The 71,174-nt window shown below is 48.7% G+C and overlaps 1 protein-coding gene across 1 annotated transcript; it reads right to left on the bottom strand.

Moving 5' to 3' along the window:
- Positions 1-17,977: 17,977 nt before the first annotated feature.
- LY86 (lymphocyte antigen 86) lies at positions 17,978-67,153 on the bottom strand. The gene is made up of 5 exons (XM_060021595.1): positions 67,021-67,153; positions 42,594-42,680; positions 41,210-41,338; positions 21,957-22,009; positions 17,978-18,357 (listed from the first exon to the last, which is right to left on the bottom strand). The coding sequence occupies exons 1-5, from the start codon at positions 67,145-67,147 to the stop codon at positions 18,274-18,276; spliced, it is 480 nt and encodes a 159-aa protein (XP_059877578.1). The 5' UTR covers positions 67,148-67,153; the 3' UTR covers positions 17,978-18,273.
- Between the last annotated feature and the right edge of the window lie 4,021 nt (positions 67,154-71,174).

Here is a 71,174-nt window from a genome sequence, read left to right as displayed (position 1 = left end):
CAAAAGCCTGGCCAGTCTGCTCCTGCACTAACTGACCCGTGGTTAGGGATGTGTGTCCTTGAGTGCCCTTGGATTTATTTATTAATATATTTAAATAGAAAAAAACGTAACCTTGGGACTTCCCCGGTGGTGCAGTGGTTAAAAATCCGCCTGCCAATACCAGGGACATGGGTTCAAGCCCTGGTCCAGGAAGATCCCTCATGCCGCAGAGCGACTAAGCCCGTGCGCCACAACTACTGAAGTCTGCGCGCCTAGAACCTGTGCTCTGCAATAGAAGAAGCCACCGCAATGAAAAGCCCACGCACCATAATGAAGAGTAGCCCCCGTTCTCCTCAACTAGAGAAAGCCCGTGCACAGCAACGAAGACCCAACGCAGCAAAAAATAAATTAATTAATTAATTTAAAGAAAAAATGTAACCTTATCATTGGTGCTGCAGGTTGTGTATTTATTTATACTATCTTTCCTTTTAGAAAAACACTATGATATCATAAAAATAGTTCAACTTCAAAGGACTTCCCACAAGCCTCAAGTTCCGTGCAGTCCCTGTGCACGAAGAGAAATCAGTCTATTCTATATTGAAGGGCAGTGGACTTTGGTTTTGTCCCGCATTTAGAGATAACAAATGCCTCACAAACAATAGAAACTTCTTTCCGTTTTGCACCACTCTTTCAGTCCGGCACTGCCACGCAGTTGCTGTGTCTGGATTGATGGAAGCTTCCAGGCTGGGAGGAGATGGCATTTCCAAGAAAGCAGAGTGCAGACATCCCCCAAGTTTATGCACACCTGCACCCCACCTAAAACTAGCCCTCTGATCTCCGATTTGGTGGCCTGTTGGCCTTTTGAACAAACACCCCCTCGTCCCTGCTCTGTCTCCCAATACTAAAGCCGAGATCCTCAGGGTCCCCTTCCCTGCCCACCGTCGGGGGAGAGGCCAGGTCCTTCCTCACAAGCGCATGCTCTTCCCTGCTGAGTTCACACCCACCATCCCAACCCCTGAGGGGAGAAGGGTTCCACACTTTGTGGTCCGGCGTCTCCCCTGTATAAAACCTTTAGATGGTGCCCCATTGGCCTCAAGGTAAATCCAAACTCCTAAGTGGCTTCCAAAATCCTTCATCATCTCCCTGGGTGTCTGTGTACCTTCCCCCGGGTCGCTTCTTGTCAATTCTCCTCCAACTCTGACCTTGGTCCAGTCCCCCAAAACTTGTCAGGCTTTCCCTGACTTCCCAGTCTCTGCATGAGGCCTGGAGAGGGTTTGACTGCCTTTAGGGAGTTCTACAAATGCACTCTCCAAGCCTCCTTGTTTGGATGGGAAAACATACCAAACCAACCTTCAAAACCACATTTGGGGCATAGGAAGCTGTAAGCTGGGCCTCACAGGTTTTGCTACACAACTTCAGTTACATTAGAAGAGTCTGGTCCTAGCAGCTGCCCCTGCCTCCTGGGGGACCCCTTTTCAGAGCTTTGGAAGCTTGGACATGGAAGGCTGACCCATTCGCTGCCTGCCCGTTTGGCATGGGAAGGCATTTGGAGTCGATCTGGGTGAAGGCTGAGCTGGTAAGCAGTGCAAGTTCTCACTGGATGCTGGGCGAGAGGAGCCGGCAGGCCCTGCAGCAGGGTAGGCAGCGCGCCGGGTTCGCTCCCCGGGCGCGGGCTCCGGCTCAGGGGCCGACAGGTGTGAACGTGGTGTTTCTAGGCGTGGCTTTTCCTCACGTGACTCCTGTGATTTCCCATCTTTCTAACCTCACAGGACACCTGCCCTTCCCTGCGGTTCAAACACGTGCAGAGCCTTGGTGTCGTCTCAAGGTGTCTGATGCTGTAGAGGCCGACATTTCTAGTTACTTATCAAAAGCAGCCGGTGACCTTTCTCTGGCTCCGGTAAGCCCTGGATGGTGGGCCAGAGTCAGGGCCATCCCAGGGGTACAGAATCCCAGAGGGCTGAACCCCAGGTGGGCCCTCTGGGTGCATTTTCAAGCAGATGGAAAAGGGAACACCTCCAGGGCACCTTGGCAGAAGCAAAGAAGTGGGTGGCTCTAAGCAGACCCAGTGGGTGTGTGTAGGACGGGGGAGAAGCCCTTTATGCCTGTGTGTGTGTGTGTGTGTGTGTGTGTGTGTGTGTGTGTGTGTGTGTGTGTGTGTGTGCGCGCGCGCAGGGTCTTTATAGAATCGTGGGTGTGATGAGCCCCAGGGCTCGCTCAGCATCTGCTGGTGGATTTGCCCGGCTTCATGAGCACTTCCCAGGTAGAGTTTCCGTCTATGGTAACCAGTTTATCGAGCATTTTCTCTAGTTCAAGCGCTGTCCTAAGGACTTCCCTGTCTGGCCTCACTCCACCCTCACCGCAGCCCCTGAGCTGCTGTACTTTCACCCCTACTTAACGCACAAGGAAATAAGGTTTGAGAGCTTACGTTGCTGCTCCAAATCCTGAAGCTGGTTCCCTCCGACGCCACAGCCCACGAGCAGCTCTGCCATCATTTGTCTCGCCCGGGACTCGCTGGAAATGGGGGGCTATTGCCCTGGTGAAATGCAGTAGAGGAAGGAGCCTAAGGAACGTTGTCACTCTTCACAACATGTTATGAGAAGTACGATGAAAGTGGCTGGATGCTGAGACTCAGGGACAGGAAGAGAACGTCCTCTGTCTCCTTTCCTTTGCCCCCTCTGCGTTCTGTTCCGTCCACCCTCTCCCTGCCCTGCTTAAAATCTTTGACTGGCACCCACTGCCCTTGGGGTCAGGTCTGGACTCTTTAAGTGGCCTCCTCGACCCTCCAGAAGCCTTTACTCTCTGAGCAGCCATCCTAGTTCTGTAGCTTAAGAGGTGGCAATAATTCCATCTCAACGAACCGCCTCTCAGGAAAGCTCGCCAGACCCGTGTTGGCATGAGGAAGACACGTGGGCATTGCTGGTGGGAAAGCACTTGGTCTGAGTGACTCAGGGCTTGGGGACAGCACTGTGACCTCAACAGAACAGCTACCCCGCTTCTTTGTTATTTCCTGCAGAATCCTCCAGCTGTTCAGCCTTCCCGGAGCTGGACTCGGTCTAGCAGCCCAGCTGAGTCCTCCCCCTTCACACACCTTCCGCCCACCACGAAGGCCCATGTGATAAGATGTGGGGCTTCAGCGCGGGGCGTGTGCCCACTCTGCTTCCCGTGATGTGCAGCTGCCTCTTGTCTTGCTGCTGGGAAAATACTGAAGGTCTGGCTATAGCTAAGAGAGTCTGACAACATGTAAGGCACAAACATTCTTTATCTGCAGGATGAGGTTAGTTTCTGTTTGGGCCTGGTGTTTTTGTAAGAAGGAAATCGCGTTCATAAGAATGAGATTAGGTCCAGGAAGCATCCGCTGGGCAATGCAAAACTGCTAGAGGCAGAGGGTCAGGATTTTCTCATTGGTTATGACTGCCACCTCCTGGCTGAGCTTGTGAACTACACAATCTGGACTTCCTAGGGAAACAGTATTAAGAAAGATTACTAACCCCTTTCTCCAGCTTTTTATCAGCTCTGAGTGGTGCAAAAGGGAAATGAGAGGAATTTTCTGTAGATAGAGTATTTCTTTGCATATTTCGTGTTAGCAACAATGATAAAGCAGACACAGCAACGATGAATAAAAACATAGTGGGCTGTTCTCACGTGAGGCAAACCAAGAATGTGTCAGAGCAATTTATTATACCTTTTGACTCAGTGTTACCTTTTCCAAATTAAGCGTTCAGCCCTTATCTGAGTTTCTAAGACCTGCCCACTCTCTAAAGCTGAGTTCTTAGCAAATTTAGATGAACCTACTAACCACTTTTGGAAAATCAGTACAGAATTAAGGACTTAGGTGAAAATTGCAACTTAAAAATATTTGGGGGCCTAAGGTCTGTCTTTAAAATTATGCATTAAAAAATAAGATTTGGAATCATCATTTTTTCATATTGATTTTATTCTTAGACTCTTACTCTCTAGAAATTTAAATTCTAAGTCAGGTTAAGGATTACTGTAACACGTACAATACACATATATGGACCAAGGTAGAAATATGTCTTTCCAGCTATTTAAATTTCTTGGGGGAAAAGTTGTATTTTACCTTTAATATCGAATGTGCTGAGACCCACAGGTGGGTGATTTCAGAATTATATTAGGGATATTGGCAAGACTTCTCAGAATCCTTTCTTCTCTTATTCCTCAGCAACAGAAACTGCACAATTTTAGCTGCCCATGGCCACTGTGTTAGTCCTGGTGTTCTGAGAAGCAGGTGCTAAGAAGGGATTAAACGTGCAAGGAGTTTGTTAGGGACAATGTCCGCTAGGAAAGATGGAAAGGCAGCTAGAGGAAGGCTGGAGGGGCCACCAGAACACAGAGCAGGTCTGACCTCAAGTGCAGGAGAAAAGGAGGGAAGGAAGGAAGGGAGGGAGGGAGGGAGGGAGGAAAGGAAGGAAAGAAGGAAGGGAGGGAGGGAGGGAAGGAAGAGAGGGAGGGAGGGAGGTTGGAAAGGAGGGAAGGAAGGAGGAAAGAAGGAGCTGGATGGGAACATCTTACACTACAGTGCAGTTCTAAAGAAAGTTTGGCAAGTTTTGGACCTTTGTGACAGGCAGATTTCAGAGATGAGCCCCAATGACCCCTACCTCCAGGTACCCGTGACTTTGTATAATCCCTTCACTTTGAGAATGAACTGGACCTAGTGACTAGCACCTAATGAATAGAAGATGGCAAAGTGATGGGATGTCTATTCCCCGATGCTGTTACGAAAGCCTGTGACCCCCGTCTTCCTGGACTCTCTCTCTCTCGTGCTGATTCTGATGGAGCAAGCTGCCAGGTTGGGACTGAAAGTGGCCTCCAGCCATGACCTAGGAAAGAGCTGAGGCTCCCAGTGCAGCAACCTGTGAGGAGACGCATCCTGACAACCACCACCGGGGTGCTTGGAAGCAGGTCCTTCCCCAGTCAGACCTCAGATGAGACCTCAGCTCTTGCTCACACTTTGACTTCAGCTCTGAGGGAGATCCTGAGGCAGAGGATCCAGCCAAACAGCACTGAATTCCTGACCCACAGAAACTGAGAGATAATAAATGTGTGTTGTTTTTAGCCACTAAAATGTGGTGTCATTTGTTACGCAGCCGCAGATAATTCATACAGTCCTCTAGCCGACATTGCCCATCACAGAAGTCATACGACTCCTAGCAAAGAGCTGCCTTAGAATTACTGATGCCCTCAGGCTGGGAGCAGCGTTTTGCAAGCTTGATCTCGCTGCAAATGCAGTGATGGGTTTCAGAGCACAGCAGCTGGGCCCTCGCACGACTGCACTCCCTGCGGTCAGATGTCTGAGAGGCACGTTCACATGCTGCTGAAGACACCCAGGGAGAAGATTACATTTCTCATCCTCCCTTGAAGCTTAGATGGCCTTGTGTTACGTTCTGGTCAATATGGGATATACAGCTTTCAGGAAGAGTCCTTAAAAGAGGGGTTATTCCTTCCCTGCCCTTTTGCCTCTCTTGCTGGCTGGAATATGATGAAATGACTGGATCTGGACAGCCATTTTGGACCGTGAGGCAGAAGCCATTTGTGGAGGGTGATTAAAGCCACAAAATAAGACAAACTCAAGCCCCACTGATCATGGGCTGCCTAGGTTCATGGGAGAGAGAGCTCATCTTCTAACTTGTGTAAGTCACTGCTTGATTTTCTGTCCCTTGAAACAGAACTTAATCCTAATTGCAAAGAAGCTACATTTTATATGTAAAGTCTAAAGGTTAAAGGGGTAAATATTTCCCAGAGGATAAATCATGGCACAAAGAAAAGTTTAATTACCTAAGACTATGGGTGGAAGATGATCTTTATTCCATATGTTGAGGATGGGGACAGGTCTCCCCTTCCGGTTGCTAGGAGGGCATCCCTCTCAGTTCACAAGGACAAGAGAAGGAAACCACTGATCCCCATCACAGAGAAGTCTTGGAAAACAGCACTTGAGAAAGCAGCTAATGTCCCTGCCACTGCATGTCAGGCTAAGAGCACTGGCCCCAGAGGCTGACAGAGTTTGCTGGATGAAGGGACCAAAGAAGGAAACCGGCTTGATTTTAATTGTCTGTCTAACCTGTTGAAAATGAACTTTCTCTAAACTAATTCTTTTTGAAGTTTTCAAAGCCTGAGAACATAATAAATGTTACCCTTTGTCGGACTTTTCATCCACTTTTTGGCCATGGCACAGAGGGGTATTTTCTGGAAGGATATGGCTGTTCTCTCTGATGACTTTCAAAATGTGAATTTACTCATCAAAACTTTTTAGCTATGTTATCCAGAGCATTTTTTAGCCTTCACATGCACTTTCGATATGTGACTTCTAAGTGTTAGCAAATCCCATGCTTACTAAGTGTTCCATCGGTCAGGAGACAGTGTAGACCAGTGGTAAGTCTCTTAATCTCTGAGACTGTTTCCTCATTTGCACCATAAGTCCCTAGCTTATGGGATTGCTGTGAGAGGTAAGTTTGATAATGCATGAAACGTCTTAGAGGCTCAGCAGAGCCCTGGGCAGGTGGTAAGGACACAGTATCCACTAACTATTACCATTAATACTAACACGCCATCTCCTGTCCAGCACGGCAGTCGCTGGTCACCTGTAGCCGTTAGGCACCGAGATGAGGGTAGTCCAAATCGAGGTGTGCTGCAAGTGAAAAATACAGACTAGATTGTGAAGTCTTAGTATGAACACAAGAATGTCCAATATTTTTCTGATAATTTTTAAACTATTGATTACATATTGAAATGATAACAGTTTGGACATATTGTGTTAAATAAAATATATTATTAAAATTAATTTCACCTGGGACTTCCCTGGTGGCCCAGCGGTTAAGACTCCATGCTTCCACTGCAGGGGGTGCAGGTTCGATCGCTGGTGGGGGAACTCAGATCACTTATACCAAGCCGTACCGAGAAAAAAAAAAAATCCATAAGCAATAAAGCTGCTGTTGGTGGAATTATTGCTTAAAAAATTAATTTCGCCTGTTTCTTTTTCCTTTTTTAAAATGTGGCTTCTAGAAAATTTTAAATGACATGGATGGCCTGCACATCAGATTTCTCCTGGATGGCTTGGGTGTAGGCAGACGGGTGTGGCAGGGTGGAAAAGTGAACCAGGAAACTGTGGTCCACTTGGTCAGTATTGGTGTTCAGTAGGGGCTCAGACAAAGGAGACAGAGGTTCAGAGAAGGAAATCTACTTCCCAGGGCACTGTGGATTCTGATACGGTTCAATTCCACAGAGGATGACTGGGGTCAAAGGGTGGTCCCCACTCAGCACTCAGCCACGTGAGTCTAAAGACAGGCTGCAAATCTGGGAGCTCAGACAAGGCGGTCTGGAGAGGGCGCACCGGGATCCAGGGTGGAGTCTAGGACCCAGGGTGGAGCATATTGTTGACAAGAGACCAAACAGTGGGTAGTAATCGGGGACGTCGACCAAGGGGGTGGCAGAGGAGCGGTAGGAAATCCACTTCTGGGGGCCCTGTTGGTTCTGACACAATTCAACTCCACAGGAATCGATCAGAGTTTACTAAGTGCCAGGCCCTCTATTAGAAACTGGAGAAAACGCAGTGCCTGCCTGCAAGGTGCTCCCAGTCCAGTGGCGAAGACAGAGAGATAAACAGGTGATCGTAGCCCAGTGAGTAGCCCTGTGACAGGATGCGACGGAGCTTGTTGGAAGCTAACCCATCGTGAATAAGGAACAGCTCCCCAGAGAGAGCAGAATCGCAACAGAGACCTTGGGAGAGCAGCCAGGTAAGGGAGAAGCACGCTCTAGGCACGGGAGCAGCCTGTGCAAAGCTGGAAGCTTAGGGGAACTTTGTGCTCCAGGAGACGCGAGCGGCCCCGTGTTGCTTCACTGTAAAGTGAACGGTGGGAATGCTGGCGAGAGGCGGAGGACCCAGGTTACAGAGGGCACGGTACCACAGACGGAGCGTGTTGCAGGCACGAGGCAGGGGGCTTTTAAGAACTTTATGCCGACGAGTGACATAACCAGATTCGTGCTTTAGAAAGGTCTCTCTGATGACCCTGTGGGGTTCCGGTGCCGGGGAAAATGGATTAAACAGAAACTTGTGTTGTTTTAAGGCACTCAGTCTGTGGTCTTTGCTACAGCAGCCCTAGCAAATTAGTGCAGGACACCACCAGCATGCTTTTTCTGTCCTAGACCATTTATTCAACAAATATTTTAAGCCCAGTGCTGGAATTTGTGCAGAGGTGAACAAGACCCGGCTTATCTCTCAGGTTGCTTATGTCCTAGTAGAAGAGACAAAAAGCAAAAAGCGATTATAGTCACACCATGGTCAAGGGGAGGTGCTGGGGAGCCCCAGGAGGGACCTTTCACCCAGCCTGGGCACCAGAGACAGACGGCTTCTTGGAGGGAGCGACGTTCCAAAGCTTTCAGGTCATGGAGCAAGGTTGTGAATGACTGTTGTTATAATGGAACAAAGTGAGTTCCGAGTCAACATGAGGAATGGCAGTGAACAAGCAAGATTAGAGAGAAGTCAATGTGTTTGTTCCACTTAGCAGTTTTGCCTCCAGAATAAATCTTAGCTAGGGTGTCACCTTATTAACTTTGGTTGGTTGGTAGAGGTGAGTGGGGACTGGATAGGGTGGGTTGGAGGTGAGATCAGGGACCATCAATCAACAGGCAGAGACTGGTGGCTTCTTGAGGCAGAAGATTCCCTTTGTTTAGCTCTCTTTCCTCAACCTGTGCCATGTGGTGGGAGAAGGTTCCAAAGCTTGGCCTGGGTCTCTGGGTAAGGTTGTATAGGTTGTGGACTGCACAAGGGGAGACTGGGGACTGAAATCTGGCATGTGTCCACTTACCAAGCCATGTGTCTGAGCATGGGCCCCTGTCTGCCCAGAGGATGGGCACCCCTTTGCTTTGCACAAGGGTGTCATCTTCTTGTCAAGTCATACGCAACTGATTCTGGTTCCCCTGGGAGGGGGTACCCAAAGGTGCCGTCTATCCTAGTGGTAGTTTCCATCATGGCATTTGGTCTGGCTGCATGACAAGGCATTTGTTTCTTTGAAATAAAGTCTATTCTGCATGTTGGAAAGCTGCCCCAGGAGTCCTGGTCATACAGTTAGAGAGCGGATTGAGCTGAAACTCTAACTGTATACTCCTCTCATTGGTTAATTTACCTCCTCCTGGTTCGTTTGCTAGTCTGAACCTTTGCTGTATGGCGTTTGGCTCAGGACCCTGAGGATGAGATTATATCTGTTTTTTGTGGAGCCTAAAGAAGAAGGGACATGATAGAGCTCCAAGCAGTTGGCCATTAACTGTTACTTAGAAATATTGCCTGCGTAGCTAGGACGATGTTCCCTGCGCACTGCATTCCGGTCATATACATGAAGGTCTCATTCTTTGTAAATTACCCTGAGTTTGGAGTTTCCTCTGTTATGAACCCTGCCACACATTTGCTTTGGGCATACGGTAAAGGATAGGCTGTGGGGATTTGGGGTGTGCTCATCCAGGACACAGACAGACAGAGATTCTAACACTTGTCATCAGGAGGGTGGGGAGGAAGGGGCCCTTTTCCCAGCAGGAGCAGCGCGTCCCGCCTGTCCTCAAGTGGACAGAAAAGCAGTAACACGGGGATGGCGCAGAGGTTACGAGGAGGTCCAAGTGGACCCCCAGATGCCAGTGAGGAACAGAAGGGGCTGGGGTGGAAGCACGTGGTAAGGAAGTGGATTCCCATCCTGGCGTGGCTCTGGAGGAGGGAAATCCTGCCCACCAGAAACGCTGGAACGTCTTAGGTGTCAGTCTGTGGGTTCTTGTGAAGACATTCTAACGAGGAGAAAGGAATGAAATGTCACTGACTGGTCCCCCCACTTGTGTATCAGGGAATCTCTGCAGACTCTCGTCACATTCCACGCTCGTTATTTCTGGGGCCTCTGTCAGCAGAAGAGCAGTTCTTTCCTCTCTCATTCTTGTCTCCCCCGGGTTCTCATCAGCTGTCGAAGCTGCAGAAAGGCAGAGCCATTGTGTGTTCCGGGAGCAGCGTGGCACCTGCGCTCAGGCCTGACTCTCCCCTCCCTGCTTTGGGCTGGCTCTCCCAGGTTCGTGGAACAAGCCGTGCTGTGTTCTCCCTTGCTGCCCCTGTACCCCAGTGCCATGGGGGTGCCACAAAGTACCACGGGTACCCTGGTGGCTCTGAACCCCTGGTGAGTCAGCTACTGGCCCAGATTCCTGCTGTCGATTCTCTCTCCTTGAGGCTCCGATGCACGTCTGCGGGGCTGGGACACCAGGCCCCCCTTCCTGTCCGCCTCTGCCCCCAGAAGCTCGCCCACAAGGCAGAGCCAACATCACCACTTCCAGCCCAAAACATCCAGAAGAGATGAAACCGTGTCTTCTGCTACAGGGAGGATTGGTTTCCTACCACAGCTGTGCTCATTTTTAATTTCTAACTTTTAGGGATGTTTCTCCGGGGTCTGGGAACGAACCCTCTGAGTGGAACAGGCGCCACTCGGCTCTCAGGGATGAACCTCAGTGGCTCCTTCCTGAGCCCAAGGTTCTGGAAGCCTGAATGTGGCCGTGAAATATTGAAGTGAGAACACATAAAATAGTGAACAATGAGATCCGATTAAAAAATTGAACAAAAACCAAACAACTGTAGACAGATAGGCCTCAGGGTGTGAAAGTGAAGGGGAAAAACTCAACTCAGACAAACGAATAGTCTGGTACCTTGGGAGGCAACAAAGGGAAAATCCGATACGATTAGGAAAAATGGTGGCCAGGGAGCGAGACGGGTGAAAAGCACCTTTCTCTTCTAAATGACTCCAGACATGACGTTTGTCTCCCAGGTTGGCAAAGGGGGTCATTACTAACAGCGGCAGACGTGGACAGGTAACCAATACAGGAGTTTATTCCTTCCGTTCTTTTTTTAAAAAAGTCAAATATATTGACATATAACATCGTGTATGTTTAAGATGCACGAGGCATTACATTGATACATTTATATATTGTAATCCGATTGCTTTCGAAGGGATATGTAGCACTTCTATCACATCACATAACTATTCTTTCTGTTTGGTGGTTGGGATCATTTTCAGTAGAGGAGTTTCTATGTTAAGCTTTCAATTTCTTCCATTTCATTACCAAAAATGAAGTGGGGAAAGGAAAAACGTAAGGGAGCTGTGAGGTCTGAATGTTTGCATCCCTCCAAAATTCTGATGTTGAAACTGACCCTCTGCGGTGATGGGGTTGCCTCCTGGGGGCTTTGGGAGGTGGTTAGGTCATGAGGGTGGATTCCCCACGGGTGGGGTTACGGTGCTTACCGAAGAGGCCCCAGAGAGCTCCCGCCCCTTCGGCCACTGAGGGCACAGTGGGAAGACCGTCTGTCTGGCCATCTGTCTATGAACCAGGGACCAGGAAGGGACCCTCACCAGACTCAGAATCTGCCCACACCTAGAACTTGCAGCCTCCGGAACCGTGAGAGGTGAATTTCTGTGGTTCCTCAGCTCCCTGCTCTGTGATGTCTTTGTCACAGCAGCAGAACGGACTAAGACAGGACGAGAGATCACAAACACGTGATCCTGCCATGGGGAAAGTCATGACTCGAGTGTTAGTGTGTCTGGCTGGGAGAAGTAAACCTGGGAAGAAGCCGATGGCCACTGAGTGCCCGGCGGCTCTCGGCTGCCCCGTCGCGAACTCCGGCTTCTGGTCCATAGAGAGGCTGCTGTGGCCCCGTGTGTGCCCCGATCTCCTTCCACCCTCAGAACGGCTGCTCCCTGCCCCTCCAGTCTCTGCTCCCGCCATCAGCCTTTGGTTTCAATGCTGCCTCCTTGTCCGGATGCCCTTCTCAGGCTGGCATCCCCTCCCCTCCCCTCCCCTCCCCCTCCTTCCTTCATCCATCCCATCCCCATGGAACCCTGCACAGAGCCCTCATCCACCAGGTCAGCCCCACACCTGCTGCCACCGAAGGGGACTCAAGCAACATGAGTCACATGTGAAAAGGGGTGAAGAGGACACGCTTGGTGAAGAGAATAACCTCTCTCCAGCGAGGGATGCTGGCAAGCTGCTCAGGAGGGTGACAGGGGGACTCCAGCAGGGGCACGGGCTAGGGTGAGATCTGGGTGCACAGTTGGCCCCAGTAAATACCTGCTGAGTGGTTGAGTTTCAGGGATCACAACTAAGTATTGAGAGAAAAGCCTGGGCTTGGGAGAAAGCATCTTTCCTTATATACTTTCTTTTGTCTGACACTGAGTTCCTTGCCCAATTATAGCAGAAATATAATGTGTCCCAGTCCCCGGGAGTGAACCACCAGGGCTGACAGCTAGGCTGAACCTGCTCTTTCTTTTCTGTGCTCCCATCAGTGAATTAATCTAACACTTTTTTAGTCGCTACCTTTTGTTCTCAGCCTGTCTGCTGCTTGACTTGAAAGAAACTGCAAGGCTATAACACACAGTGCTGCTTCTTATATAGCCTCCAGCCAAACAGCTAAGGTAGCGTCAGCTGGTGAGAGCTAGGATGGGCTCGGACAGATTTGAGTCCCAGTCCCTGAGCTCACGAGCCTGAAGAAGCAGGGGTCTGTCTGTTTCCTCACTTTACTAACCACGGCTTCCTCCTCTATAAGGGGGGTCCTTGGATTATCCCCCATGGGCTGTTATTGAGATTAAGAACTGAAATACAGGTAAAATACCCAGCTCAATGCTGGAACATAGCAAATGCTCAACTAATTGTTCGCTTTTAAACAGTTGTTATTATTATTCTGCCTTCTCAGATGTTATTTTTCTATACTCACACACTTTAACCTTTTTAGTCTACCTCTGTGTGGAAACCTCGCTGTATCCCTTTGACCATTTCCATAACATTCTCTGGCCCCTTCTCCAGTTTTCTTCCACTATTTCTGAGTAGAAGAAAAGGAGGGAAAACCAAATAAAATGATACAGGCTTGCATGGCCTGGATGTTTCCTTTCTTTCCATCCTGGCTTGGGTTTCAGGGAGTCCATAAAAATATCATCTGGAGGAAGAAATAACATCGATGCTTATACGCTTTTCCTCAGGAGTGAGGAGACCAAGATACTGCAGGAAGGAATTTGGTTTTGTCACGCATTTTAAAGGCAAGCTAGGTTAGAGGAGAAAGAAAATTCAGGCTCGTGCATTTGAAGGCAGCTGAAGGCTTCAGCTCCAATGGAACAACTGAAGTTATTTACACACTAGATGTAATGTAGCTCTTTCCCAATTCCTCTGGAACCCCTGCCTGCCAGATAAAATGATCGGGAAACTAGACAGAAGAACGCGTCTGAGAGAGTTGACTGAGAAAATTGTAGCTGATTCCAATCTGAAATTGAACTGCTGGCGTGATAAACTTTCCCTCCCTAACAAGTGTGGGTCAAAATCAGGATGTGGCCTTTTCCGTTCTCTTCCTGGCTATTTTGGGTGATTTTTTTCAGAAAGCAGATGTAATTTGCAGTTGTTACATTTAGTTCTTCACATCCTGAATGTGTATCTTTTTTTTAAAAAAAAAACCAGGAAGCAAGTTTAATTAAAAATTACACACATTTTCTTTCCTAGGCCTTTTTTTTTTTTTTGGCCTGGTTATAAAGTTTCTGTTTCAGGGGAAACTTGTACCTTAATGTTTCCCTTGAATTCTTTTCAGAGTTCATGTAGCTCAGTGAACATCCCAGGTCTACTTAAACCAGCTATGCTTTGAAGAAATCAAGGTGCCAAGGAACCATTTCAGGACTTAAAAAGGAAGGTGGGCTTATGGGTGAGGTCAAGGCTCAAAGACACTTTGGCCGCAACGATGTCGGAGGGATTGGAGAGGGAAATTAGGAAACAGGGCTTCAGCTCCAAGGTGAATACCCACCTGCTATAGACTGAATGTTTGTGTCCCCCCCCCCCCCCCCCCCCCCCGCCGACCCAATTCATATGTTGAAATTCTTACCCGCAGTGCGATGGTATTGGTGGTGGGTCTTTGGGAGGTGATTAGGTGATTAGTGTCTTTATGAAAGGGACCGCGGAGAGCTTTTCCTCTCCCCTCCCACCCACCGCGTGAAGACACAGCAGGAAGACAGCTGTCTGTGATCCAGGAAACGGCCCCTCACCAGACACTGAACTTGCTGGCAACTTGGTCTTGGTCTTTCCAGCATCCAGAAATAACTGAGAAAAATGTGAGAAATAAATGTCGGTTGCTTGTAAGCCACCCAGCTTACGTATTTTTGTTATAGCGTTCCGAACAGAGTAGTAACTCACATTCACGGAGTTGCGTGCCTGGCACTGTTCTCTCATTTAATTCTCAGGGTATTTCTGTAAGGCAGGTGTTATTATTGTTGACACGTACGGATGAGGAAACAGAGGCTTAGAGAATCTGAGGCACTCGCCCGGTTAACAGCTGAAAAGCCGGCCTGTCTAATTCTAGACGCACCCTCCACTACCAGCGTCTCCCCCTTTCCTCCCTTTACCCTTTCCAAGCTCCCTAGTGTCCACTTAAGGAATGGTGTGGTTCCAGTGGGACTAATGCCAAGCCAGCTCTGGGGGGTGGGTCATGTGATCTAGGCAAGCCAATCAGCACGGGGCCAAAGTGATTGGCCAGGAGTGGTCATGTGACCCAAGCCAGTGAAATCAAGGTGAATGCAGGGCTTCGGGAGAAAGGTCTCTCTCCTTGGTACTTTGGACAAGCGTGCAACTATTTGCCATTGCAGGAAAGACTGTCTGAGGGTGAAGCCAATATTCATGGAGGCCAGAGGTGAAGGAACTTCGGAGAAGTAGAGGTAAAGTGCTGATGACAGTGTGCACCTGCGTAGCAAACCACGGCTGATACTTGAACCGCCTGGGACTTAGCAGTCAGAGCTGAGCTGCGTGTGTAAGCAGACTGAGCTGGTCTCCGTTCTTTACAGCCGAACGTTCCGAGTGGGCCGATCACAGTGGCCAAATGGATCTTCAGCTGTCTGCCTGGACCTTGCTTGGCAAAGCTTTCCTTGGGCCTTGGCATTCCCTTAAAAAATACACACACACACACACATTCCCTTAAAATAGAAGGAAGGGCCTACGGACACCAAAATGACTGGAGCTGGCTGATTTCCACGAGAGTTCTTCGGTTTGGAGGCATAGCATAATCTTGAATAAAACCGATTTTGTTTTTCAGGGAAGTTTATTCAGGAGAAGTTTTTAGAATACTTGATGTTGATTTTGAAACAGTGGCAAATCATTTATGGGAAGATGAGAAGTAATGAAGTTCTTTGGCAGGTCGCCCTCCCCCCTCCCCCGACCCAGGCACACGTGGGTGACCAGCTAAGAGGGCTTTTGCCCTGGGCTGCCCACTGCCCCTCAACACCTCCCTCTTCCTGGGATGACACTTCCAAACTTCATCTTCGTTATTCTGTTCTGCTGGAGTTTTGATACTGCTTCTGGCTTTCTCCTACCAGGACTGTTTGTATTTTTTAATAGGAGAGTTATACACAGTGAAAAGCTTTCTCAACTTGCAGGAGTGAAACTCAGTGAAATATAAGGCCCACGCTAAGGACAGACAGATTTTGGAGAAATCTCCAAAAAGAGTGTTTGGAGAAACACTCTTTTCCCCCCTCAAATTACACCCTTAGTGCAGCGGCCGTGTGCTCCCGTGTGCTTAGTCGAGGCTAGGTCAGCCTGTGCATGTGCGGAAATCTCTGTTTAACTAAACCTCTTTCTCCCTTCGTCTCTCCCTCTCTCCTCTCTTTCTCTCTCACTCTCTCTGTCTCACTCTCTCTGTCTCTGTCTGTCTGTCTGTCTCTCTCTCTCACACACACACGCACCCACACACACACTCTCAATGAATTTTAAGAAGAGAGTGAAGGACAGGAAAGGGAACGGCTCGGTCTGCTTGTTCCCTGTTCCCTGCCCCCGTCTATGCAAGGCTGTGACAGCCGTCCTGAGCCGTCGGAACATGTGAGCACTCGGGAGCCACCCAGGGCCCTTAACTGGATGTAGGGATGTTTCTGGAAAGGGAGCAGGAAATGTCTCACCAGAGGGGATGGGGAAGGACCAGCAGTCCAGTTTGCCGTCTGGGTACACAACAGTGTCCACTGTGTGTGCTCAGACGCTTGCCCCCAAGCCTGGCATGGCCACAGCAGGGCTCTTCTCTGGAGCATTTTGGGCGTAGGCGAGGACACTGCTATAATTTTCTCTCTCCACAACCCAGAAAATCTCAGATGCTGCTTTTAAGGTTTTGATTCACCAGGCATTTATGGCCTGCTATTCCGGGTAATTCAACTGTGTACAGACAGTAATTAATAGCAACGAACATTTTTAAACTATGCATTTCTTTTCTCCTTTAATCTCTAACACAGTGGCACTTTTATCAACTGAGAAGGTCAACCCAGTCTCCCGACTTCGGCCCCTCTACAGGAGCAAGGGGGCCAGATGTAGAGCCCAGGGATGCTGGAAGGAGGGAGGGGGAGCGCAGCATGTAGAAGGGGAGGTGGAGCCCCCCAGGGATGCTGGAAGGAGAGAGGTGGGGGGAGCACAGGGTGTCGAAGGGGAGGTGGAGCCCCCCAGGGATGCTGGAAGGAGAGAGGTGGGGGGAGCACAGGGTGTCGAAGGGGAGGTGGAGCCCCCCAGGGATGCTGGAAGGAGAGAGGTGGGGGGAGCACAGGGTGTGGAAGGGGAGGTGGAGCCCCCCAGGGATGCTGGAAGGAGAGAGGTGGGGGGAGCACAGGGTGTCGAAGGGGAGGTGGAGCCCCCCAGGGATGCTGGAAGGAGAGAGGTGGGGGGAGCACAGGGTGTCGAAGGGGAGGTGGAGCCCCCCAGGGATGCTGGAAGGAGAGAGGTGGGGGGAGCACAGGGTGTCGAAGGGGAGGTGGAGCCCCCCAGGGATGCTGGAAGGAGAGAGGTGGGGGGAGCACAGGGTGTCGAAGGGGAGGTGGAGCCCCCCAGGGATGCTGGAAGGAGAGAGGTGGGGGGAGCACAGGGTGTGGAAGGGGAGGTGGAGCCCCCCAGGGATGCTGGAAGGAGAGAGGTGGGGGGAGCACAGGGTGTGGAAGGGGAGGTGGAGCCCCCCAGGGATGCTGGAAGGAGAGAGGTGGGGGGAGCACAGGGTGTCGAAGGGGAGGTGGAGCCCCCCAGGGATGCTGGAAGGAGAGAGGTGGGGGGAGCACAGGGTGTCGAAGGGGAGGTGGAGCCCCCCAGGGATGCTGGAAGGAGAGAGGTGGGGGGAGCACAGGGTGTCGAAGGGGAGGTGGAGCCCCCAGGGATGCTGGAAGGAGAGAGGTGGGGGGAGCACAGGGTGTCGAAGGGGAGGTGGAGCCCCCCAGGGATGCTGGAAGGAGAGAGGTGGGGGGAGCGCAGCATGTGGAAGGGGAGGTGGAGCCCCCCAGGGATGCTGGAAGGAGAGAGGTGGGGGGAGCACAGGGTGTTGAAGGGGAGGTGGAGCCCCCCAGGGATGCTGGAAGGAGAGAGGTGGGGGGAGCGCAGCATGTGGAAGGGGAGGTGGAGCCCCCCAGGGATGCTGCACATCCGGGGACAGGAGACACCAGGGACACCAAACGGCTCTGGCAACATACAGGCCACCTCGTCATTTACAGGGGGCGTCAGAGGAGGTGGCTCTGTACATGCGTGATGTGGCCCCTGGTGGACACGTGGCTTTTTAATATCCCAGGGGACTGCGGGCTCCACGAGGGCAGGGACAGTGTCTGTCTTACTCCCTGCAGTAGCCTAAGTGCTGAGCACAGGGCCCAGCATGTGAGTGACCGGCCGTGACTTGCTGAGTGAATTAACGAACACATTCACGAGGGCCACGGTGCGCCGGGGCCAGGACAGCCACGATTCAGGATAATGAGGTGTGTTCAGGGGAGACTGTGATGTATTGCTTGTGTGGTTTCGTCGGCTTCTGGGCTTCCCCAGGAGAAGGAACAGCTCACTCCCCAGCGCTGTCATTGCCACTGGGCCGCCGCTGTCCTGAATCTCTCAGCATCCCCGATGCCGTGGCAGCCCCTGGCTCTGTGTGCAGAGGAACTTCCGTTAGAGCTACAGGACTGTACCGAGATTCTTTAACAGACCAGGAGGCACAATTGTGCTGCCGGTTTCTTTATTTTGGGCGACCAAGGAAGGGCCCCCAGGAGCTGAAAAAAGGGGAGTGATGTCAGGTGAGCACTTAGGGAAGAGGGACGGCCCCTCAAGACTGCTGGATGACCCCCAGGAGCTCCTGAGAAGCAGATGTTTCGGGGGGCCTCATTACATCCGCGGAGCCTGGGGACCTGTGGTCCTGGGGCTGAAACCAGCACCTGCGCGTCCCCAGAGGCTTGCTCTGTCGTCACTGGTCCTTCCTCACGGCAGGGCGAGTGTGGGAAGCTGCGGTCCCTGCGGGACAGCTCGCCGCGCTCAGGAACAAAGGATGGTGGCGTTGGCGCAGGCCACGGTGGAGCGGTCCTGGGTGTACAGCTGCAGCAGAACTTGGTACTCTCCCTGAAGGGATACGGGGAAAGCAGGAGGCGTGTGAGCCCAGAACCATCAACTTTCAGCAAGCGGTTGCGGAGCCCTTCTACGTGCAGCCTCTGCGCTACGCACCGGGGATAAAGTCGAACCGCACAGGCCATCCGCACCCGCTGTGGCTCCCGGGCTGGCTGGGAGAGGCAGGTGGTGCCCGTGATGAATGGCTAAGACGGAGGGCTCTCGTGTTCCCGACGGAGCTCCCCCGGGGGTGCTGGGCTGACCAGGGGGTGCTGGGCTGGCGTGTGCCGGTGTGCAGCTTTAGGGAGGTGGTGGTCGAGGCAGGTTCCCTGAGGAGGTGACGTTGGGGTGAGGACCTGAAGGTGGTACGGAAGGACGCCATGCCGGCTGCGGAAAGTGAGGGCCCGATGGGCTCGGGGGGAGAGGCCCACAGAAGGAGAGGGGAAGAGGCTGGCGATGGCTTCCACCTGAGGCGTGGCCTGTCCCGACGTGCCTGTCAGCGGGATCCCTCCGGCTGCCGTGGGGAGAAAAGCCGGGGATGCGGGTAGGAAGCAGTAAGACCGGGTAGCAGGTGGCGAAGGTTTGGAGCAGGTGGTGGAGATGGGGAGAGGGGCGGGATTCTGTATGGATTCGGAAGGAAGAGCCGATAGGATTGGCTGAGGAAACCCACGTGGGTGGGAAAGAGAGGGGTCAGGGGTGACCCCGAGGACTCTGGCCTGAGCAACAGGAGGGATAAAGTGTTGTTTCCTGAGAAGGGGGAGGCAGCTGGGGGGCCAAATCCAACGGCATGAAACCCAAACGCTCCGCTAGAGAAAGTATTTCTGCCCTTTAGGGTTCCTTTCTGGCGACAGCGCACCGCAGAGGACCTCCTCTGTGGTCAGGGAATGCCAGCCAGGCAGTGTGGAGCTGCAGAAGGAACCCAGGCCTGAGCCACGTGTGCCGTGCTCGTGGCTGAAGCTCCACCGGCCCCGCAAGCCACGTGGTAGGGCCAACCTGCAGACTCTCTGTCACCCGAGGAAGGGAAGACATTTAATCTATATAAGCCGGAGGGAAGGAACAGATCAGACCACCGGATAGATGTTGCATGAAAGGTCTCGGGCTACGAGAGAGGCGCTTTCTAGCAATTAGCAGAGGCCCAGGAGTGAGTGAGTTCCCCAGCACTGATGGTGTCTCGGGCATGAGGGCTGCCGAGGGTGTCTTCCAGCACCCTTCACCTTGAAGATTCTCTGACGGTCTGGGCTCCCTGAGTCTGCTCAGATATCAGCAGCTGTGATTTCAGAAGCAGTGTTAGGAGTTTACATCAGAGTGTAACAGTTAGAGAATTAGTTCTGAGTAGAGACCAGCTCACGTTTGCGTCTGATGGTGTTTCATCATCGCCACCATTGTATCACCACCAGCTACTTTTAACTGTCCCTGTGCCCTTGAGTACACACCACACAAAGTTATTGAAAACCAACTGGATTTCCCCCATCGCTTTCTAAGCCTAGTGAAAGAAGTAGAATGTGAATGAAGGCGTTCCAGATTACGAATTACAAGACACACATACTCTGCTTTAAGGGGCGAGAGTATGTAGGCAACAGGGCCCACCTGTGGGCAGGAGGAGAGGATGATGCCCAGAGAGCAGGGGTCTTTCTGCTGTTTGAAGAGCGCTGGATTTGTCAGGTAGGAGTCTGTAGTTGCACCCTTTGCACTTACACAGTTCAGGCCGTACCTGCCAGTTGGCGTCCAAGTTGGAAGCCCAAAGGGCCTCTAAATTCTGAGTCAGAAAGCGGCAGCCAGATGCCTGCTGCAGGCAGCGCTTCAGTCGGGGCCGAGGGGCTGCTTGTGTTAAAAAGAAAATAACACCAAGACACTGAAGACTGACTGCTGAGTGGAAAATTTTTCGGCCAAGCGGGAGTAGAATTAGCACAAAGCCCATCTCTGGGGGATTTGGCGGGAAGAGGCGGGATCTGGGGCAGGTCTTTTAAAACCAAACGTCTTCACACCATTTCTGTCCCATATTAGGAAGCAAAGTCTCTGAGCCTTGCAGGTTGGCTGTCAGCCAGGGGCGCCGGGCTGGTCTTGGGCCAGCGTGGGAGCTCAAGTTGGGGATTAAGGCCTCCAGCTGCCTCTGCTGCATACGTGACAGATCACATGTGTCCACTCTGCTTCTGTCCCCTGTCAGGCCTGGCTGGGGTGGGGTCAGGGCTGGCCAGGTTTCTGCTCCCCAGGCCCAGGCCCCAGAAGGGGAAGAGGTAGGAGGGCTGGGCGGAGGGCATCTGTAGATGCTTGAACAAGGAGGCCAGGGGCCAGGTGACCTGGCCTTGTCTCAGTCTCACGTCGGGCAATGCCCCCGAGGAGTACCGTCTGTTGTTGAGGGACGCAGGTAATGCGCTCACTCACGCATCCCAGGTGGTTGCAATAAAGCTTTTTACATCTCTGCTACCTTTTCTTTCAAAGTGATCCTGTGACTTTAAGTTCTCTCGCCTCTATTTCATAGCAATTGCTAAGAGTAACTGTTTTTCTTTAAAAGTTAATAATGCAAGACTAAAGTTAATTGTTTGCAAATTTTAAGTCAATCTCCAGTGGAGGTGTGGCGAGGGTCCAAAGGAAAATGGAGGAAGAAAAAGAATTCAAATGGCAAAGATTTAAGGCAAAAAACTACGTGAGAGAAATTGTCTCACATCCTAGACGGGAAGAGAGTTTGCGCAACTCTCATATTATGCTGAAAGGCCTGAGGAGAAAACTCTGGAAGGCTGGACACTTCCCAACTGCCAGAGGAGTACTAGTGAAAGTCCAACATAGTCTGGAGACTTGATGGCTTGAGACTGAGGAACCCAGAGGCTGGGACAGAAAGGAGACATACGGGGAAATGAAACGAGTTCAAGAGATTCTTTATGGAGAAGGAGATTCTTTTCTAGAGTCGTATCAGGTTTCGGAAGATGCAAAGGATGAAGTTGAAGACCAGAAAATGAAAATGATTACATTTTTGTGACTCTTTGGATGTATTTCTGAAGGATGCTCTCAGGAGTAGTGTGTGGCGAATGGATCGCTATGTCAGAGCTGCTGGAGTGCAGCTGTTTCATAAAGTCACAGTATATTGAATGAAAAGGAATTAGAGGAAAAATCTACTCGTAGCTGTGAACCTCAGTAGTGAATGTGCAGGACGTGGTCATTTTATTTGCTGGGTAGCTCGTGAATCCTGTGCGAGAACAGTAACCGGGGAGCTTTACGCTTTCCGGGCTGTGTGTTTCTTACTTTCTCTGAACGAACTGCCCATCTGTGGCTGCCGCCCTTACCTCAACAGCTCTAGCAGTGTGGAGGTTCCCCAGACAAGGCCAACCTGCAGGACAGGGCCCCAGGATCCCTCCCCACGGGAGCTGTCTACACAGGGGCTGCCCCACAGGACAAAAGTGTTAAATAACCAAAATGCCGAAACCTGTGCGTCAGGCATTAGTAAGTGCCCACGACGAGGTAGCCGCTTCACTGAGAAAGGGCTTTCTTCGTGACGGGCCAACAAAAGCTTTACATTTTTAGTTTAATTCGCTCCTCCACCTCCTCTGCGTCTCCTTCTTTAAGAAACTGCTAGATACAGTCATTAAGGAACAAAACAAAACAGAAAACCAAAACCTTACCTCAGGAATTTCAAATCCAGAATTATAGACAGGGCCGGCATAGGATATCTGCTCTGGAGAAACAGAGAAAACACACGTAAGGTCATTCAATCATTGAAAACAAGAACGATTTGCTCTGTTATCTGTGATTGCTGTGCTCTGGGGATCCATTGATGAAGACAAATGTCTCTGTGCAAACGTTGTTTATATGCTAATGAGGAGACTGAGGGAACCTAAATCCCTAAATGAGATAGCATCCAGACTGTAAAAAGTGCGAGAAGGAGACACGCAGGTCATGGGAGGGAGGCAGGTGGAGGGACGGTTAGGAGGCCAGGCTGGCCCTGGGATGCTCCAGGTTACATCCTAAGACAACTTCTGACAACTGATTGACCTTAGACAGTTCTGATCTCTTTGGGCTCAGTTTCCTCGTTTTTAAGATGGGTATAATAATGACAATAACAGAGCTGAGAGGAATGAGGAGAGTTAATCAACATAAAGCCCTGATAACAATGTCTGGAAAGCCCTCAATAAATATTTACTAAAGTTACAAACTGGGAGATGCCATGTTTTGAGAAGGCGGGCTGGTCCGGGAAGGCATCGCTAAGGAGACGACGTTGCATGATACGATCTCCCTGAGGGAGGAGCGTGAGGCAATTATTATTATTATTATTGAAAACTTTTATTTGATATTGGAGTACAGTTGAGTAACAACGTTGTGTGTCAGCTTCAGGTGTACAGCAAAGTGATTCAGTTACACATATACACGTGTCTCTTCTTTTTCAAATTCTTTTCCCGTTTAGGTTATTACAGAATATTGAGCTGAGTTCCCTGTGCTGTACAGTAGCTCCTTGTTGGTGGCTATCTATTTTAAATACAGCAGTTATTTAAAGAGCTGGATGAAGAGCGCTGCAACGCCGCGGAATAGGGACAAAGGCCCTGATGTGGAAAAGAATTTGAGAATGTGGAAGGATGGAAGGCAGGTGGATTTACCAAAGCAGAGTGAACGCAGGGGTCCATGCTGGGAAGAGATTGGAAAGACTGAGGGGAGGCAGATGTTCCAGGACCTTGAGAGCACAGTGAGGAGGCAGGTGGCAAAAAGTCAAGTGAAGATACCTAATCTATGCTTTGAAGAGATCGTTCCGCTGTGTGGAGAGGCCTAGAGTGGAGGCTGTTTAGTGGCCAAGGAGAGCGATGGGTTGGTGAAGCATGGTGGTAGGAGGGAGATGGAGAAAAACTAATGGAATCAGGATGGTATCGGGAGGGTTTGGGACTGAGCATCTGGGTAGATGGGGTGCCATTCACTGAGATGGGGGAGGCTCGAGAAGAAGGAGTGTGTGTGTGTGTGTGTGTGTGTGTGTGTGTGTGTGTGTGTGTGTTAACTAAAGAGCCCTATTTCTGGGAGGTGGTTATTAAGGGTCCTTGAAAGCAGTTGGTCACATGACTTTGGAATATGGGGGAAGAGGTCAGGGATAGAGCCAGGACCTACTGGAGTCAGGATGAGGATGAGACCTCCCCTAAGAAGACAGACTTAATGGGCAGAGAAGGGAGAAGGGCCAGGACCACTCCTGGGTCCCTCCAACATTCAGGAGTTAGGGAGAAGAGGGGAGGACAGCCAAGGAGACTAAGAAGGAATGGCCATGGAGTGGAGGGTAGCCAGGGAGTGGAGGGGGCAGAGAAGCCAGGAGGTGGATGGTTTTCAAAAAGGAGGGTACAGTCAACCATGTTGAATGCAGCTGAGAGTTTATGTAAGATAAGGACAGAAATGTGCGGTGGACTTGGCAACATGGAGGTCATTTGGTGACCTTGACAGAAACACTGGAGAAGTGAGAACAAACGCCCAAATGGGGTGAGTTGAAGACCAATACGGAGGTGAGAGAAGCAGAAAAACTGAATGAAAACTGGAGGAGGGTGTGGGTTAAGAAGGTTGTTTCTCTAAGATGGAGACACTGTACCATATTTGTTAATGATCATACAAGTTAATGATCTTGAGAGAGACTGAAGATGCAGAAGAGAGGAAATAATGGAAAGGATGAGTGTTTCAGAAGGCGGGAGGGGAGGGATTTGCCCCTGAGGGGAGCACAAGGGTTGTTCCCATGTTTATAGGAGAGAAAACAGAGCAGAACAGGTTCAGACGTAGGCAGATCTGTAGATTGGCCAGTGGACCAATGGCAGGCTCCTGTCTGATTACTTCTGTTTCTTAGTGAAGGTCATGGGCAAAGAGGTGGAGGAATGTGGACGGTGCGGAAGAAAGTTACTTGAAAAATGACAGGATTGCTAGGCAGTGTTGCATTTGTTTGTTTGTTTGTTGTTTTTTGGGTTTTGTTTTGAGATTTGTGGCATAAATTTCAAGAGACTGCAGTCAGCCCAGATGCGTATTTTCTCAGCAACATTCAGTAGCTCTGATCAAGGGTAGAGGGGGTAGATGGCTGAGTTGGGGTCTTGCTGGACAAATGTAAGGAGAGGAAGGCAAGGCTGTTGGGAAGAGATGCAGGGAAGTTGATGATAACAGACCATGGAATCTGAGGAGGGTACGGGAGATGATGACGGGAAGAGATGCAGAGAAGTTGATGATAACAGACCACGGAATCTGAGGAGGGTACGGGAGACGATGAAGGCGGGAGGGGTTGATCGATAGTAAAATCTGCGGTGGAGTCGGCTGAATGGAGTTTCCATCACTGCGATCCACGACCTAGAGTACCTGAGCTGAAGGGTGTGGTGAAGCCACAGGGAGGACGGCTTGACGGCGAGATTTCAGAAATGGCGCCCTTGCTGCAGTGACCACGTGCAGGGCTCACGTGGGAGACAGTGCTGAGGCGGAAAGGGGGGCTTGGGTGTTGGAGGTGAGGGGGTCCAGGGGCTGAGACATCGTGGTGCTGGGTGGGTTCGTGTCAGTGTTGAATACTGAAACCTCAGACGGTGGCCGTCTCCTCTGTGATCCCCCAGCACCGTGCACTTAGCATACGACGAGCAGGGTGGCACAGACTCTGGGGCCAGACTATCCGGGCTGGGCTTGAACCTTGACTCTTTTTCTTGCCAAGTAAACGGATTACGTAACATCTCTGTGCCTCCGTTTCCTTATCAGGAAATGGGGTGATAATAACATCCACCCCATGTGTTGTGCACGTTGAGCACACGTAAGACTCTTGTAACAGAGTTCGAAGAGGGACGGGCGCATGGTAAACACTCAACTAGGACTTGCCTAGTTCGTCCGCCAACCCACACTACTGGCGTCCATTTAAAAGAGGCCAGGCGCTATGCTAGGTGCTGATGCCACAGTAGACAAGAATGTTATGTGAACCACCTGAATCACTGAGCACCCAGAACTCTACCCAATTGTTTACAGGGCTGTCTCCTTCTCCGGTCAGGACCTCTGTGTCTCCTGGTTTACACAGCTCCCTGTACACTGCGCAGAGCTCAACACACGGCTGGGGTGCAATATATGGTTAATGAATGAGGCCATCAAACGAGCAGACCCAGAGCCAGGGTGCGGTTTGCCAACCAACTTCATTCTTGCTCACGCTATTGTAATCCTCCTTCTGCTGGAAGGGTCCAGGCCTGGCACGTGCTGACAGAGAAGACAGGATTAGGGAAGGAGCCACTCAGAGCAGCCAATGCGGTGATGACGGTGGAGGGGTGGTGGGGGAGGAGGCAGGAGAACAAACGCTTATCGGTTTATTGATGGCGTTGGGTGCCGGGCTCCTTAATGGCACGGTGATTTCCTACCTCGCCCAGCACCTGCTGCTTAACAGCTGCTCAGTTAGTATTTGGAGACAGACCAAGCTCTCCCCAATTAAGGGGCAGGGGCAGTGGCGGCGTGGCTGGTGCCAGAGCAGCTGCCCACATGGAACCATGTCAGGGGCATGAGGGTAACCTGAGACCTGAACTTCTACCACAAGACCTGTGCCTAGCATAGCCTTTGGCTTCTGTTCAATGCCCATGTCCTACCCTTCCTTCCCACGGTCACTTCCTGGTACCTTGCAGGGATGACACGCAAACCTGGTGGGGGGGAGGACATCCCTATTTCATTGCTCGAAATGTACTGCTCCATTCGTTGTTAAAAGGAAACATATTTGTTTGTGGATATAAGCAAGAGGCTTATTGGAAACTGCTGCTCTGTACGATGTGGTATTAGAAATAGAAATGTTGAGGTCCTGAATCATATCCTCAGGAATCTTCCAGTGCGACTGGGGAAGAGTCAATGACTAGCTACAGAGTTAACTGTGTGAGGGGTGAGCAGAGGGTGTGGGCGGTGGACCTAAGAGAGCAGAGAGCTCAGCGGGGCTGCCGGGTTTCATCTGTAGGGCTGGAGGGTCTATGGCCCCAGGGCATACCGTTCCCGTTAGGATCCATGCTGCCCCTGGGGTTGTGCGGCACAGGGGCCCGGCTGCCAGTACGTGGTTTCTTTTTAGGACGTGATCTATTATCTCTTCCCTAGTGTACACTCTGACCCGAGTCAGGACGATCTGAGCAGAGGGTCGAAGAGACTGGGGACCCATCTACTCTGGCAAGAGATGCTTTGCTTCATTTCAGCCTAGAGCTGTCCACTTGCAGCCTTGTCGCTGATTCTGGGACTCCTAGGTAGCCTTCCAAGAAAATCCCTTTGCTTTTGTTGGCTGGACTAGGTTTTTGCTGCCCGCAGCTCAGGGACCATGGTCGCTAGGGGCAGGAACCAGTTAAAATCCCTCATGCTGGCCCTTGGAGAATGGGACACAGCCGACTCAGGAGCAGGGTGTGAGGACGGGAGTGAGTGTGTCCATCCATGTCACGTCTGGTTGGATTCCCTCGGACACGTCTTGTACCCACTTCCTACTTCTATCTAGTGTTCTGAGGTGACACAGTGCAAACTGCTTGACCCTGGAGGCTGAGAGACGGGCTCAGGGCCCAGCTTTCCTACTCACTAAGTGTCGATGGGTGATTTGCTTTTAACTATCCTGCGACTCAGCTTCTGCGCTTGCAAAATAGAAATAGGAACACCTCACCTGCAAGGCATTGAGAGGACTCGGAACTTGTGTGTCAGCTCACGGAGAAGATTGGGGCCCCCAGGAAGGGTAGAGACAGCAGTTGTTCGTTGTACAATTATTCACTGGATGTGAAGGAGAGTGAGGTGTGATGGCTGGCGTAGGGGTTGCTGAGAAACGCACCAAGGCTGGGTTTGGGAACCTTCCTCCTGAGCCTATGTGCGGAACTGCTAAGTTCTGCTGGTATCTTTTTTGTTTTTCTTTTAACTTCTGTTTTAAAAAATGTATGAGTGCTGTTCTTGGAAGAACACCAGGCGAGTGATATCTAGCATTTTGTTTTGCTCATTTAATGCTCTAAGATTTGCTCATTTGTGCTTCACTATTAAGGTCCTTTACTGGGATGAAAGAGTGTCATGAACTAGATCCTCTTCACTTTACAGTTTCAACTGGAGCTTTTCTGGGGACCCACGAAGTTCCTGAGAGTTGCTGCAAGTAACTCATGAAACTATCTTTTTTTTTTAACCGGATGAAACAACACCTTCCTTTTTCAGATCATCTCTGATTCGGAGATTCCTTTAATTAACATCCTCACACTCCAAGTTTTTTTTTTTTTCTTTTTTTTGTGGTACGCGGGCCTCTCACTGCTGTGACCTCTCCCGTTGCGGAGCACAGGCTCCGGACGCGCAGGCTCAGCGGCCATGGCTCACGGGCCCAGCCGCTCAGCGGCATGTGGGATCTTCCCGGACCGGGGCACGAACCCGTGTCCCCTGCATCGGCAGGCGGACTCTCAACCACTGCGCCACCAGGGAAGCCCTTGATCAGTTTTTAATTGCAGTGAGTTAAAGAACTTCACCTTCTGCCTCTGAATACTTGAAGTCATTTCTGCCGGTCAGCTTTTCCGGGGACCCAGGTCTCTGTGTGATTGGCACGCAGTGTCTTTTTAGAGAGGAAATGGATTTTAAAATGTGGAAATTAAAGGTCCCAAAGAGTGTGGATCAGACTGATATGAGGCCGGGAGCTGCTCAGCAACCGGGGCGGATCCTGGCCCGGAGGGAAGTGCTTGTTGATCGTGTGGATTTCGTTAGCTGGAGTCTCACCATTTCCCAGCCCTTGCTAGTATCTTACGGGAATTCCCTGCGGTCTTTCAAACTTATGACAAAATGTCATCAATATTTAAGCATCATTAAGGTTCTTGACGGTGTAAAAATACTTCGAGTTACAATTTATCAAAAATAGGCCGATTGTATATTCAGAGCAAAGACTTTTTTACATGGATCCTTTATTCATTTACTCCTGTTTGACCCCCAGGGACTGGGGGGCAGCGTTGAACTAGGAGGACATAGCCCACGTCCTGCCGTCCCGTGAGTGGGCGGCGTCATGGGGTCCAGGAAGCGTGAACAAGGGCTGCTGTGGGCAGTGGTCCCAGGGTGAAGAGGGAGGTTCCAGGCAGACCAAGAGCCTCATCTCTGGAGTGAGAGGGAGTGAGCGCTTTACTCGGAGTAAACTCTACACTTGTCGCTCCTCTCTGCCTTCGGGCATTTCCTTAAAGGCACCAGATGCAGCCACTTGTGAACCACGTCCTCAGCTCCCGAGCCCTGACCGGCCCTGCTTCCTTCAGTCTCCGACCCCAGAGGGTGTGTCAGCATCTCTGGTCCCACAGGGCAATGCTGAGCTAGTTGCTGGGTAGGGCCCTCATTTAAATTAATAAAGAACCTGCCTGGGGTGGGGACACAGAGGAGTGTTCACTGCCTCTGGGGTGGATGTGGCTATAGATTGAACCCCTGTGCGGCCCCAAAGCCTTGAGGTTCTATCAAGGTTTCAGTGGATTCCGGGCAGGGGTGGGCAGGTAGCCCCAGGCTAAGCCAGGCCCAGATCTGATTTTTTTATTATATATTTTTGGTGTGTCCTGATTGGTCAGCTTCTCTGTCTCCTGGGCCATGCAGCCTGTTACCCTCTAGAGCCTCGGCAGGTCCCCCCTGAGGGGAGGTCAGAGGAGGACTTCTGTGCTGTGAGCATGCCTGCACCATCTCAAGAGCGATCCTGCAGCTACACTGGTGCAGTAGGGCAGACGGGGCCACAGGGGATGTGAGTGGGAGCGGAGACTCCCAGTGTCCCGGGCCACGTCCCTTAGCCCGCCGTGGAATCACGGCAGCCCAGGTGGCAGCCACCACGCTCTCCGACATCCTCCCAGGTCAAGGGCTTCCCACTTTCCTGCTGCTCAGCAGCCCACGGAGGGCGACCGGGTGGTGCAGGACCGTGTCCCCCGGAGGACGCCCTCAACCAGGGAGGATTGGAATCCAGGGATAAATGCCCGCAGCCTTCTGACCTTCAGAGGGATGATTCTGAGACACACATCTCGGTTCCCCAAGGGTCCAGTGGGCCGACCCTACTCCACGCTGGCAATCAGGTCCCTGACACATCGCTCCCTGGCTTTTCCTCCTGCCCCGAGTCCGTCTCACTGCTCTCTCACCCTGCTTCCTGACATCACTATCCAATAAACTACCCCCCGAGTCCTTGTCTCTGGCTTTGCTGTGGGCGGGGAGGGACCCCAAACTGAGACGCTTCCTGGCAGAAGGTACACTTTTCCCAGTTTGTATGAAGGCCATGTAGGAGCTAGAGGTGGTCCTGGAAAGCTGGCTGCCAGTATATTTGGACCTGTTTCTGGCGATGGAGCCACGCAGCCTAGAATGTAAATCGGAAGCCCCTGGAACCTGTTCTCTGACTTTAGCCCCAAAGAACAGGAAGGAGGGTGGATGCCCTGGGTCGTCCCCGTGACGGCTCCAGCATCACCCTTCCAGAGAGGTTACGGCGAAGAGAGAGGTGAGGACCGCCGCTGTGCCCGGAAGAGGGTGAGCTGGATGTGGGTGCGGCTGGGAGGGCGCCAGCAAGTCTGAGGGAAGAGGGAGCAGAGAAAGGAGGGGAGAGGCGCGTGGCCAGCCTCGCGGGCTTTTTCCCCTTCATTCAGCGGGATGGAGTTGTACTGTCACTGAGTAGTCCGCCCAGTGGTGTAGCCTGTAATATATAAAGTAAACTTGAAAAACCTGGAGTTGAGAGCTTTGGGATTCCTTGGCATGTCAGATGACCCTTTCATTGGGAGGATCATTTCTGCTGCTACTGGGGGCTCAGTGGTTAGAACATGATCAGTTTCATCCCCAGCATATCACGAGATGTCCAGCCCGTTGTTGGCCCCTTTGGCTGCGTAGAGGGTCAGCCTGTTCCAGGAATCGTAGCTTGTCCTTGTCAGAATCACAGTGGTACTTTGGAGCTCGTGACTATCTAATCAGAGTTTGGGCTCCTACACAAGTTACCTTAGTTTTGCCCATGCTGACTACTTTGATTTCTTTCCCTGTGCATTCAAACAGGCTTGTGAGATCTTCTGTATGACCCTTTTTTTTTTTTTTTTGCGGTACGCAGGCCTCTCACTGTTGTGGCCTCTCCCATTGCGGAGCACAGGCTCCAGACGCGCAGGCTCAGCGGCCATGGCTCACGGGCCCAGCCGCTCCGCGGCATGTGGGATCCTCCCGGCCCGGGGCACGAACCCGTGTCCCCTGCGTTGGCAGGCGGACTCTCAACCACTGCGCCACCAGGGAAGCCCTGTATGACCTTTTACTACTAGAGAAACCTACTGTTATTTATACTTGGAGACATTCACTGTGTACTTGCAATGGATCATGTATAAAACTATAAAATGAGCATCCTTCCAGGGCTTACTCATTCATGGTCCTGCCATTCCACCTCTCCAGCTTGTCACCCCGCCCTTTTTACCCTAATATCACGCTCCCTCTTCTCAATGACAAACTCCTATCATGGCTCATTGTCCATCTTACTCCCTTTAGAGAAATGTTCTCACACGTGGGTCTTGTCACTGACTTCTAGCCACATAGTTTTTTCTCTGGGCAGGTGACATGGCAGGTGGGAGCTTTATGGGGTCTGGGAAAGGGCGACAAGAACAGCCCAATAAGGCAAACCTTTTCTGAGCAGTGATAGGATCCCCTAACCAAGAAACCCGTATCTTGCCCCAGCTACACGAGCAGCTATATGATCTGTGAAGTTCTCAGAACTGTGACTTCTCGGAGGGCATGTTTCATTGAAAACATACAGAGTATGAGTTTTCCTTGGATTATGGACAATGATTTGGCCTCTTCACATGGTCACGGTATGCAGAGGTCGGACAAGCTGTGCTGGTTTTCCATTTGGAGATTGTACAGGCTACTGATGCCCTCCCCCTGCCCCACCAAAGATGTCCATGTGCTAATTCCCAGCACCTGTAAATACTACCTTACAAGGCAAAAGGGACTTTGCAGATGCAATCATGTCAAGGATTTTGAGTTGGAAGATTATCCTGGATGATCTGAGTGAGTCCAGTGCAACCATAAGGGGCCTCATAAGAGGGAGGAGCTCAGAGGGAGAAGGTGAGGTGAGGATGAAGCAGAGAGGAGTGATGAGGCTACAAGCCAAGGAATGCCAGCTGTCACTAGAAACTAAAAACGTCGAGGAAATGGATTTGCCCCCGAAGCCGTCAGAAGGAACACAGTTCTGCTGACCCTGATTTCAGACTTCTGATGTCCAGAACCGTAAAAGAATACGTTTGTGTTGCAACTTACTGAGGTCACAGTGATTTGTCACAGCAGCAGTAGGAAACTAACACACTGATCTTGGACTCAGAGAGGGGTCAAGAGTGGTGGCTTGTTTGGATTTGGGGTCCCAGCAAAGGGCCCTTTGGAACCAGGACACCAGCATAATCTAGGATTTCAGCAAAAGAGAAGGTACCCGGGCCTATGGCTGGACCAGAGAGTGAAATTTCTAGCATAAATTCATACAGCTGAACTCAGGACAGATGGTTAAAAAAATTTAGAGCCCTATAGAAACTACCAGGTCAGTGACGTTCAATATAGCATTCTGCAAAGATGCGACTGTTCTATATCTGCAGCATTAAATGTGGCAGCCGCTCTCCACATATGGCCATTAAGAGCTTGAAATGTGGCTAGCATGGCTAAATTTTTAACTTCATTTAAAAGTAGATGATTTAAATAGCCATCTGTGACTAGTGGCTGCCATATTGGACAGTGCAGTTTTAGGTCAGCACTGTCTAATAGAAATATAATGTGAGCCACATTTGTAATTTGTATTTGAACAAAGGAAACAGAAACAAGTGAAATTAATTTAATAATGCATGTATATTGACCTGAATATTAAAAATATTATAATTCAATATACAACCAATATAAAAGTATTGATGAGATATTTTAAATCCTTTTCTCATACTACTTTTTTGTACAAAGTCTTCAAAATGTGGTGTATACTCTACACTTAGAGCACATCTCACTTTGGACGGGCCACATTTCTGATGCTCAGTAGCCACTCAGGGCTTCCCTGGTGGCGCAGTGGTTGAGAGTCCGCCTGCCGATGCAGGGGACACGGGTTCGTGCCCCGGTCCGGGAAGATCCCACATGCCGCGGAGCGGCTGGGCCCGTGAGCCATGGCCGCTGAGCCTGCGCGTCCGGAGCCTGTGCTCTGCGACGGGAGAGGCCACAACAGTGAGAGGCCCGCGTACTGCAAATAATAAAAAAAAAAAGCCACATGAGACTAGTGGCTACTGTACTGGACAGGGCTAATGATTACATCACGGTGGTCCAGGAGGTGAAATGATTTTCCCCAACTTCATTTCTCCTACAAGGATTTTTTGTCTTTGCTGCCCAGGTTTCCTCTGTGAGACCTGTAACATCTGGCAGTAAGAAGGGAAGGAGGATTTGAACTTTTTTCCCTACCAAGCTAGTTTTGGATTTCTGTGGATAAGCATTTACTGTGACTCTCAAAGTACAAATTGTGCATCGGTGGGCTGATTAGATTCCCAGAAATGGAAATGAAGAAGATGGTGGTGGGAGGAAAGAGAAGAGAAGAAGTTGAGTTGATCTTCAGGCACCTGTGGCGGCCACAGGAAACGGCAGTGTGACTGGAAAGGATGAAATAGGCATCACGGAGTGTGGCCTTCCTCAGACTGGGGTTCTCAGAGCTCCCAGGCTCTTTGTTACCAGCAACCCATGGGGTCCAAGCTTTGGAGTGATCCAGGGGAGCTGGAAGTTGACTTCTCAACTAGCTTCTTAAATGATTATTACACGGAAGTGTAAGTCACTGAATCAGATTTATGAAATTCCACAGCAGGCCGAGAATTTGTAAAGGATCCCATGTTGTCTTGGAGAATTAAAAATTCTTTGGTCCTAGGTCATCATTAGCCTCAATATTCTGGGCTCAACAAAAACAAAGAATTGATGGATTTCAAAGGACAAGTTCGACACGTTCTTGGCTCATTTATAAAAAGGCATGAATTGGAAGATGGAGGGAAAGCTCCCAGGGCTACAGGATTCCTTAACAGGCCATATGCTTAACAGGCAATATGTTTTCTTTCTTTTTTCTCACTTTCTTTCTTTCTTTCTTTCTTTCTTTCTTTCTTTCTTCTCTCAGTAAAAAAAGTCATTTTTTTTTTTTTTTTTGCTTGGTCATTGCGGGCACCCTCTCTAGGGTGACCATTGTTTCTATTGTTTGTTTTGTTTTGGGCAGTTCAAGGGTGGGCATTTTCTGCCAATGCAATAATAAACCACCGTTTTTGCTGATTCTCCATGAACTTGCAGCAGCAGCTGCTGCCTGGTTATCACAAGCAGGAAATCCACAGCTACCTGAAGTATGCAGACAAAGAATAAAACATGAAGAGAAGAAAGGCTGAAGGCTAAACTGCTGGTGAGTCAAATTTCCAATTCCATGAGAAATGCAGACAGGACTCTCTCCTCAGGCGAAAGGGGGCTGCGTAGGCTCTGCTTCGTCAGCCACCAGAGAATACACAGCTTGGACCAAAGTCAGGCTCCTGCTACCTCTGAGGAAGAAGGTCCTAAACTTCTAAGCCTCCAAGGCTCTGCTGCCTCTCCAGGCCTTGTTCAAATGCAGACTTCCACGCTGAGAATGACGACTTCAGGGGCTCAGAGCCCTTGCTTGAGAAATCCCGCATCAGCTGCAGCACGTCGCTGCCATTCATCACTCGCTGAGGGCGTCCTGTACGCCAGGCTCTGTTCTAAGGGCTTTGTATATATTGTCCGATTTTATCCTTACAACAATCCCGTGAAGCCACTTGTACCTCCTTGTTGTCAGATGCAGAAACCAAGGCTCAGGGTAATTTTGCCTGAAGTCATGTAACCATAAGGGACAGTAACGGTTCGTCACTATGTAAGTGTGGCTTCCAACCCTGTGCTTATTCGTAACCAGGCTAGTGGTTCCCAAGGTGTGGTCCCTAGACCAGCATCATCAACCTCATCTGGGGACTTGGAAAATTCTCAGGCTCCTCCCCGGAGGTGCTGAAGGGGACACTGGGGGTGGGTCCAGCAAGTTGGGGTTGAAGAAATCCTCCAAGTGATGCTGAGGCAGGTTCGAGTTTGAGAACCACTGGACCGGGCTAAGCTGCCCGCTCTCCAGGGGTGAGGCAGGCAGCAGAAAATCCTTACAAAGTAATATTGGCTTTGGCGGCATGCTGCCTGCAGCTCTAACATGACAGTGAGGATGATGACGGCAGAGAACCTGTGTGATTCCCAGGTGGCGGAGAAGCATCACCCCCTCCGGGGGTCTGTTGACTCATCCAGAGGAAATGGAACCAGGACACATGAGTTCCCACGTAGGCCACACTGTCATCTGGGCTCTGACCAGTGGTGGGTGAAGGACAGGCCCAGAAGCTGGGATGGGGAGAGACTGAGGAAAAATCCCAAGGACCAGCAGAGCAGAAAGCCTGAAGCAAAGCAACTTGGAGAAGCAAGAGGTCTACAACGGCCCAGAAATCGAAGATGAGCAAACAGGCAGGCGATGCTACCCCAGAGAAGATGTATTCTTAAACTGAGGCCTCAGGTGAAGCCACTTATTCCCCTTCTTTTAGAGCAGAAATCAGTGACTGAGTTCCTGGGGCCTGCATTTATTAGTAACGTGTGCCGGGAATGCAGAACATTTGAAAATTGAGGCCCGAGGTCAGGCTGCGGTGTGCTTGGTAGAGGCTTTTGGGCCACTGGCATGGATAAACGGTGGAGCTTCTTCAAGGTAGCACTTGCCTGGAAGGTGTTTTGTCCTGTTTTCTCCTATAGGTGCAAGGTATGAGGCATTTTGCAGAAGGCGTTTGTGGGAATTTTTCCAAATCGAGGCAATTTCCAAGCTTCTTCCATTTCTTAGACGCGAGAAAAAGAGCACTTAGAAACAGAGACAGCAAGGGCAATGGAGCTCTAGCTGATGAAACGTGAATTGCTGATCTGGACAGAGCCGTTAGGACTGAACTCTATAGTTACTGTCAGATTGAGAAGCCTTTGCAATTGATGGTCTCGGGTGATGTCCGGGCTCACGTTTTCAGTGTGAACCAGGACAGACAAGAAATGCCCAGGTTTTTCAAGAGGGAGAGAAGACAGGTGGCTGGCATGAGCGCCCACTAAGATTTCACCTTCATCTATTCATAGGTGTGAAATCAGTGAGATGTGCAGGAGCGTCCCTTAGCTGCCGTCAGGAATAGTATCTGCCTTGCGGGCAATGTCAAGTCAGACCTGAAAAACTGTTCTCAGGGGATCTTCTCTGCCGTCTATTGAAATTCATCTAATTATGATGTATTCCCCACTTTGGACAAACACTGAACGTAGGTAAGCTTGGATTTACACAAAAGATAAACTAGGGAGCAATTATTTCTTGACTCATCAGCTTGCAAAACGTGTCACTATCATACTTACTTTAATTCCAAGCTTTCCCGATGCATTTAAAATTAAGTCCACAACTAATGTTTGCCTGTAGCCTATATATTGCACGAAGTGAGGTATGTCAATATCTGCTGTGTGTATCTCATAATAGATTTTTGCTCCTTCTGGAAAGCGGTTGTTGCACATGGTCAGGGATGGGTGCACCTGCGTCAGCAGTTCTCACGGGACTGCTGTCTTCTCTGCGATTCTGACACATGTATGACGTCAAGTCCTCTCATCATGTTTCCTCCATGTCAATGACAGCCGTCAAGTGTCAAAGAAGAGCCCTTACCCTGAAGGTCTCCTAGTTTATGATCTTATGTATCCTGTGCGTACGTGTGCACACACATGCACATGTGCACACACGCAGGCACACGCTATCTAACCACATGGAGATTCTACCGGCATTACTCTTATAACTTGAGACACAGACCTACTAGAGAATGGACTTGAGGATATGGGGAGGGGGAAGGGGAAGCTGGGACAAAGCGAGAGAGTGGCGTGGACATATATACACTACCAAATGTTAAATAGATAGCTAGTGGGAAGCAGCCGCATAGCACAGGGAGATCAGCTCGGTGCTCTGTGACCACCTAGAGGGGTGGGATAGGGAGCGTGGGAGGGAGGGAGACGCAAGAAGGAAGAGATATGGGGATATATGTATATGTATAGCTGATTCACTTTGTTATAAAGCAGAAACTAACACACCATTGTAAGGCAATTATACTCCAATAAAGATGTTAAAAAAAAAAAGTTTACTGCAGCTTCCCTCCTCAGGGTTAGTAATTAGGTGTGGTCTCTAGGGACATTCAATTTAATCCCAATTCAGTCGTAAACATTGATGGAGCCAGTCTGAAAGCATCAAGACCAAGCAAAGCAAATGGATCTATATGACCTGATGCCAGGAGGAGAGAAAGGAGCAGGAAGTAGAGTAGGAAGTAAAACAGGGGCCGAGTTTGATTCCTGCTAAATGAACCCACAGCCAGTAAAGGGGGCTGTGGGAACACAGGGAAAGAGTACAGAATGGATACGAGATGATCCAACACTTTGATTCAGATTCTGTGTAACTCCAAGTATCATTGAGTGTTAAGTAGATTATGATTCTTTTTTGAAAACTCTTATTTACTATCCGGAGGGGAGAGAATTCATCCTCTCTAGTCTTTCCTACAAAGATCAACTAATATTTAAAAGAGCAACCTTGTAAATTTATTATACTAACGAAAGAGATTTCCAAAAAGATGAAAATAAGGTTCTGCAGTGCCACCGTTCAGAGGTAATCATGATTAACACCCAAGTGTATACTGTTGCAGAGTGTTTTGGTGTATACACTTGCATACATTTTAATAAAAACAAAATCCAATAGTAGGTACTCTTCATGGCAGCTTCTCTGTCACTTAACAATATTTTTATGAGTATCTTTTTATGTACCTTCATAATCTCCTACAGCATCACTTAAAAGCACAGCAGATTGTACCTTTGTTTGGCTGAAAAATTGGCTGAATTCCGCCAATTCCCTATAATTGGACCTATAGGCTGTTTCCCCCAAATTATCCATCACACCCTAAATGGGAAGGTCAAAAGAGCATCATTGGCTCTTCGAATCCCATGTGCTTTTGCCTTAGAGCTAGCTGAGGAGGATGCAGAAGAAAAGGCAACATTTTATTCACACAGTCTTATTAAGCCTGACCCATTCTGCAGTGTTGTCTGGCTTGGGGAGCAGCCGGCTGGGTGCAGAGGAATGCCTCGTAATGCTGTGGAAACATAACTCAACTGTGGCTGATACCGTACGTACTGTGTGGCCTGTGGTGGGGACACAAGTCTTGTCACCGCTCTGCTGAGAAGGACCTGCAACCCCGGAGGCACTCAGCTTTCTCCTTAATACATCACCAACCATCACTGGTGTTTGAGCTGGAATTGACCTCACTGCTCATTGGTGCCGTTTTGTCCCCTTTTCTAATCACTTCTTTTCAATAGAATCATTCCTGCAGTAGGCTTGTGGGTGGGTTAAAACAATTTAATAACTCTGAATGTAAGATTTTACTCTTTCTTGGCTTATGTAATTTACATAAGCATTTGTTTATGCCGCATTTGTGTATCGCTTTTCTGATCAAATTTCCTGGCGATTCCGCAAGTTTGGCTTCTCAGTCCCCCGTTGCAATTATTAACCCCACAGCAAGAAAGCCAGTAAATGGCTGCAGGGCTGCCCAGTGTTCAGATAAGATAAACACCACCCTTTCAAGCTGCTGAACTGAATTGGACGACCTCCGTTTGGGGGAATAATATCTCTTCCGTTTTGTTAAACTTATTAAAACCATTCACGGAGGAAAAACTAGTTCAGTGTTTTTAAACTTGGAGGACCAAGATATTTACTAGGGTTTGATGTGCTTTTTGCCTGTGGCATGCATAAACATCATCAGATGGTCACTTCTGAAGTGGGCTGGTAAACTTGCATTTAGTCCATCATATGCAAATTCAATTATTTATTATTCGGTGCCAGGCTCTCTTTGTCAGGTCTGCAGAGATAGAAAGGAGCAAGAAAGATTCCCCCTTCCTTCAGGGAGATCACAGTTTGAAGTGTCTTCCTTCAAGGAAGACTCACACGCACACACACTATATAGTATAACTTCAACTGAGATAAGTAAGAATGTGATACTCCAGGAGGATCCAGAGGGAGCATTTCACCAGGCTGGGGGCTGGAGGAAGGTTTCCCAGAGGAGGTGATCCTTGAGTTAGGTCTGGGCAGAAGACAAAGGGGGAACAGATATTCGAGGCCAAGGGGACCATCAGAGCAACGTCATGTGAGTGAAAACACAGGGTGTGGTTGGACAGTGGCAAATGACTTATGATAAAGCTGGCGCCAAGGGTGCATCCTCGTGGGGCAGCATGTGTCTAGAAACAGGCTAGAGTCCAATGTGTGATGAACCTTGGTCACTAAAGGACTTAGACTTTGTTCTGTAGAGATGGGGACTCTTGGAGTCTTTTGGGAAGAGGGGAGACGTGATCAGATCGGTATCTGAGAAAACCATGCTGGTGGCAGTAGGGAGGGAGGGGAACCAATTAGAAGCCATTTCTGTCATCCAGGAGGGAGATGGGGAGACTTTATCCAGGGAGTAGAAGGAAGGAGGAGTGAAGGACAGCCCAGTATGTGTCCTTTCTTACTAAGCTGGCGGTACTTCCAAGCATACCACTATGCCAGTATGCTTGGAAGAATGCATACCAGACATTTGGGTTCAAGAATACTTATTTGGGAAGAACACTGGAAAGATAAGCCAAAGACAGGAGATAGGACAGTAGACGCTGGCTAGAGGTATCAGCTTATGAAGACGTCAATCTTTCTCAGGGGTCTTATTATTTAGTTATCAGTTCAAGACGCTTTGAGGTCCTCCAAAACATTCTGTAAACTCAGGAATGCTGGCAGACCAGCACCATTTTATGCTATATTATATATAGCCTCTAACTGGCTTTCAAAGAACCTAAGGCAATCAGGAAAGTAATTCTGTATTAAATTTCCCAGATGGCCCTGTTCCAGCAGGTTGAATCCATTGGGAATGACCTCTACCCATCCAGTTTCCTTGGCATTTTATACCTCTTTAATGCAACTTGGAAGAGTTGTCTTGTGACTCTCCAATCCCTTCAGACCGTCATGAATGGCTTTGAAGGCAGAAACTATTTTTGGTTCATCTTCAGGCTCCCCAAAGTGCTTGGCATGGAGTAGGGACTTAGTGTGGAAGGAAGGAAGGAAGGGAGGGAGGGAGGGAGGGAGGGAGGGAGGAAGGAAGGAAGGAAGGAAGGAAGGAAGGAAATGGGAAGGAGACTGACTGTAGGGTGAGGAGTTTGGTACAGGCATGGCCGAGGGCAGGTAGAAAAAGTTAAATAGGGGCCAACTCATGAAGAGTTCACCGTGCTAGGGGAATACATCAATGCACCCGATTAATCAGAAATATTTCCAGTAAGTTGAAAAAGGAAAACTGACTAATCATTCTTTGGTAGGTTAGTTAAGAATTTTAAAATGTCCTGATTCGAAACAAAGACAGATCACTGGCTAGAAAGAGTTCTTAAATAATAAATTTTAAATAAACTCCTGGTCAAAAGCACATTCATACATTTCATTGTTTGTTCTTTTGCTCATTCATTCCTTAGAAGCCAAGATTACGGCTCTGGAGCCAGCCTGTCCAGGTTGAAGCCATGGGTCCCTCACCAGCTCTGTGACGGCACAAGGTCCTAAAGCTCTGTGCCTTGTTTTCTGCATCTGTAGAGTATTAATAATACTAACTCTTGAGGGTGGGGTAGGAAGCAAATGACTCACTGGATGAAAAGCTCTTAGAACAGTGTGTGCTACCAGTGCTTACTATTGCATTAGCTATTTCACTGTCTATGTGCTGTTCTTAGCACTCCCTATGTATCAGTGCATTCAATATCCTGGGAATAAGAAGGTGGAGATGGTAGCACCCCATCCACAGGAAGTCTACGGGGGATGACAAATGAGAGTGAGCGATTGGAGGCCAGCATGGCAGGTGCTAGAACTGAGTTATGAGTCCCACACTTCGGGGAGCAGAGCGGAGGGTCGCGAGGGAGGACTGAGCTGAGGCTTGTCGCCTGCACATCACAGCCAAGTCCAGCCTGCTCCTTCCAGCCAGCACGCCCTAAATTCCCCCATTTTCCTGCACAAACCTCCCTTGTCTGCATCCCTTAGGATGGGAAGGGGACCCCAATTCTTCTCGATTGTTTGTTCAGAAAGCATAACTGGCTGATTTCTCTCTAGTTTGCGTGAAATGTGGAAATAGAGAAGCAGGTGTCTGTGGGCTGTGGGATTAAGGGGCTGCTCCCCCTTGGCCGACGGGGACGGGAAGGAGGCCCTGGGAAGGGGGACGAGAGCAGCTTCCGGGGAAGGTCAGTCACAGGTCAGACCCAAGTTTTAGTTAAATACACAGAGGCATCTCAGGGCCTCAGTGAAGACGGTGGTGAGGACAAAGGAGGACGTGGCGGGGGACAGGCCAGAGTGGGGTACGACTAGCAGAGGGTTGGGGGTTGGTGAATTGGAGAAAGAGGAGATAATACAGCGGGTTTCACACTTCTATTCAGTATATTTTGAATCAAGATACCTAATGTCCCTATTGGACATTGGCTCAAAGGGAATGACCACAGTTCAACAGTGACATTTGGAAAGCTTCATTTTATCCCGCCAGCGTATATCGAGGAGACCCTGCCACTAAAGGGATCGCTGACGAGAAGCCTGGAAACACTGAATCTCAGTGGATTTGGGGAAGCTACTGGTTCTTTCTGTCGCCAGTCATTTTTCACAAGGTGCCACCACTGACAGTAACAAGTTTCTCTTTGTAAACACCCGATAGGCACGTTTCATTTGCTGTTCACACTCCCCCGTAAGGCAGGCCCTGTGGGATGGGCCGTGTGGTCGTTTTTACACAACACGTGATGATACGTGAGGCTAAGCTCGTCCACAGGTGAGGGGGGAGACCCAGACGCCGACCTGGGTGTCCTGACCTCCACCGTGAGCTCCTGTCCACCTCCCTCTGGGCCTCAGCCAGCCATCAGCCAGCCAGACACCTACCTCCTTTCCTTCTTCCGCAGAAAGAAAACTTGGGTTGATCCACTTCACAGATGGGGTAGGAGAAGTTCAGAATGGACAGGCCTTTACTGAAGAGAGCAATGTCCAGAAACAGCTCCTTGATGTCCTCCCCTGAAGGGAAAGGGAAGACCAGCTTTCCTGTTAGTGTGGGGTTTGCTGTCCATCACAGTGTTCAAAACTCATAAAAGCATGAGCCAAAGGACCTTTCTTTTCCAGAAATCTGCACTGTATGGGGAACAGTTTTCTTTTTTGGTAAAACAGCACTGGGGCAACGCTACTGGGACAGCCCTGGGGATGAAATGCGGCCCTTTCACGAACTTCATCTGCTTGGAGCAGGTAGCTGACCTGCTCCCCTGGCCTGATGCCATGGCCCCTGAATGTGGCGGCCGGGGGCCTGGCTTCCACAGCTTCTCAGCTACGTAGTCCCAGGTGCCTCCCCTGAGAGCAGTGGGCTGTGGTCCAGCCTGCCTACCCTCACCGCTGATGGCAGGCAGACATTGTCCCGTTGTCACACAGGAAGCTTCCAGCTGCTCTGCAGAGCTGGCTCCCGACTTTCTGCCTTTTTCTCCATCCCTCCCTTTTATGTTTCACTCACTCCTCCTTCTATTCCTCTTTCCTCTCTGTCTCTCCCTAAAGCATCCATGGAGCTGCTGGTATAGAGCCCAGAGGCTGTGCAGGGTCTGGACATATGAAGATGCATGAGAGTTCTTGGCCTCCGGAATGTTCCCTCCGTTTCTCTGGAGCGATCCCACATGCTCAGTTTATTAACTCCTTCTGCCCTGGTTTTGATGAATCTGTGTTAGAAAGGAGATACACTAGCAGCTATAGCAATGTAATGACCAACGGTAATGACACGACCACGTAAAAATAAACAATCAGAAAGCATTCTGGCTCATGGATTGGGGTGCAGGGAGAAGATATTCCATGTCTTTGCCTGTGTCAAGGTTTAAGAACTTATAAGAGCTATTTGGGGAATGAAATAATGCAAAGATAAACCATGCTGCTGGTTGTGGCTTGTTTGGGGCTGAGATAACTAAGCAAAAAAGGTCTCTCAAGCAGACACCAACATTTAGGCTCAAAATATTTTCTTTATTTTGCTGCATATACTGATTCCAGGTGCTTGTAATACCCAAATGAGTGCCTAGGGTCTTTTTGGTACAAAAGCACAGCATCAAGTGAGAGTTCTGCTCTACCTGGATATTACCCAGAGAGAGAAATGGAAACGAAAATGGCGCTAGAGTTAATTCCCGAGAGTGATGGGAGCAGTGGTGTCGCCACAGCCGCCACAGTAAACACGGGCAGCTGGGCATCTGGGCCGCGAAGAGGTTGTGTAATGTTTTATATTATGTCAATAATTTTTACTTACTCAGAATGATTCCAAATCTGATGTTGATATTTGGTTTTACTTGTTTGAGACACTGGTCAACAGACAAGCCAAAATCTTGTAATGCGTCTGCCAAGAAGAAGACAGCAGATTAGGTGTGAGGACACTGCGCATGCTGCAAGCTCGTATTCAAAATGTACAGCAATTCTTTTTTTAATTATTATTATTTATTTTAACATCTTTATTGGAGTATAATTGCTTTACAATGGTGTGTTAGTTTCTGCTTTATAACAAAGAGAATCAGCTATACGTATACATATATCCCCATATCCCCTCCCTCTTGCGTCTCCCTCCCACCCTCCCTATCCCACCCCTCTAGGTGGTCACAGAGCACCGAGCTGATCTCCCTGTGCTATGCGGCTGCTTCCCACTAGCTATCTATTTTACGTTTGGTAGTGTATATATGTCCATGCCACTCTCTCACTTCGTCCCAGCTTTCCCTTCCCCCTCCCCATGTCCTCAATACCTGTTTTATACCTTCCTTCCTCCCTTCCTTCCTTCCTGTATCCGAAATACTTTTTTTTTTTTTTTTTTTTTGCGGTACGCGGGCCTCTCACTGCTGTGGCCTCTCCCGTTGCGGAGCAGAGGCTCCGGACGCGCAGGCTCAGCGGCCATGGCTCACGGGCCCAGCTGCTCCGCGGCACGTGGCATCTTCCTGGACTGGGGCACGAACCCGTGTCCCCTGCATCGGCAGGCGGACTCTCAACCACTGCGCCACCAGGGAAGCCCCAATTTTTTTTTTTTTTCGAAATACTTTTTAAAGTATACAAGCACGTATGACTTTGTACTTTGCTCTTTGACTTGTCCCACAACAATTAACCTAAACACAGAGCTCCTAGAGGCAAGAGCCAGTGTTTGTTTTGTTTGTATTGTTTTGCTTTCCATGTCCTTTTCCTTCATGTTTCCCACTGGGCCCCAGAGAGGACAACTGATTTTAACTGAGAGTCTGTGTTATGTGAGTCACTGAACTGTGCACTTTACGAGCTATCGACTTAATTCTTCAGACTCCCCAGTGCCTAGCACAGAGCCCTGCAGTCGGACACTCCATAAATGCACACACGAGTGGATGAATGGGCTACGTATGAAGCTACCTCAGCTTCAAATCCACCCTCCAGGGCTCTGCTGTGTGAAGCTGGGGGCGCTCTTCAACCACCACGTTTCTCCTTTGCCACCTGCCAGAGATGTGCCGGAGGTCAGACTGGGGCTGAGCGGGCGAAGGACTTGCTTCTTCTTACCTGCTTGCTGATGCTTGAGCGTGTCGCCCGGCGATGGCCTGTCACCCTGGCAGTGGCTGTTGGTTCCAGTGTCCAGCTATCCCTCTCTCTCTCTTTTTTTTTTTTTTTTTACTTTATACTACGCTTTATTTATTTTGCCTTATTTTTTTATTATTGGAGTTTTGCACCTTCTTGGCATCAGCTGAGGCTCAGCTCTACTGGCTCCAAGCTTCTGTGATGACGGTACCTCGGAGGCCATCACCCCTTCCCCAGCTGGCAGCGTCTCAGCACCTCAGGCCCTTCTTTCAAGCTTCCAGGTTCTAACAACCCTAACCTCTGTCCTCTGCTCATAGCCCTCTGGGAGCAGCTGCTTCCTCACTGCTTCCTTCTGCTTTTCTGGTTCTCTAACAACTGCTTAACCAACACTCTGTATTAAATTTTCTCCGTGGAGATGACTGACAGGGTCTCTGAATTCCTGACCGGACCTAGACTGATAGAATGAATGACAATCTTGAGAGATAGGCGTGACTGTCCTTATTTCACAGGTGGGAAAATAAAGACTCAGAGAGGTGGTGCTGACTTACCTAGGTTCAAGAACTAGAACGTGGCAGAGTCAAGGTTCAAACCCAGACTTAAAAACAAATAAATAAGACGTTGCCACCCAGTACTGCACAGAGGCACTCACAAAGTAGAGCCTTGAAGACGTATGTTAAGTTTCTGATTAGTAAGATCGCCTGGAACATTTGCATGCAGACATATGGCATTTGCATGCAGACATATGGCATCTGGCGGTTCTGTTTCATAACTGGCTTCAATTTCGGCTTAGCTATGAGCTCACATTGTCGATGGGAGCGTTCCAGACCGTTTAATCATCTACATCGCCGACCTGGAGGGCATATAACTGTCTGTGATATCTGCCGTGGAAATGAGCACTAGGCTATTCAGCCTTGCGAATCTAATCTAGGTGCACTTTCGTTTGATGAACCCCCCCTACGATCTGGTCACTAATTTTCTGGGGGGATAAAAGCCATTTTCTCTTATGCTTAGTTTAGTTCTTCACTGGCATCTTCGTGTCATCCCAGGGTTTCGTCTTGGAAAATGGGACCAGGGGGTAAGGAGACAATTGTTTCTGCCACACATTTGGCCCTCGGGATCGAAAAAGAGACCAACGAACAGACGTTTGGGAACGTGCATCCTCAAAATTGTGGCAAATTGAAGTTGCGATCTGCGGAAAGGTAAAAGAGGCTAACCGTGTGTCGCTTAGCTAATTAGCAGGTGCAAAATTACACTGTGCTTATCAATATTTTAAATGTATAGATGGAGAGAATAAACTGAGGGCAGGAGAAGGAAATAAAACATCTCCCTGGCACTGGAAAAATATTCTTGTTAGGAAAATAATCTTAATAAGAAACAAAGTTAAAAAGGAAGCAGCAGATTGCTCCTCTCTGAGGATGTGAGTATAAAAACAGAAAGATAGATTGCGTAAAAAGTGCTTAGGGCTTTGGTGCTCTTTTCTAGCAGTTATTTCAATTTTATATTTGAGAGCAAATTTTATATTTAAGAGTGAATTTTATATTTGGGAGTGAGTATGCACTTTGCAGTTGTCTTGGGGAAAATGACATCCGTTCCTCCCATCCCCCCAATCCCAGCCTCACACACTTATAGTCTTTCCTCTTTTGACTTGTATTTTCACTCTGGCGCTTGGCATGCTCTATACCAGGGGTCCCCAACCCATGGGCTCTAGACCGATAGCGTCCAAGGTCTGTTAAGATCCGGGGCCACACGGCACGAGGTGAGCGGCGGGCAAGTAAGCGAAGCTTCATCTGGTGCTCCCCATGGCTCCCATTACCGCGTGCACCACCCCTACACCCCCAAACCCCCCACCCCCTGTCTGTGGAAAAACCGTCTTCCACGAAACCAGTCCCTGGTGCCAAAAACACTGGGGACCGCTGCTTTACACGACATTATATTTTCCTGTAAACCTCTACTAGATGCTTCAAGGCAGGCTCCCCTGCTTCAGGGCCCAGCATAATATCTTAAGATTATACTAGGTTCCAAGTAGTGGTTTGTTGAATGAATAATAGAGGTTATCTGTAATCAACTTGTGCAGAACTTTAAAGCCAGATTTCTCAACCTTGTCACTATTGACATTTTGGGTCAGAAATCTTTTTTGGGGGGTGGCTGTCCCGTGCAGCAACACCTCTACCCACCAGAAACCAGTAACATCCCAGCCCCAATTCCAGCCCAAATAGGTTACAGACATTGCCAAATATCCCCTGGGGGACAAACTCGCCTGGTGGAGAACCATTGCTTTAAAGAATTGTTTTCTCAATTGCCAGACAAATGCCTCAGAATCACCTACCAAAATTCAAGACAGTGGGTTGCATTTTTAAAGGAGTTCTCCTTATACAGTGTAAGAATTGACTGGGGGCAAGGGTGGGAGGATTTTTCCTTGGACACTTGCCTCAGGTAATTTTGAGCACATATACGTTGGATTATCCGAATGTGGATTCTCTGAAAGAATAAAATGGGAAAGTTACTGAGAGCTGGCGTTCCTGGGCTTCGAGCGCAGAGATAAATGTTTCTTCCAGACACTTCAATGTATAGCAGTGAATGGACTGAGGAAAGAGGCAAAGCTTCATAGGAAAATATATGACCTGTTCATGGAAAATATGTTTTCCTTTGCCTCTAAGCTATACCCCCTTTCTGTCTGTTCTGTCCTTATGTGTGACTTCTGCCTAAGAGAGGCCCGCAGTTACAGTGGGCGAGGCCGATGCGCCGCGACCTGCCCTGCTGTCCACACACACCAGGGACAGGTGTGCCTGGAAGGCAGACTCCTCCAAACGGCTGACAGGAAATCCCTCGGTGGGTGGGGAGAGAGGCTGGGGAAGCAGCCAGCGGCATCTGCATTCCTGCTAAGGGCAGTCAGATGCGTCCTGGAACTGTTTCATGCGCCTTCATGGAGTAGCATAGACTTGGATAAACGGGTAAGGTTTAGCATGTGCAGGTTCTTTACACATCTCAGCTTCAGAGCCATTCTTGGGCCTTGAGTTCTGTTCGTTGCCTGTGCTCTCCCTGGCAGGGCTGGCCCTGGGCAGTTGTCCAGGAGAGGATGAGCTGGCCTGGGGTGTTTCTGGCCAGCGTTGGGCTCTCAGCTGGAATCAGGGAGAAGAAGACAAAACTCAGCCTCTGGAAGTGCAGTTCCTCCCCGAGGATGGCGGGGCCGAGGGCCTGGTGGGGCCAGGAGCCGGTGTGTCTCGGGCGAGCCACGCATCCCTAGGTCCTCGAGTCCGTGGTTGTTGCTCTGTGCCCTGTGTCCATCCTCTGTGCTGCTGGTTTCATGGTTTGAAGGACAGAGGACGGGGGGCTGTCTCTCATGCTGCGAGTCTCATTTTCCAACTTCATAGCTCTGCTTGAGGCTTTTACAAAATTTTTGTATTTCGAAATCATTATATTCTCACAGGAAGTTGCAAAAAGATAGAAGTTTCAGGTACCCTTCACCCAGCTTCCCCGCCACGGTGACATCTTACGCATAGTACAGTATCAAAACAAAGAGACCAATGTTGGTACAACCCACAGGGCTCTTTCAGATTTGACTAGTGTTACTCACACTTGTTCACGTGTGCGCACGTGTGCTTGGAGTTCTATTGCTTAGGTTTTAAATATTGTTGCAAAGTGGGTGAAGAATTGGCTTTCCTGCTCCCGTGGTGGGGAGGGTGGAATTCCGACAGCAGTGTCACCCTGAAAAAGAGCTGACACCCCTCCGGCCTCCCCTCCACTAGCCTTCCCCACGTTCACGTCCAAGTCCATCCAAGGCTGTCCACGACCTTCCTGCTGTGTGAAGGTAGCCTCTCTCTCTTTCTCCTTCTTTCTCTCTTTCTCCCTCCCACTCCTTCCCTCTTTCTCTGTGCTCCCCTCCAGCACTTAGGTGGGCTACATCCTGAGATCCAGAGCACTGACTTTCTTCTAACATCCCTTAACCCACCCATCCCTTAACCCATGACTTTAGGAGCTGATATCGCTTCCTCCGTGTGCTGTTGGCAGAAAACAGGCTGCTCCAGGGGAGTTCGATATTCCACGGCATGTTTTATGGCACGTTTCCAATAGAGGCATGGCTTGGGGAGGGTAGAGAAGGACAACAGAGACAGGGGAGGGGCTTACTGTCAGCACATCGCTCGGATGCACTGGTGAAATCGACTCTAATGGTTTATGGAGAGAAGAAAAACTTGGGCAAACAGAATGTGAGCAAAGCTGATCTGCTTCTGGTTGGTTAATAAAATAGCACTGGATAGCTTCTTGCTCTTTAATAAAACCCAATATATTACAGTTTTTCAGAGAAGCAGAAGCAATAGGATATATAGAGATGATATCTAGCTAGCTAGCTAGACATAGACACAGATATAACACATAGAGGGTATTTATCATGTACATATATAGAAATATAATATATATAATATCTGTCTATCGAGAGATTTATCTTAAGAAACTGGCTCATATAAGAGGGGCTGAGGGTGAGAAAAAGCCAACTTAGTTTTTAGAAGTATTATAGATAGGGCTGTCCTCGTCCCAGGGAAGCATAGAGAGTGAGCCAGAAACTGTGCCTGGGGAGCCATCGATGGTTCTAGAGGAAGGGCATGACAGGATCTGACCTGTGCTTTCGTTGCCTGCGATCAGTTCTCTCCTTTCTGTCCAAATCCTGGCCTCTCTGGGAAATGTTGCCTTGTTCCCCTAGCTTCTTTCTCTCTGCCCCTACGAACTTAGATCTATGCCAGTTACTTAGCGTAGCCTACCTAGTATTCATACTACATACACACTATCTTATATGATACTGTCCTGCCACCTCAACCAAGGTCAGGCCCAAGAGGGTGGGACTTTTCCCTTGAATATCATTCTGTTATATCCTCTTATATTTTTGATTACTCTCCCCTTCTCACTGCGTCTGACCTCATGTATCTCCAGCGCAGGTGCTAACTCAGAGTTGCAGGATAAATGGCTCTCGCTTTATTCTCTACCTTTTGAAACTGTTTACCGCTATCTGCAGCATGAAAATTTGGACAATTTCCAGTAAATGAGAGAGGGCTGGATCTCCTATAGGAAAACCTTGTTCGTCTCTCTCCTGCCTTTTGTATCTTCACAATCCGGCTCAACCACTCTCCTCCCCAGGATGCCCTGGAGTTTCCTGACCTGTCCTTCCTAAGGTCTCTCATGCATGGCTCGCTCTGTACGTCTTCATCATACCTTTATCATCGTGAAGTGCGGGAACTCTTGCTGGTTTGTATCTCGCATAGGTAGATGACACTAGGGTATAAGCTGTGGAGGTTAGGAATTCGGTCTTATTTATCCATCCTTACATAACCAGCATCTAGTACTGGACACGCCCACGAATCTCAGCTGGTTGGACAAATAGATGAAAAGGAGAGAAGGTTGGGCAGTTTGATGACACCAGGAGGGAAGCTGGGCTTTCACGTCCATCTGTGATGGGTGCCAGTGATCACTTGGGAAGCCTGAGTTTTGAAGCCAGTGATTGATTTTCCCCACACTTGGAAGGCTCTTTGGAAAGGTGTTGGTACATATTAATTCATCATCATCATAACCAGGGTATCTGCCTTGGCACTTAGGATGGAGTTTCTGAGTGTGGTTGAAAATCTAGTCCCAGGCCAAATATTAGCAGATGTACCTCTACTATCTTTCAGAATTCTTTTGCAAATAAAACAAAACAAACTGTCTTGCTTTTGACTTCTTCTTTTAGGTTGGGTGATTACCAGCTCTGCAAGCTTGTACTGTTTACGGTACAGACCTGGTTGTGCACGGATCTGAAAGTTTCCTTTCTTACATGGCAGTATTTTCATGGGGGGGGGGGTTAATTTTCTTGTGTGATTCCTAGGATAACATTCAAGGGTCATTATGGATCCCTAAAAAATATGGATGGGGGGGGAAGTCTTCGGTGAGAAGCCATTGCTGGAAATCCATTACCATGGCAACAGAAAATTCATATCCTCTTTTTTGTCCTGGATGCGTTGTGGTGTGTTTCTTCCCCCGTTCCCTCATCCTCCTTCCCTGCCACTGAAGAGAAAGAAATGACTAACAAGGTGGTAAATGTATTCTAGCTAGTTGTTCTGTTATTTCCTGATCTCTCCTTTTTTCTCCACCTGTCAAATCTTATTACTATAGAATAGCACCGCAAAGCTCCCCGATGGGCTATTATATTTCAAATAATAGTAGCTCTGCCCCCATTCCAGTCTCTTTGGTCAGCATTTCATTGGGAACTGACTCACCTGGCCAAAGTTGGGTATACAATCTGGCTTTCTATTTCTTCAGCTTGAACGTGTAGAGTGGGTGTTTGAAAATGCTTGAACGTGGTCCCTGATACCCAACACGACCAAAATGCGTGAACACCATCACAGTGGAACAGCTCCTGTTTGTAGCTGTACAGAGGGCAAGAATTCCTACAGCCCGCAGGCTGCCTGGTAAGCCTGGTGCATGCGTTTTTGAGTGTGAAGGTAGGTTTGGGCGGCCAAGTTCAAAATTCTGGATCCCTCACCTTGTCTGCTTCTAACTGCAAAGGAAATCGGCTTCGTTGGAACTCAGTATTGATGGAGAAGGGGTGTGAACCTGCATCCTCTTTTGGCCTCTGAATTCCACTCCCCGGGAGTAACCTGTGTTTGGCTTCCACGAGCTTAGGGGGAGATGGTTTTTGTGCGATAGTATACGCATTAGAGACCAAAAGGAGAGACATGGCAATGAGGATGAGGGTCCATCCAAAACACCTCGCCAAATGTCTCAAGGAAAATAACGACCCATTTGAAGCTATTAAGCTTGAGCTTTTGCATCTCAAGTGTAGATGGACAATAAACACTAAATGCACAGTTTTATTGTGTGCTACCAAGGGGGTGTCACGGCGCCACAAAACATCTTAACATGAGCGTACGAGCAGACTTGAACCTGTCTTACAGGTGACAGTGCATCTTAGTGGCTGGAGAATGGGAACTGCAACTTAGCCTCTCATTCATTTTACTGAGCACCCGACACATGGCAGGAAGAACACTAGGCCTTGGGGATACAAAGACAAACCAGAAGAGGCTGCTGCTTTCACCTGGAGCATAACACTTCCATCACCTAATTACGATACTACGTGGCCCAAACACAAACTCAATAAAAGATACACGTACACTCTAAATCTCTCATTTTATAGTCAACATAGCGTCAAACTGTCTTCTGCATGCAAGGCATATCTCCCATGCTCTCACTCCACACTACCTGGCCTGGCCCCTTTGCAGGTTAAACACAATCTTAGTAACGGTGTTGTTATTCACTCCTTCAACTACTACCACCGCAATGTCGGTACCCAATGAGAGTTTCCACCAGGATGTCTTGTACTGAAATCCGGGAAGCAGGATTCCGAATTCCCAGAACTGGTTCACCACTTATTCTTGCATGTCTCACATTAGGAGATGGAACCAGAATGAATCTGCTGGATGTCCCAGCTTTGCAGTAGAGCTCTCCCTGATGGGAAGGAGAAGGATGTTTCTCATTGTGTGGCATGGACCACCCAGGAACAGAATCCCGTGACAGGAATGACATAGGTCTACAAGCACTCACTGGTCGATACTGGAGGAGAAAAGAACCAGCTGCCTTTAGTTTGGATCCTCTGCCAGCAAAATAAATTACTAATTAAGAAAAGGACTCATTTCTCTGCTTCCTGAATCAACACAATCCTATTAGTTTCCTCCTGTTTAGAGGATTAAAAATACTTTTGCTAAAAATATAAAAATAATTCTGTTGGAAGATTGCAAACTGACATGAAAAATAAGATGGAAACCTGACTTCAGAGTAATAAATGAGTCACGCACTTACTGAATAACCACAGACTACCTGCTCCAATGACCTGCACACAAGTTCAGTGCAGCATGTGAGCTGATCACTGCAAAGTTTCAAGCAGACCTGACTCAACACCTCACCCATCTCCTTCACGCCATCATTGGAACCATTTGGATATCGTTCAGCCTTTTTTTTTTTTTTTTTTGCCATCTGTTCATGTGTTTTCAGAACATAGCATTTAAAAACTGTTATTGTATGGAAACATTACTAGACAAAACTGGTTAAACTAGAGAAATTCTTCTACATACCTTTGCCTAGGCTTAATTAAGCCTCAGAGAAATGGAAAGAAAAGTCCTGGGTTGGGAAGCATTTTCTGACATAAGGAGACATAAATAATAGATGCTCACAACCGTTTGTAATTGTGAAAAATTGGAGGCAACCTAAATATTTATTAAAAGGAGAATGTATAGGGGCTTCCCTGGTGGTGCAGTGGTTAAGAATCTGCCTGCCAATGCAGGGGGCACGGGTTCAATCCCTGCTCCGGGAAGATCCGAAATGCCGCAGAGCAATTAAGCCTGTGCGCCACAACTACTGAGCCTGGCTCTAGAGCCCGCGAGCCACAACTGCTGAGCCTGCGTGCTGCAACTACTGAAGCCCGTGCACCTAGAGCCCATGCTTCACAACAAGAGAAGCCACCGCAATGAGGAGCCCATGCACCACAACAAAGAGTAGCCCCTGCTCGCCTCAGCTAGAGAAAGCCCATGCTCAGCAACGAAGACCCAACAGATCCAAAAATAAATAACTAAAATAAATAAGTTTAAAAAAAGATTAAAAAAAAGGAGAATGTATATAATTTTAGTCTATGCAAATAATGATATATTCTACATCTGTGAAAGTGAATTAACCAAAGCTACGTATGCTAGCTATCTTTTGGAATAATATAATACACTGATTTCAAAATAAATTGTTAGTTCAACTCCCATTAATTCCAATAAATTTTAATTAGGTTTTTCTATGTTGACAGTCATATTGTATGCATATAATAATATTTTGTATCCTCTTTTCAAGTCCTTAAACATTTTATTTACTGTGCTGGTGAGGGCCTTCAGTGTCATGCTCAATATAACTGGTCATGGTGGGTGCTCTTGTCTGGTTCTTGGTTTTAAAGGGAATGTTTCCAATGTTTCACCATTAAGTGTGATGTTCACTGTAGATTTGTATTTTAGGTACATTTCTTTAAAGAGCAGAGAGCTTATTTTTAAAATTCAATCTGGTAGATCCTCAAAAAATTAAAAATAGAACTACCATATGATTTAGCAATTCCACTTCTGGGAATAGATCCAAAGGAAACACAAACATTAACTCGGAAAGATATCTGCACCCCCATGTTCACAGCAGTATTATTTACAATAGTCAAGACACGGAAACAACCTAAATGTCCATTGATGGATGAATGGATAAACATTTTATTATAGTTACATATATGTAAGTTATTCAGCCATTAAAAACTGTGGGATAATAATGGTTGTTGTTTTAAACTGCTAAATTTTAGGGTAATTCATTATGCAACAATAGGAAACAAATACATTCCTGTTTCAAATCAGATATTATTATCATTCATTGTTTCTTTTAATGTATTAATTCTTTTCTCCCATTCCATCTTGCATTTCAGAACTTATTTCTGGGAACATTTTATTTCTTTCTGAAGTATCCCTTAGAACAGTGGCCCCCAACCTTTTTGGCACCAGGGACCGGTTTTGTGGAAGACAATTTTTCCACAGATGGGGTGCGGGGGTGGGGGGAGTGGGGGTGGGAGGGTGATGGTTCAGGCGGTAATGCTAGTGATGGGGAGCAGCAGATGAAGCTTCGCTTGCTCACCCGCCACTCACCTCCTGCTTTGTGGGCCGGTTCCTAAGAGGCTATGGACTAGTAGTGGTCCACGGCCTGGGGGCTTGGGGACCCCTGCCTTAGAAAGTTCCATTACCGTAAGTCTTTTGGTGGCAAACTCTAGATTTTGTTTGTCAAAAAAAGTCTTTAATTTCCTCTTATTTTTGAGTGGTAATTAGTTAAATAGAGAAGTTGAAGTCGATTGCTGTTTTCTCTTTTCTCTGAGTATATTGCTGTTGCTATATTAAAATCTGCTATCAGTCTAAATATAATTTTTTGCTACATGATTTCTCTTGCTATATATTTATACCAGTTTTTTTTTTCCTTTGTTAATTTGTGGTTTTACTCCGATGGGTCTAGTTGTGGAATTCTTTTTATGAATCCCACATGGGAATTGTTGTGTTTACTGAATTTGAAGATTCATGTCTTTCATTAATTCCAGGAAATCCCAGTACTTTTCTTCAGAAATTGCCTTTTCCCTATTATCTCTGTTTTGTTTTATAGCTGTAGCTCATATCTCTCGATTTCTCCATGACGCATTTTGAGTCATATCTCCAGACCTTTCATCCAGTTCATTAGTTCTCTCTAAGCTATTTTAAAATCTGTGTTTTAACCTAGCCACGATTTTTTTATTTCAACAATTAAATATTTTATTTTAAGGGCTTCTCTGATTCTTTCTCAAATCTTTCAGATGTGTTTTTTTACATTGTATTTTTCCTGGCTCGTGCTTTAGATTCCCTCTTTTATTTCTTTAAACAAATGACATGTTCTCAGTTTTATATTCGGTATCTTATATTTTCCAAATCTAATACATATAGGGCTATAATTTTGCTTTTTGTTTTTCTGCTGACTTTCCCTCATGGTGGCTTATTTCCTTGTGCTTTTAAATTTTGGATCTTGAGCTCAATCTTCAGAAATCATGTGAAACCTGAATTGAGAGTATGTATTCCTCCAGAGAAAGTTTGCATTTTCTTCTGTCAATATGTCCCAGGTATTCCCAGTCAAGACCCACTTTAATTTCATTTCTAGGCTTGGATCATGAAGGGAATATACATTTTTGTATATAGAGGTTTGAGCCCCAAGCCAATGGTGATATCAGGTCTGGAGTTACTGCTCCTCAGGGAAGAGTTACTTTTTCCAGAGGCCAAGCAGAGTCAGATAAGTTTCTTTGTCTTCCATTTTGCTGAAGAATGTGTTTTTGTTTTTTTTTTTGTCCACTTTTAATTGTGGCTATAACCCTTTGACGGTCCTTGTCTCATGATGGGATTGATTTCCATCTTGCACAGCACAGGGCATGGTTGCCAGGCTCTCACAGAGCCATTGAAGCCACATTCTGGCCCACGGAATCAAACACCTGTTCTGAGGACAGACGTAGCTTCGGTGCTGGCTTTCCATTCTGCTTTTGTGCTTTCTTTTAGCTCTGGCTCTTGGAAACATCCCGTTCTTTCATGCAAGCTTACCTATGCATTTAAAAAGATTTGTGTCACATTGTACCCAGATGTTTTATAGCAAGACAGTTTTTCATGATGTGGAGACCAGAAGCTTGCCCGTTCCATCTGCAATGGCCACTTTTTGTGGGTTGTCTTTGTCTCTCTTTTGTCAGCGTCTTCTTCATGAATGCTTTTGTGTATATGAGAAGTTCCAATGCACAAAGGGGATTTATTCTCTCCAAAGCCTTCCTGGAGATACCTATGACTGCCTGAGGGCTTTCTCTGGGTGTGGGAGTGAGCTTGTTCTATACACTGTCAAGCCAGTAGTGCTGGGGAGTCAATGTACCCAGGAACAACCATGACAGATAGAAGTTGCTAGACCAATGCCCCAATTTCTTCTCCCTTCAGACCTGACCACCATAAGGCATGTTTCACGGGTCTCCCAGGGGTCCCCAGAAGGACCAGGCTTCAGTTGCCCACAGTGGTTACCTGGATTGGCTTCCTTTTCTTCCCTGCCTCACTTTTTCACTCTCTTCTGGTTCTTCCCAGAATCATTTCTTAAATAAATTTGCCCTCAATTCCTGTGTCACTGATCATTTCTCAGGAAACTCTAAACTTAACACTTAAACTTATTCCTCTACTTTATAATGAATATTGACTATGTATATGGAACTAATTGTTACGGTTTCAAAGACAAATGCAAAGAAATAGTTTCATCTTTAGAGTAGTTTATATTCTAGGCCTCCTGCTTTCTAGCGTTTTTTTTAGAAATACACATTTTAGTGAAGTTTGTAGGTGGCAAGAAGCATTTCAACAGATCTGGGTCAAACTCTAACTAGCAGTTCCAGGTGTTTGGATGATGATGGAAATAGCACGGACTGGACATACTTGAATACTTGATTCTTAGGCCAGCAAGAATATTCCAAATTGAGTAACTGGTTACCTAACTTTTACATATTTGGCATTCTTGGGGATCCATGTGGTGACGTCACTTTGATACAGAGGATAGTGCTGTTAAAACTGAACTGTGAGATGGTTTTTTAGAGATACTCTGAGTCCAGGAAGGGAAGCTATTCGGGTCTAGGTAGCAAAAAAAAAAGGCATAACCAGACTAAAGTCTCCCCTCTCTACAGCAGAGGCCATAAATGGCTAGAGCTTGATTTGCTCCTAGCTTTCAGATGTGTTTTTTGGCCTGCACAATGTTTAAAAACACTTAGGCTATAAGTGTCCATCGACAGATGAATGGATAAAGAAGATGTGGCACATATATACAATGGAATATTACTCAGCCATAAAAAGAAACGAAATTCAGTTATTTGTAGTGAGGTGGATGGACCTAGAGTCTGTCATACAGAGTGAAGTAAGTCAGAAAGAGAAAAACAAATACTGTATGCTAACACATATATATGGAATCTAAAAAAAAAACAAAAAAAAAACGGTTCTGAAGAACCTAGGGGCAGGACAGGAATATAGACGCAGACATAGAGAGTGGACCTGAGGACACGGGGAGGGGGCAGGGTAAGCTGGGACGAAGTGAGAGAGTAGCATGGACATATATACACTACCAAATGTAAAATAGATAGCTAGTGGGAAGCAGCCGCATAGCACAGGGAGATCAACTCGGTGCTCTGTGACCACCTAGAGGGGTGGGATAGGGAGGGTGGGAGGGAGATACAAGAGGGAGGAGATATAGGGATGTATGTATATGTATAGCTGATTCATTTTGTTATATAGCAGAAACTAACACACCATTGTAAAGCAATTATACTCCAGTAAAGATGTTAAAAAAAAAAAACACTTAGGCTAATTGCTGTATTCATAAATTAGGAGGTTGTCCTTCTAGATTAGGAACTTTTCTTCTGAAAAAGTATAACAGAAGGTTAGATGTCCCAGGTCCCACAATCCCACACAGCAATCGGATGGAGCTGAATAGTAGTTTCCTCCTCGAGATGAGAGGAGAGCTATAGTCCCTGTAACTTCCTATTGTAAATTACAACTGACCCACTTCCTTCATAATTTGCCTTTTCCATGAGTGTATTTGAGCGTTTGAGCCGAGCTCTATAGCTTCTGGAATGGGTGAGATGTAAGGAAATGATGAGTTTTGCAGGAAGGGAACCATGGTCTTCTCTCTGTCACCGCTTTCCAGAATTCTGAAGGTCCGCTCCCCCAGGAAGCCAGCACCGCTGAGACTCCGAGAGCAGGCAGTGTTTACACACTCCTAGCTCATTATTTTGGCTCCCAGCTCTAAAACCTCAGACATAATTGGACACTTGATACTTGCTGTTCAACCACTGCTTCAAGTAAACCGAGAGCCATTGGCAATTTTCTTCATCTCCTCTAAATGACCCCTCTCACTGTATTTCTGACATTAGGGTGGTAGGTGTACGTTTCCAGCAATGCTGACAGGCTGGGTTAATGCATAATTATGCCAGGATGGCATCACAATGACCCAGCAAAACACTCATCAACTGATGAAAGAGCAGCAGGATACAGGGAACCCTGTGAAAGCAAGGGGCTGAAAAGGTCTTCAGGATGTACAGGTCAAGTTTAAGTACAGAGACCTCAACTTGCTGACCCGGTGCCGCCAGGCCTAGGATCAACTGATTGGTAACTCAAAACCTGCGTCCTGGCTGGTCTGAGTGATAGTATTCATCTTTTGTCTGGAACATACTAGACAGCTAGGAAAATACTGCACTAAGTATTTTTATAACTCCAAGAAAAATAAGAATACAGGGAAGAATAAACATCAATGTAAAGATGATAAAGAAATAAAGTTAAGTGCATAGTACCGATATTTTGACACTAGTTTAAGGAAAGGGTCATAGTAAATGGAACAATCACCGCGATCATTTGTGCTTGCCTTGCCTCTGCCTTTAAAGATTTTAAAGCATTTAAGGAAATCCACTGTATTTGTTTCCATGCTTAAGAGAATTCTATTAAAAAATTTCTGACCCATGGATATATGCCTGCAATAAAAGTAATTTGTTAAATTTACAAAGTTTTGATTTATTAATTATGCAAGTAGAGTTTAACTGTTTAAAGGGCTATTTTTAATTCAGTACGGGAAGCATGAAATTGAGCACTGAAACGTACAGAGAAGCCCTCCGAATAAGAAAGTTCCCAGCTACGGGAAAGGATTCTAACGGTGAACAGGCAGAGGGAACCCTGATCATTCTCGTCTGGATTTGTCCCCGGGGCTGGCGCAGTTCCCACCTGGCCAGAGGGGAGATGCCAGGCTTCAAATAAGGGAGCCCACTGACCTCACTCTAGGTCCCCAGACAGCCTGTGTGAATCTCCCACTGTTAAGTTGTGCTTGGAAGCAGCGCTTTCTGGGCTAAGGGTCTTTTTCATTTTCCTCCTGGCCATTACCTCCCGGCCTGGTTACTACTTCCTTCTGTTCCGGAAGCGGAGAGACACCGCAGGGGAAACGGGCGTAGAATTTCAAAAAGGCACGGAGGCACAACTCGGCCTTCTTGGATCCCTCACAAGGAGGCCAGCAGACACAGGCTTGCCCATTGCCCACTGCGCAGGAATCACCCCGGCCGCACCCAGACGCATGCGCGAATTCTATAGCGCTTGTTTCCCGGGAGACCCCAGAGTACTTCCAGGGATGCCCACCTGGCTACTCTAGGACCCCAGAATGAAATACTAGATCAGGAGCCTGGGCTGTCACTTCACAAGGCATCCCAGAGAAGGAACGCACGCTAAGCCAGATGGCACAGAGTTCCTGGGTGGGTGGCCCTTTTCTTTCAATTATCCTTTTCCCTGAACTGTTGCATAGGGTTGAGGTTTGGAGGGTGCCCCCGCCGCCACTCCCCACCTGTATGCTTGACCAGCACGCCCCTGCTTTGTGCCTTCCGACTGCTCTCACCAGTGACGCTGAGGGCGCTGCCAGCCTGGGGCTCCTGGGTGACGGGAGCCCGGTACCTGCCGGGCTCTGCCAGGTGCTCCAGCGAGAAGAGCTGGAGCTGGGAAGGGGGCTCTCTCCTTCGCTTTCCTCGGCCTCTAAGAGAAAAGCTGCTTTGGACCCGCGCTGCCCCTTCTGCCGGCCTGAGTCTGCAGCCCGGCCCAGGACCTCACACTGGCGGCTGCTTTTGCAGTGTGTCCTCTGCGTTGTAGTCTTTACCAAAATAGCTGCAGAGCTGGAGGACGGTCCCCCCCGCCCATCGGAACTCTCCAAAGAGGCTCCTCCCCAAACTCGAGCTAAGCTGCCCCTCCGATTTTGCCTGAGGATGGAAAGAGCCTCTTACACTCACAGACTCTTGGGTCTTTTGTCTCCATAGGTCCCTATTCAGTAAGTTACTCAGCATCTCTTAAAAAGCTCTTAGGAGAAGTAACACCACCTTGGAGACTTGGCCATAAATGGTAACAACCAGAGGGAAACAGGGAGGAACACAGGGTCTCTGGCAGAAGCACATCTGTGGGCTGGGCTGTTTCCCCTCCAGCTCCTGTCCAGTTTTGACTTTTTCCTGTTCCCATTTTTCAAAATCTGCATCTCAATGTTGACATTCTTTTTTTTTTTTAATCAACTTCCTGTCTTTAAGTTTGGCAGAAAGGCCCCACTCTGCTCAAGGCCACTAGCTGTTGAATCCTGCAGGCCCTAAGTTTTCCCTTTGAAGTTGCATCTTTGTTTCTCTGACTGTTTACTTTTCTTTAATTGCCCAGTATTTATATCCCTATTAATCTAGGAAAATAAACAGAGAAATTGCTTTCTGCGTGTAATTTTTTAAAGTATTTTTAAATGACTACGTGGCGTGTGATGTTTTCCATTCATATTATTATTTTTTGATGTCATTGCTTCTTTTGTTTGTTTTATGCTCCGTTTACTGAAGAATTGTTAGGCTTTGAGGAAAGGAGGTTTTCCCCCTCCCTTTCCTTCCAGGCTGTTTAAAACAATTTTTTTCCTAGGATATTTTATCAAAGTCCTTCCGCTCTGCAGCCAGGCCATTGCGGTTCACCCTCTGCTCGGAAGGAAATGTGGCCAGCGTCGCTTCGCATTCTTAGAGTCTGATGCATTGTCCTGTGTGACTCTCCTTATGGCTTATTCAGGCGCATGTGACCTGATTTTGACTTTGTCATTAAGGACTTTTTGGAGGTCAGATAAAGTGAAACTGAGTTGGGCAGAAGTGGACCAAGCTGATCCCTTCAAGGGGCGAGAGCCGGTGTTGGCTGCAAGTTTGAATCACAGCGATCAGATGCCACGGTCCCCTGACCCTAGGACATCCCAAGTGGCTGGTCTGTCCCACAGGTACCACCCACAGCCCTCAACTTACTGCCGGAGATGGGGCTTCCCCCAGCTTCTTCACAGAGGAAGCTGCTCTCGGGTGTGAGGGAAATCGGGTTTCCCTATGAGGTGAGCATGACATCTGCGCAGGAGGGCTCTGCCGTCAAATACGTTGTTCTCACCCATAGGAGAATGGCCTTTCATTTGCTGCTTTTAATTTGGGAGGTGTCATTTCCAGACACCTTGCCGCAAAAGAGGACTTGGTACCCAAGGCTGATAAACACAGATGTGGGTTTCCTTGTCTTCTGTGGCTGCTACAGGTCCTGGGGGACACCTGGGAAGAGCCATACTGGCCCAGCTCGGAACTTGTGCGGAGAGGGGAGACTGGTGGGGAGGGGTGGGAGGGGGAAACCACCCTTGACTCAGAAGACAACTCTCTCTCCTGCCCAGCCCCCTTTCTCCCTGTGTCTTCCTTCCCTCTCCCTCTCCCCCCTCCTCTTTTTCCTCCTCCTTTTGCTAGTACTTAGGGTTTTCACCTCTTCACCCAAAGCCTTCGTTTTTCAGCTGTGCCTTCTCCCTGTCCCCACGCTATGTTTCTGGGGTCAGCTGGCATGGCTTTTACTCCATATTAGAGTTCCGCGATAACAGCTTTAGGTCACCGGGCATGGAGTCACTTAGGTTGGTTTGTATCAAGGGCTCAGGTATGTTACTTTGTTAAGATATTTAATATATACGTGCTTCTGTTTTTATATCTGGAAAATGGAAATACACACCCTTCATACCTCCTAGGGCTATTCATGAGGACTGAATGAGACCTTACAAGTGGAAGAACTTTATAAATTGTAAAACGTTATTCAGAAGCAGGAGATTGTTATGGCAACCACGATTCTCTCAACGGGATCCTACAAGTCCTTTGCAGTCGTGGTGGTTTTGGTGCCAAGTTCACCTGGCCATGGAGTTTCTTTATGGCTAGAATCATCCAGAAGACCCAGGACTTGAGGCTCTGATCTGGTGAAGAGCTTGAGAGGTTCTTTCTGACCTTGACTAGGGAGCAGCAAACTTTTTCGATGAAGGGCCAAATACTTAATATTTTCGGCTGTGTGGGCCCTCAGTCACTGTCACACCCCTCACTGTGCCATTGTAGCACAGTTCCAAAACACTGTATTTGTGGACACAGAAATGTGAATTTCATATAATTTTCACATGTCACAAATATTATTCTTCTTTTGATTTTTTTTTTTTTTTTAGCCATTTAAAAATGTAAAAACCATTCTTAGCTCATGGGCTGTTCAAAAACAGGCAGCAGGTGGGATTTGGCCTGTGGGCTTCCTTTGCTGACCTTTGCCCCAGCCGACCCCCAGGAGCCAAGTGAACGGCCAGGTTGACTGTGAGCATCAGAGAAACCAAAAAGGGGGACATGAAGTGATTTGGGCATGTGTCACAGGTCCTTTACTATTTTTTTTTTTTTTTCTTCCGGTACGCGGGCCTCTCACTGTTGTGGCCTCTGCCGTTGCGGAGCACAGGCTCCAGACGCACAGGCTCAGCGGCCATGGCTCACGGGCCCAGCCGCTCCGCGGCATGTGGGATCTTCCCGGACCGGGTCACGAACCCACGTCCCCTGCATCGGCAGGCGGACTCCCAACCACTGCGCCACCAGGGAAGCCCAGGTCCTTTACTTTTTATGACTCTCCTCTCTGCCTGGTTGACGTCAAGGCAGGTTAACTGACAACACTGAGGTGTACACTCAAGGCTCTTGCCAGAAAACACAACTTAGATCTCTGCTCTCCAACCCTTATCAAAAACCCCATAACAGCAGCAATGGCCACAAGAATGGTATTTACGGATGGGTCCTGGAGCACCTGCGGCTCACCCGTTCCTATGGGTGTCCAAATTCCCCTTGAGCAACCCAGACCTGCAAGTGCTGTATTCAAGGACGGTTCTACTGTGGCCTTTTGCAAAATCGATCCTGAGTTTCATTTTGGTAATGAGCCCCTGGTCTACATTGAGGGGCACCACAAAAAGCCGTGGATGTGAGTCACTGTGGCATCTCTTGTAGAGATGTTCTCCAGATGCCACTTGCTCCAGGGAGAAATGCTTCTCACAGCTTATTCCAGGGTCAGGAAAAGCTGGATATCTCCTTGAAAACTGGTTTGACTTTGTAAACAGTGTAATTTCCTTGTTTGATCTGGCTTCAGGGGAGCTCAGAGTCAAATATACCTCTTGTGACGGTGAAATATCTTACAAGTCAGCAGCAGCAAAGATTTACTGAGCATATAGTATATGCTCAGCACTGTTCACACAGTCCTTTTCACTCAATCCTCACACAGCCCTGAGATGCCGATAAAATGATTAGCCCTATTGTAGTGTGCTGGATAATTGTTCCCAAAGATATCCATGCCCCGATCCCCAGAACCTGTGGATGTTACCTTAAGTGGCAAAAGGGACTTTGCAGAAGTGATTAAGCTATAAGGATCCTGAGGTCGTGAGATTATCCTAATCACAAGTGTCCTCACAGGAGGGAGGCTGAAGGAGACTTGACACAGAAGAAGGAAGGAATGTGATGGCTGAGGCCAGGTGCAATGCTACCGGCTTTGAAGATGCAGGAGGGGGCTGTGGGCCAAAGGATGCAGGGAAGCAGCTGCAGAAGCTGGACAAAGCAAGGAGAGGATCCTCCCCTGGAGAGTCCAAGTGAGGGTGCCCTTTGACCAAGTGAAACTGACTTTGGACTCCTGGCCTCCGAAACTCTAAAAGAATCAATGCACTTCCTTTAAAGCCACCAAACACCAAGGAAACCCACTTTACAATCAAAGACAGGAAACAGAGAGTATTGCCTAGGGGTTGGAATGATTCCAGACCCCAAGCTCCTATCCCTCAGGCCGCTGCCCCCTCTGTTGTAACTGTCCTGACCTCCCCAACCCCCCCCCCGGCTTTATTATTCCCCTCCCCCTCCCCACCCCACCGCTTCCCCTACCGTCTAGTTCATCTTCCGACCACGTGCACTTTGGTGATCCACGTCACATCTTTGTGTGGTAGAAGCAGCACCTCAGTAAACACATTGGTGGACATTTGGGGCATGTATGTGGGGTGGGGCCCCTGGGCTTTTTCTAGCCCTGGAAATTGTCTTATGATTTAACAAAAGAAAGGCCCCTGACTGCATTTGTTCCCCCTTTGGCTTTTATGAAGACTGTCCCTCTCTTCTTTGCTGCAGCACTAACGGTTGGACAGAGCAGAACTTCTGCTTTTTCAGACACTTTTGCTCACTTCCTGGTCTGCGTTCAGAGCCCCATAACTGATTATGAAATTCTTTCATTCACCTCGAGGATTGTTGTCTTATTCAGAACAGTTTCTAGCTGAAAATCCCCCCTCCCACTAAAATGATAAAACAAAAAGAGAAAGGAAAAATGAAGGATTTTCCGCGCTAAACCCAGAAGACAGTAGATCCTTTATCTTTGTCAGCTGATCCTCCCACATCTGTGCACATGTCGGGACCCCTGATGTGCCCGGGGATGTCTAAACCCCAGGCCTGGATGAAGCATCACAACTGAAGGACATGCTATGTCTGTGTCATCAGTGCGAAGGCCTCGAGGGGCTGCCCCGCTGTGAATCCAGCTGCGGGGGCGGCATCTCCATCTGCGGAGGGGTATGCAGCCATTCAGTCCCCGCTAGCTCAAAGGCTCTCAAGAGAGGAGGGAGGCCCATCCCTAGAGGAGCTCCCAGGACACTGCTTTCCTCTCTGCTGATCTCAATGTACACCAAAGGTTCCTTCTGACATGAAGCCTGTTGAAATTCTGCTATTTAGCTCCCATGATTTCTTTCCTGGATGATTGATTCTCTAGGCTACAAATCCTGCCTGAAGCCTCAGTTTTCAGTCTCATATCCACGCTCACACCCTTACCCGAGGAGTCTTGCCAAAACGCAATCCTTTCCTCATTGCCAAAAGGATACAGCCCAGCCTTGTCTGGGTCTCTTGGTGTATTAGTCAGGGCTCTCCAGAGAAACAGAACCCATGGAATTACATATATGCCTCTATTCTAGAAAGAGTTATTACAAGGTGCAGGCTCACATGAGGAAGGAGCCTGAGAAGTCTCACGATCTGCCCCCCACAAGCCGGGGCCCCAGGAAGGCTGGTGGTGTCGTTTGAAGCCTGACAACCAGGAGGGCTGCAAGTGGGAGATCAGGGCCCCAGGCCTGCAGCTGGGCAGAGAGTGAACTCAACCTTCCTCTGCCTTTGTGTTCTACTCAGGCCCTCACAGGTTGGCTGAGGCCCCCTCACATCGGCCGGACCATGTGCTTTACTCAGTCCCCTGATTCCAGTGTTAACCTCGTCAGGAAACACCCTCACAGACACACGCAGACATGAAGTTTAAGCAGCTATCTGGGCATCCCGTGGCCCAGTCACACGGACGCTAAAATTACCCATCACACCCGGGCTCTGCCCACATCTCCCACCTCATCTCTCCCCCTCCCCCACGTCCCAGCCCTACTGCAGCTCCGTGAACTCTAATCCTGGGCACGTTTCCCGAACTTCACACACGCTGTTCTCTGCCGCAATGCTCCTTCCCGCTGCCCACCTCCACTCCATTTGCCTTCTGACAAAATTCTAGACGGCAGGTGATTCAGAGTAGGCTCTGGAGTCAGACAGGCCTGAGATCCATTTATTTTAATTCCACAAATATTTACCTAACGCCTCTTCTATGCCACTGGGGATGCGATTCTGCTACTATTACCTTTGTGGCCTCGGAAAAGTTACCTGACTTTTTTACCTCTCTAATCCTCAGTTTACACATCTGTAAATGAGAATAACTCTTAGAAAGCCCTTAGCGCGGTGCCCGGCACCTGTAAGCGTTCTATGAACATGAGATGCTATAATTACTGTTTGTATCATCCTTTAAGGTTGAACTCAAGCTTGATGACCTTTCCCCAATGGATTTAGGTCCCAATCTCACCCTCTCCGACCATCATGTCCCCTGGTGCCGGACCTGTGCCTCTGTTGCAGCCCTTCACACACAGCCTGTACCCTGGTGCCTGTCTCATCCTCCCACCACTCTTGGACTAGGACTGCGTCTCCGCCATTCCTTCTGCTGAGTGCCCGGAGCAGCGTTTGTGCTCAGCATTCATTGACCCCACGGCGCCACCACCCCTTCAGAGGGAGGAGTCTTCCCTGGGCGGGTGGGTGAGAAGCTCTCACTCTTTCCCTTATACATCTGCTCCTCTCGTCTCTCATGGCAGGGGCTTGCCAGGCTTGGACGAATGCTGCAGGCGTCAGGCTGGTCTGAGGGATCGACCAGCCATGGCAACCCTTCACGGGAGGGCGAATTGGAAAAACAAATCCTGAGCAGGGCATTCATCTCGAGTCTTGCTTCGGGTCCTGCATCTGAAATGAACAGACAGAAAGCATCCCATCCCCGCAGGCAGAGCAGGAGTCCGGGGATCAACACTTCCAGCATCCAGCCATTCCTTCTCTTTCACGCTAAAAAAATGTGTGTGTGCATTTCAATGTTCGATGTTCCTTCTTTTTAAAAGAGTAAAGTGTGGACCTCTGTGAGGCAGCTCCCTGGGTGGCAGCCGTAGGGATCAGCTTCTGCTCAGTGTAACATCTACCCTACTCCTCAGCTTATCATGCAGCCGACTTGGGTGCTTAAAGAGCATCTCCGTTCCACCTCCTACAGTGCAACAGCATTCTGACTCCTGTCTACCTCCAAAGTGGCCTATTTCACAGTGTCATGAGCCAGTCCCCCTAATCTTCATTCAAGCTGTGATCCTGAGACTGGGCTGCTTTCTGGCCACTCAGGCCCCCTTTATGGACTGAATTCCCCAACCCCATCCATCTGTGGAAGTCCTACCCCCCGCTACCTTAAAATATGGCAGTATATGGAGTAAGGGTCTTCAAAGGGTGATTAAGGTTAAACGAGGTCATACTTGTGGGCCCTGATCCAATATGACTGATGTCCTTATAAGAAGAGACACAGACATACTAGGAACATGTGGGCACAGAGCAAAGACCAAGCAAAGACAGGAGAAGAAGACGGCCGTCTGCAAGCCAAGGAGAGAGGCCTAAGGAGAAACCAACCCTTCCGACACTTGATCTTGGACTTGCAGCTTCCAGAACTGTGAGACAACACACTTCTGCTGTTTAAGCCTCCCAGTCTGTGGTGTTCTGACAGCTCCAGTAGATGAATATACACTCCAAAGCCTCGGTTCCGACACTGATTACGACAGTTCCCAGCATTCTATTCATTAGATTGCAATTTTGGTTGGTATCTACGTTTGCCCCATAGGGTAACGTAGCTCATTCCCTTTTGTTATGTCCAGCCCTAGAGAAAATCCTGGCATCGGCAGCTGCCAGATAAGTGTTTGTTGAATGAATGAATGATGTTGCTGCTCTGATAGAGGCTCTGGGAGTGTCATCAGAAGGACAGCAGTGTTCTCCTCTGGCGTAAATGACCTTTTCACTCAACTTGCAAATGAAATAACTTGGCAAGGTGTCCCGGGTGTACAATCGAGGGAGGCGACAGAAGCGTCTCTTCCTGATCTTGAACTGGCGACGTTTCATGATTTGGTGGACTCCCCGGTCAGTCCGTCCTTTTTCGGGCTCTGTGATGTTAGTGAATCGCTGTATCTAGACTCTCACTGTCTTTTTCTGTTCCTCTTGCCATACTCTTAAGCTCTCTCCCGGCCGATCGCTGCTTCTGCCCAGGGCTCCCAGGGGTCCTCGCAGACCTGTTTGGCCACTGTCCCCCTCACCCTTCCCCCACCCCAACAAAACACTCCAGCAGCTCACATCTGTGGGCCTTAATTTCCCCATGAACAGAAATGGACATTCAGAAAGCGCTTACCGCAGCTCTGGTAGAGGACTTGCAAGCTCTCATCCCTGCAGGCCGTGTGTGTGGGCCAGGCTTCCCCGCCACGGCCCTGGGGAGACAGCAGAGTGCAGACAAGAAAGGCGGCCATGAGCACCTGCATGGCGAGGTCCTGTGTGTGACCAACAGAAGAATAACTGGCCCAAGAGAAAGAGCCCTCAGGGTGCTCCCCCTCCTCTCATAAAGGGGTGACATGTTCAGTTTCACTTCTCAAATTTTATGCTCCTTGGGGAACCACTCTGAGAAGCAAAAGGCAGTTAGCTGAGGCCTCTGAATGCTGTTCCCCAGAACCTTTGGCGCTTGAATCAACGGGTCAGGCTCGTCTGGGTCCAGGGTGGCTAATGTTTGACTTTCTGCTTTCAAAGAGAGGGGCTAGCAAGTGATGCAGGACCTTACAACTGGGCCCCCAAAGAGCCCTCTTTCCTGCCCCACCCTCCTTACAGCCCTGCCCCCCGGGTGGGGCAGAGAACTCAAGAAAGCGAAACCACAGGCCTCCACAGGCTTTCCATCACTGGGTCCCCTGTTCCCAGGGGCCTCTGATGTGGGCTGTGGCCCAGGGGCCTGGCTGGGGCCGGCCAGCAGCGTTTGGCATTTGGGGGGCTGCAGAAGGACATGTGGGATCTGGAATTAGGCTTTTGCCTTGTTGGTGCTTTTCTCTGGCTTCAGCTCCAGGATTAAGATTTCAGAAGCGACTGTGCAGCTGGGAGGACAGGGCAGTGCTCTGGGGGCAGTAGCTGTGGTCTCTGGAGACGAGGTGGAGAGAAGAGCCCTGAGAAGCGAGCTGGGCTCTATTTCTGGGCTCAGCTTGGTGGGAAGGGTGGGGAAGGACGGGGGAGTGAGGGCCTCCCTTTGAAGACTTGTTTTGGTCAGTGGCAGGATTATTAATGTCATGTCCCACTTTCTTTTCAAAGCCAAGAATCTGTCTCTCTATCCCCCTTCCTCTGTGGTCCTGCATCGTGACGGCAAAGTTTCTCAACCCTGATTCCCCACCCCCAGCCCCAGCTCCACCGTAGTTTAAGAGAACCAGAGTCAGGACCAGGGCCGGCAGATTTTAGAAGCAACAGAAAACACTATTTCCCTCGGGAGGAAAAGCGTTTCTCTGAGCGCCCTGGGTAAGTTCACGATTTCTGCCCATGGCTTAAATAAGAATTAAAGGCCCTTCCAAACTTGTTTTTGTAATAAGTGGAATTAATTATCAGTGATTTGGATTTCTAGGGAGAGAGCAGGGCATAGTCACTTGGGGATTGATTTTTTTAAGTTCAGTGACATTGGCTTTTAATAACGATTCTCAAAGTGCGGTTCCTGGACCACAAGTATCAATTCCACCAAGAGTTTGTTAGAAATGCAAGTTCTTGGGCTCCACTCAAGACCCACTGGAGCACCAACTCTGGGGTGGAGCTGCAGATGTGCTTTAATGAGCCCATCACGTGGGTCTGACACACGCTCCAGCTGAAGGACCCCTGGCTTTTGTGAGACTCAAGGGGAAATTAGAGCCCCGCCCGAGAGGTGGGTAAGTTGCTGTAAGAAGAGACAAGGTAGCCCCATCTAGTCTGTGTGGATGGGAGGGCGGATGGGCTGAGAACAGGAGCTCAGGGGGTGAGAACTTATGGGGAGGGCCGTGGGCTCCAGAGGAAGCCTGAGAGCGCCGCTGATTCCAGGACAGCCAGGTGGAGCCTGGCTTTCCCTAGGGACTTCTGAGAGAGCCTTGTTGAGACAGCTGTGAACTGTCAGCCAGGGGGGCAGTTGAGGCCACGCCCCTCGACCCCGCAGAGCAGCACCGCCCACCAGTTGAAGGACCCCAGAGCGCGGGGCAGGGAGCAGAAACCCAGGCAGAGACCACGAGCGGCCCCAAGAGGGAAACGAGATCCTCCTTTTAGGGCCGGGCGACAGATTTTTGTAAATCAAAGGACCTAGCCGTGAAAAGAATCATAATTCAGGGGTTGCACTGACGTCTAGAAATATGGACTCTGGTGACGCGGTGGCTCTGGAGGAGTGGTTCTCAGACTTGAAAGGGCATCACCATCGCCTGGAAGGCTCATTCACACAGATTACACAGTCTAAGAAGTCTGGGGTCTGGCCTGAGAACCTGATTTCTAACAAGTTCCCAGGTGAGGCCACTGCTGCTGGGCTGGGGGCCCAGGTTTGAGAACCTCTGCTCTAGATGATGGGATTTGGTCTGCTGCAGAGTGTACAATTTTTAAAAAATCATCTAAGTTCTTTTTTTTTTTTTTTTTTTGCGGTACGCGGGCCTCTCCCGTTGCGGAGCACAGGCTCCGGACGCGCAGGCTCAGCGGCCATGGCTCACGGGCCCAGCCACTCCGCGGCATGTGGGATCTTCCCGGACCGGGGCACGAACCCATGTCCCCTGCATCGGCAGGCGGACTCTCAACCACTGTGCCACCAGGGAAGCCCCAGAATAGGCCCCTCATCTAAGTTCTTAATAAAATGTTCTTCTGCTAAACGACAGGCAACATTTTGTAGAACATGTAGCACATCTGTATAGGAATAGGAATAAGCCACTTTCTCTAAGGAGTTCTGCTACTGAGAACCGCGATTGACCTGAAATCATCAGCTATGGCTCGCCTAGTTCAATCAGCACATAGTGTCTCGAGGAGTTCTTTAATTAGGAGCTTCATGAAGACAGTAAAAGAGTTAGCTGAGAAGGTCTTGTTCCCTAACTCTAAAATAAAATTAGGATCAGTTTATGATGGTTATTTAAAATATGGTTACATCTGTGTAAATGGAACTGAATATACCATCAGGCTCTGGTGTTGACTTCCAGCCCCTGAGCATGTCCTGCTGAAGAACCTGTGCTGTTCTGTCTCGTTCAGATTTCTCTTCTACTCTTTTAAATAATCCTCTTCCTCTGTGTCTCAAGCTGCTTTCTTTCCACAGAGGTTCGCTTGGGGATGCCGCCTTTCTTTTCTTGCCAGGTGGAAACGTTCTCGTCAGGCTGGCTGTCACTGACAGTGTTCTTAAGAAAACTCTGATGTTTAAGGAGAGGCTTTAAGAATAAAAGGGAGGCTGAGGGTAAGAGTCCAGCGACATGAGGAAGTGAGGGTGAAGCTCCTCCACAGGAGAAGATAAGATTACACGTATATATGGAATCTAAGAAAGAAAAAAAAAAGGTCATGAAGAACCTAGGGGTAAGACGGGAATAAAGACACAGACCTACTAGAGCATGGACTTGAGGATATGGGGAGGGGGAAGGGGAAGCTGTGACAAAGCGAGAGAGTGACATGGACATATATACACTACCAAACGTAAAATAGATAGCTAGTGGGAAGCAGCTGCACAGCACAGGGAGATCAGCTCTGTGCTTTGTGACCACCTGGAGGGGTGGGATAGGGAGGGTGGGAGGGAGGGAGATGCAAGAGGGAGGAGATATGGGAACATATGTATATGTATAGCTGATTCACTTTGTTATAAAGCAGAAACTAACACACCATTGTAAAGCAATTATACTCCAATAAAGACGTTAAAAAGAAAGAACTATGCAAAAAAAAAATATATTACACCAGGTTACTGGATTATGCCGCAGAGAGCGAGGGAAAGGAGAGACAAAGGAGTGGAGGGAAGGAGGGAGACGTGAGCCGCTGAAAGTCCGCTGCCGGGTAGGAGGAAGCAGCTGGGAGAGCCCAAGGTCATCTAAGGACAGACAGATTCTAAATTGCTTGCTGTGGGAATGCTGTGTGATGCCCTCTCCATCCTGTGACTCTCACAGGTTCAGTGGAGACTTGCACACTCCAGGAATGCGCGTTTACACACCTGTGTGCATGTGCGCGCGTGTGCGTGCACGTGCATGCGTGTGCGTGTATGTGCGTGTGTGTGTACTGAGAAAAGGACAGGGTTTCACGTTGGCCTCAGCTTGTGTTTCCCCAGGAAGTACAGCTCCCTTTGGAAAGTGGTTCAGTCCCGGGGTGGGCCCCGCACTTTCGCAGTGCACGACAGGGGCTTCAGACCAATTCTATCCACCTTTCGCGTGCCAGCGGCTGGCCGACAGCCGTGACTATACAACCCTGCTGATAGAGGACTCTCGCTAATAGAGGCAAATGTGTCTTCACCGTCTTTTGCGTTCAACGGTGGCTGCTCTCCTTTAATGCCCTTCCAATATTTATGATATTAGGTGA

Source organism: Delphinus delphis, chromosome 10 (genome assembly GCF_949987515.2).
Source record: "Delphinus delphis chromosome 10, mDelDel1.2, whole genome shotgun sequence".
NCBI classification, from domain to species: domain Eukaryota; kingdom Metazoa; phylum Chordata; class Mammalia; order Artiodactyla; family Delphinidae; genus Delphinus; species Delphinus delphis.
Note: the sequence above shows the minus strand (reverse complement) of the source record. Positions and strands in the feature narration are given on the sequence as shown.

Excerpts from the sequence above, each read along its gene's own strand:
- LY86 (XM_060021595.1), bottom strand. The coding sequence starts at position 67,147 with ATGCAGGTGCTCATGGCCGCCTTTCTTGTCTGCACTCTGCTGTCTCCC. Across the intron at positions 42,681-67,020 it reads AGTCCTCTACCAGAGCTGCG|ACGCATTACAAGATTTTGGC; the intron begins GTAAGCGCTTTC and ends TCTTCTTGGCAG. Across the intron at positions 18,358-21,956 it reads CTGGATTTGAAATTCCTGAG|GGAGAGTACCAAGTTCTGCT; the intron begins GTAAGGTTTTGG and ends GTATCCCTTCAG.